Raw genomic sequence first — 72,089 nt, 5'->3', positions numbered from 1 at the left:
TATCCTGGAGAATGTTCTATAAGCACTTTAGAAAAATGTGTATTCTGTTGTTTTTGGATGGAATGTCCTATAAATATCAATTAAGTCCATCTTGTTTAATGTGTCATTTAAAGCTTGTGTGTCCTTATTTATTTTCATTTTGGATGACCTGTCCATTGGTGAAAGTGGGGTGTTAAAGTACCCTACTATGATTGTGTTACTGTCAATTTCCCCATTTATGGCTGTTACTATTTGCCTTATGTATTGAGGTGCTTCTATATTGGGTGCATAAGTATTTACAATTGTTATATCTTCTTCTTGGATCAATCCCTTCATCATTACATAGTGTCCTTCTTTGTCTCTTGGAATAGTCTTTATTTTAAAGTCTGTTTTGTCTGATATGAGAATTGCTACTCCAACTTTCTTCTGACTTCCATTTGCATGGAATATCTTTTTCCATCCCCTCACTTTCAGTGTGTAGGTGTCCCTAGGTCTGACGTGGGTCTCCTGTAGACAGCATATATACGGGTCATGTTTTGTATCCATTCAACCAGTCTGTGTCTTTTGGTGGGACCATTTAGTCCATTTACATTTAAGGTAATTATTGATATGTATGTTCCTATTCCCATTTTCCTAATTGTTTTAGGTTTGTTATTGTAGATCTTTTCCTTCTCTTGTGTTTCTTGCCTAGAGAAGTTCCTTTAGCATTTGTTGTAAAGCTGGTTTGGTGGTGCTGAACTCTCTCAGCTTTTGCTTGTCTGAAAAGGTTTTAATTTCTCCGTTAAATCTGAATGAGATCCTCGCTGGGTGGAGTAATGTTGGTTGTAGATTTTTCTCCTTCATCACTTTAAATATGTCCTGCCAGTCCCTTCTGGCTTGCAGAGTTTCTGCTGAAAGATCAGCTGTTAACCTTATGGGGATTCCCTTGTGTGTTATTTGTTGTTTTTCCCTTGCTGCTTTTAATATGTTTTCTTTGTATTTAATTTTCTGTAGTTTGATTAATATGTGTCTTGGCGTGTTTCTCCTTGGATTCATCCTGTATGGGACTCTCTGCTTCTTGAACTTGATTAACTATTTCCTTTCCCATATTAGGGAAGTTTTCAACTATAATCTCTTCAAATATTTTCTCAGTCCCTTTCTTTTTCTCTTCTTCTTCTGGGACCCCTATAATTCGAATGTTGGTGCATTTAATGTTGTCCCAGAGGTCTCTGAGACTGTCCTCGGTTCTTTTCATTCTTTTTTCTTTATTCTGCTCTGCAGTAGTTATTTCCACTATTTTATCTTCCAGGTCACTTATCCGTTCTTCTGCCTCAGTTATTCTGCTATTGATCCATTCTAGAGTATTTTTGATTTCATTTACTGTGTTGTTCATCATTGCTTGTTTCCTCATTAGTTCTTCTAGGGCCTTGTTAAATGTTTCTTGCATTTTCTCTATTCTATTTCCAAGATTTTAGATCATCCTTACTATCATTATTCTGAATTCTTTTTCAGGTAGACTGCTTATTTCCTCTTCATTTGTTAGGTCTGGTGGGTTTTTACATTGCTCCTTCATCTGCTGTGTGTTTTTCTGTCTTTTCATTTTGCTTATCTTACTGTGTTTGAGGTCTCCTTCTCACAGGCTGCAGGTTCGTTGTTCCCGTTAATTTTGGTGTCTGTCCCCAGTGGATAAGGTTGGTTCAGTGGGTTGTGTATGTTTCCTGCTGGAGGGGACTAATGCCTGTGTTCTGGTGGATGAGGCTGGGTCTTGTCTTTCTGGTGGGCAGGCACGTCTGCTGGTGTGTTTTGGGGTGTCTCTGGCCTTATTATGATTTTAGGCAGCCACTTTGTTAATGGGTGGGTTTGTGTTCCAGTCTTGCTAGTTGTTTGGCATAGGGTTTGCAGCACTGTAGCTTGCTGGTTGTTGAGTGAAGCTGGGTCTTTGTGTTGAGATAGAGATATCTGGGAGATTTTCGCCATTTCATATTACGTGGACCTGGGAGGTCTCCTGTGGACCAGTGTCCTGAAGTTGGCTCTCCCACCTCAGTGGCACTGCCCTGACACCTGGCTGGAGCACCACAAGCCTGTCCTCCACACGGCTCAGAATAAAAAGGAGAAAAAATAGAAGGAAAGAAAGAAAGAGGATCAAATAAAATAAAGATAAAATAAAGTTATTAAAATAAAAAATTATTATTAGGTAAATTTTTTTAAAAGTAAAAAAAAAAAAAAACCAGATGGTCAGGACAAATGGTTAAAGCAAAGCTATACAGACAAAATCTCACACCGAAGCATACACATACACACTCACAAAAAGAGGAAAAGGGGAAAAAACAATATATCTTGCTCCCAAAGTCCACCTCCTTAATTTGGGATGATTCGTTGTCTATTCAGGTATTCCACAGATGCAGGGTACATCAAGTTGATTGTGGAGATTTAATCCGCTGCTCCTGAGGCTGCTGGGAGAAATTTTCCTTTCTCTTCTTTGTTCTCACAGCTCCCGGGGTTCAGCTTTGGATTTGGACCTGCCTCTGAGTGTAGTTCGCCTGAGGGTGTCTGTTCTTCGCTCATCCAGAACAGGTTTAAAGGAGCAGCTGATTCGGGAGATCTGGCTCACTCAGGCCGTGGAGAGGGAGGGTATGGAGTTCGGGGCGAGCCTTCGGTGGCAGAGGACAGCGTGACGTTGCACCAGCCTGAAGTGCACCGTGCGTTCTCCCGGGGAAATTGTCCCTGGATCACGGGATCCTGTCAGTGGCAGGCTGCCCAGGCTCCCGGGAGGGGAGGTGTGGATAGTGACCTGTGCTCGCACACAGGCTTCTTGGTGCTGGTAGCAGCAGCCTTGGCATCTCATTCCCGTCTTTGGGGTCCGCGCTTTTAGCCGCAGCTCGCGCCCATCTCTGGAGCTCCATTAAGCAGCGCTCTTAATCCCTTCTCCTCGCACACTAGGAAACAAAGAGGCAAGAAAAAGTCTCTTGCTTCTTCGGCAGGCCCACACTTTTCCCCGGACTCCCTCCCGGCTAGCCGTGGTGCAGTAGCCCCCTTCAGGCTGTGTTCACACCGCCAACCCCAGTCCTCTCCCTGCACTCCAACCGAAGCCCAAGCCTCAGCTCCCAGCCCCACCTGCCCTGGCGGGGGAGCAGACAAGCCTCTCTGGCTGGTGAGTGCTGGTTGGTACTGATCCTCTGTGTGGGAATCTCTCCGCTTTGCCCTCCACACCCCTGTTGCTGCGCTGTCCTCCATGGCTCCGAAGCTTCCCCCCTCCGCCACCCACAGTCTCCGCCCGCGAAGGGGCTTCCTAGTGTGTGGAAACCTTTCCTCCTTCACAGCTCCCTCCCACTGGTCCAGGTCCCTTCCCTATCCTTTTGTCTCTGTTTATTCTTTTAACTTTTGCCCTACCCAGGTACACGGGGAGTTTTCTTGCCTTTTGGGAGGTCCAAGGTCTCCTGCCAGCGATCAGTGGGTGTTCTATAGGAGCAGTTCCACGTGTAGATGTATTTCTGATGTATCTGTGGGGAGGAAGGTGATTTGCACGTCTTACTCTTCCGCCGTCTTCTCCTGTGTCCTCTCATTTGGTTTTAATTTGTGTTTCCTTGATGAGTAATGATGTTGAGCTTTATTCCATGCCCTTGTTGGCTTTTATGAAGCTAGTTTTATGAAATGCCTATTCAAATCCTTTGTCCATTTTGGATAGAGATTAGTTGTCTTTTAATTAATGACTAGTAAGCCTCTTTGTATATTCTGGATTCATGTCTTTGCTGGATGTATGTATTATGAATATCTTCTCCCCATGTATGGCTTCCCTTTTCACTCTTTCAGTGGTGTATTTCAAAAAACAGAAGTTCTTAAGTTTAATGAAGTTCAATTTCCCAGTCTTTTATTTTATAGTTAGTGCTTTTCTTGTATCCTGTTTAAGAAAACTGCATGCCCCAACATAATGAGGAGATTCTCCTGCTTTCTTCTAGAAGCTTTGTTATTTTGCCATGTATATTTAGAGCTTTGATCCACCCTGAACAGAATTTTTTGTTAGGGGTCAAAGTTTATTTTTTCCCTAGAGATATCTAATTATTCCACCATCATTTATTGAAAAGACCATCCTCTTCCCCCTGAAATGCAGTGGAACCCTTGTAGTAAACCAGGTGATCGTATAGGGGTAGAATTTTTCTTCATTCTGTAGTTTTTAACTTTCTATCCTTGGAGAAATACCACACCCTTAGTTACTGTGGCTTTTTAGTGCCTTGATATCTAGTAGTGTGTAAGTTCTTAAACTTTGTTTTATTTCTTAAAAATTGCCTTGACTAGCTGGGGGACCATTGACATTTTTTTAAATTGAAGTATAGTTGACTTACAATATTATATTACTTTGAACTGTACAACAAAGTGATTCAATGTTTTTATAGATTATACTCCATATAACGTTATTATAAAACAGTGGCTAAATTTCCCTGTGCTGTACAATATATCCTTGTTGCTTATTTCTTTATACATAGTAGCTGGTATCCCATAATCTCATACACCTATCTTACCCCTCCCAACTTCCCTCTCCCCATGGATAACCACTAGTTTGTTCACTATATCTGTGAGTCTGTTGCTGTTTGTTACATACATTTGTTTCTTTTATTTTTTAAGTTACATGTATAAGTGATAAAATAGAGTGTTTGTCTTTCTCTGTCTGACTTATTTCACCAAGCATAATACTCTCTGGGTCCCTCCAACTTGTGCAAATGTCAGAATTTCATTTAATGTTTATGGCTGAGTAATATTCCATTTTCTCTGTGTGTGTGTGTGTGTGTGTATATATATATATATATAATCTCACATCTTCTTTATCCATTCGTCTTTTGATGGACACTTAGGTTTCTTCTGTATCTTCTGATAAATAATATCACAATGAAGATTGGGGTGCATGTATCTTTTGTAATTAGAGTTTTCATTTTCATCAGTGCCCAGGAGTGGCATTGCTAGATTATATGGTAGTTCTGTTGATATTTTTAGTTTTTTGAGGAACCTCCATACTGTTTTCCATAGTGGCTGCACTAATCTACATTTGCACCAGTGGTGTACAAGGGTTCCTTCTTCTCCACATCCTGGGCAACATTTGTTATCTGTAGAATTTTATAATAGCCATTCTGACAGATGTGAGGTGGTATCTCATTGTGGTTTTGATTTGCATTTCTCTAATGATGTTGGGCATCTTTTCATTTGCCTGTTAGCCATCTGTATATCTTCTTTGGAAAATTTGCTATTCAGGTCTTCCACCCAATTTTTAATCAGGTTGTTTCTTTTCTTTGATAATGAATTGTATGAGTTATTTATATATTTTGGATATTAACCCTTTATCATCCATATCATTTGAAGATATTTTCTCCCATTCAGTAGGTTGTCTTTTTGCTTTATTGATTGTTTCAGTTGTGAAAAACCTTTTAAGTTTAATTAGGTCCCATTTCTTTATTTTTGCTTTTATTTATTTCTTTTACCTTGGAAGACAGATCAAAAAATATATATCTTGTTATGATGTATGTCAAAGAGTCTTCTGCCTATATTTTCTTATCAGAGTTTTATGGTTTCAATTCTTAAATTTAGCTCTTTAATCTATTCTAAATTTATTTTTGCATATGATGTGAGGAAATGTTCTAATCTCATTGTTTTACAGTTTAATAGATCCATACAAATTTTAGGATTATTTGTTCTAAAAAATAATGTCGTGGGTATTTTCACTGGGATTGGATTAAATCTGCAGATTGCTTTCAGTAGTATGGACATTTTAACAATATTAATTCTTCCAGTCCAAGAAAATGAAACATCTTTCCATTTCTTTGTATCATTGTCAAGTTCCATCATCATTGTTTTATAGTTTTTATAGGATCTGTCTTTCACCTCCTTAGTTAAGTTTATTCCTAGGTATTTTACTATTTTTGAAACAATTTTAAGCAGCACTGTTTTCTTGCTTTCTCTTACCAATAGTTCATTATTAGTGTATACAAAAGCAACATATTTCTGTATAATAACCTTTTATCCTGCAACTTTGCTGAGGTCATTTGTTCTAATAGTTTTTTGATGGAGACTTCTCAGTTTTCTACGTATAGTATCATGTGATCTTCAAATAGTGACAATTTTACTTCTCTCCTTCCAATTTGGATGATTTTTATGTCTTTTTCTAGTCTGATTGCTAAGGCTAGGACTTCTAACACTATGTTAAATGGAAGTGGGGAGAATGGGCATCCTTGTCTTATTCCTGATGTTAGAGGAAAATCTTTCAGTTTTTCACCATTGAGCATCATGATAGCTGTGTTTGTTATAAAATGCCTTTATTATGTTGAGATATGCTCCCTCTGTACCCACTTTGCTGAGAGGTTTTTGGGACTGGATGTTGAATTTTGTTAATTGCTTTTTCGGCATTTATTGAGATGATCATGTGATTTTTATCCTTCCTTTTTTTAATGTGGTGTATCACATTGATTGATTTGTGAATGTTGAACCATCCTTGCATCCCTGGAATAAATCACACTTGATCATGGTGTATGGTCCTTTTTATATATTGTTGAATTTGGTTTGGCAATATTTTTTGAGGATTTTTGCATCTATATTCATCATTGACCTGTAATATTCATTTTTTCAAATTTTAACATCTTTACTGGAGTATAATTGCTTTACAATGGTGTTGTAATATTCATTTTTTGTACTTTCTTTGTCTGGTTCAGGTATCAGGGTAATAGGGGCCTTGAAGAATAAATTTGGGGGTTTCCAATCCTCTTAAACTTTCTGGAATAGTTTGAGGATAAGTATTAACTCTTTTTTATATATTTGGTAGAATTCCCCTGTGAAATTGACCAGTCCTGGACTTTTGTTTGCTGCGAGTTTTTTAATTACAAATTCAGTTTCACTACTAGTGATCAGTCTGTTAAGATTGCCTACTTCTTCCTCATTCAGTCTTGGAAGTTTGCATGTTTCTAGAAATTGGTCCATTTAATCCAGGTTTTCCAATTTTTTGCCATTTAACTGTTTGTAGTATTCTCTTCTGAGTTTTTGTATTTCTGTAATACTGGCTTCTATTTCTACTCTTTCTTTTATTTTGCTCATCTCTCTTTTCTTCTTGATTAATCTGGCTAAAGGTTTATTAATTTTATCTTTTCAAAAAACAGCCCTTGGTTTCATTGAACTTTTCTATTGGTTTTCTTTTTTCTTTTTTTTTTTTTGGCCTCTATTTTATTTATTTCCTCACTGATCTTTATTATTTCCTTCCTTCTCCTGGCTTTGAGCTTTGTTTGTTCTTCTTTTTCTAATTCCTATAGTGGGTAGGTTAGGTTGTTTATATGAGATAGCCCTTGTTTCTTTAGGTTGGCCTATATTGCTATAAACTTCCCTCTTAGAATTGGTTTTGCTGCATTCCATAGATTTTGGAAAGTTGTGTTTCCATTTTCATTTGCCTCGAGGTATTTTCTGATTTCTTCTTTGATTTCATTGTTTAGTTATTGAGATTTTTAGGAGTATGTTGTTTAGTCTCCACGTGTTTGCACTTTTCCCATTTTTCTTTAATTAATTTCTAGTTTCATACCATTGTGTTTGGAAAAAAATAATTGATATAATTTCTGTCCTCTTAAAGTTTTCAAGACTTGTTTTGTGGCCTAGAATGTGATCTATCCCAGAGTTCCATGCTTGCTTGAAAAGAATGTCTATTTTGCTGTTTGTGGGTGGAGTGTCCTGTAGATGCCTTTTAAGTCCAACGGGCCTATTATGTCATTTAAGACCACTGTTTTCTTGTTGATTTTCTGTCTGGATGATCTGTCCATTGATGGAAGTTGGGTGTTAAAATCCCTTACTCTTATTGTATTATTATCAATTCTCTCTTTATTTCTGTTAATATTTGATTTATGTATTTAGGTGCTCCTGTATTGAGTTCATATATGTTAATAAGTATAATATCTTCTTCTGGTATTTATCCCTTTATCATTATATAATGTCCTTCTTTGTCTTTTGTTAGTGATTTATCTTAAAGTCTATTTTGTTTCATATCGGTATTGCTACTCTTGCTTTCTTGTTGTTTCTGTTTGCATGAAATGTCTTTTTCAATCCCCTCACTTTCAGTCAGTATGTGTCTTAGCTCTGAAAAAAAATCAGCTGATAGCCTTATGGGGGTTTCCTTGTAACTGGCTCTGTTTTTCTTTTGCTGCTTTTAGAATCCTCTCCTTATGTTTAACTTTAGCCCTTTTAATTATATGTCTTTGTGTGGGTCTGTTTGTGTTCATCTTGTTTGAGACCCTTAGTGCTTCCTGTACCTGGGTTTCTGTGTCCTTCTTCAGCTTTGGGAAGTTTTCAGCCATAATTTCATCAAGTAGATTTTTCAACCCTTTCTCTCTCTTCTCTTTCTGGGACAGCTATAATGTAAATGTTAGTATGTTTAATGTTTTCCCACAGATCTCTTAAACTGTTCTCATTTTTTTTTAATTTGTTTTCTTCTGTGGTTCTGATTGGGTGATTTTCTTTATTCTGTCTTCCAGATCACTTATGCATTCTGTTGTATCACCTAGTCTGCTGTTAATTCTTTCTAGTGTGTTTTTCATTTCAGTTATTGTATTCTTCAGTTCTGGAATAGACTATTTCTTTTTTTATATTTTCTAGTCTTGTTAAAATTCTCACTGTGTTCATTTATTCTTTTCCCTAATTCAGTTAGCATTTTTATTACTAATTCTTTACCTGGTAAATTGTTTCTGTTTCATTGGTTGTTTTTTCATGGGTTTTCTCTTGTCTTTCAATTGAGACCAATTCCTTCATCTTCTCATTTTGCTTAACTATCTCTGTCTCTATAAAATTAGGTGAAATAATGATTTATTGCAGTCTTGAAGTAGTCTCCTTATGTGGGAGCATCCCTATACAGTTTGCATGTGCCCACTGGCTTTAGTGGGAGAGCTTAATTTGACATGAACAAAAGTCACATCTTACCTCAGTGTGTGCTGGCAGCTATCACCTTGGTAAGAAGCGGGGATGAAGAAGGAGGAGCTACGGCAGTAGCCAGATGTGAGGCAGGGCTTCCCCTCTGCTCAGTGGCAGTCACCACCATATGGGGATGGGTGTAGGTCTCAAGTAGCTAGAGCAGAAGCCCTGAGGGTCAGAACTATGCTGTCTTTTTTTGCTTTAAGTGTGAGCTCTCTCCATCCAAGCACCAGCACCCTTGCCCCAGAGGGGAGCATTGCTGGAGTAAAAGGCGCCTGTATGGGCTCTTGGCATGTGATGGGATGCAGGCTACAGCAGTTTGGCTAGAGACAGACTTTGGGATGTTTTCTGATTCACTGCCTGTGCAAGTGCTGGTAATGGTTGCCCCCACCCTGCTCAGATGCCTCAGTGTCTCAGAGCTGAGATCTTTCCTCAGTCATGGCAGCCCTTGCTCCATTGTGGAGCTGCAATGTGAAGAAAAAGGGGCTGGAGTGTTCACTTGGCTCGGGCTGAGACACACACCAGGGCACTTGTGGAAAACCAGTCAACCACCTTCAGAGTTTAATTACACCCTCTCCATCCTGCCTCAGGAGCAAGCAAGGGCACACGCACTCCTCCTGAATGGAGCCCAGTCTTCCAACAGCCCCTCTGTTAGTCTTAATAGCCTTCCAGCCAGCCAAGGGGGCTCATGTTTCCTATATTGGACCCCAGGATTGGGGTGCCCAATATGTCTCTCGAACTGCTCACTCCCCAGCAGAGATCTCTGCCCATGTAATCTCCCTTTATCTCTGAGTTCTATCCCTGAGGCACAGGTCCCAACCTAATCAATTCTCTTCACTTCCTACCCAATTCCATGTGGATCTTTCTTACAACCTTGGTTGTACAGGAATCGTTCTGCCAGTCTCCAGTTTTCAGTGAGAATTGTTCCACATGTAGATATATTATTGACATGTTTGTGGGGATAAGTGAGTTCTGCATCCTCCACCTCTGCCATCTTGATCTCCTCCAACAATTGACATTAAAGACATAAGCCTTCCATTCCATGAAAATGCTATATTATTCCAGTTATTTAGATCGTCCTTAATTTCTTTAAAAATATTTTTTTAATTTCCAATGTAGAACTCTTGTACATATTTCACAATGCTAACTTATTCCTAAAAATTTGTATGATTTTTGATACTAAATGTTTATTATTTAGTTCTAGAATATATAAGAAATAAAAATATGTTTATATTTATTTTATAATAAATAATTTTATATTGTATCCAAAGACCTTTCTAAATTCAAATATTAAATATGATAGTTTGTATTTGCAAATGAAGGAAATGACAAAGGATTAATCTCCAAAATTTACAAGCAGCACATGCAGCTCAGTATCAAAAAAACAAACAACCCAATCCCAAAATGGGCAGAAGACCTAAATAGACATTTCTCCAAAGAAGATATACAGATCGCCAACAAACATATGAAAAGATGCTCAACATCACTAATCATTAGAGAAATTCAAATCAAAACTACAATGAGGTATCACCTCACACCAGTCAGAATGGCCATCATCAAAAACTCTACAAACAATAAATGTTGGAGCGGGTGTGGAGAAAAGGGAACGCTCTTGCACTGTTGGTGGGAATGTAAATTGATAAAGCCACTATGGAGAACAGTATGGAGGTTCCTTAAAAAACTAAAAATAGAACTACCATACAACCCAGCAATCCCACTACTGGGCATATACCCTGAGAAATCCATAATTCAAAAAGAGTCATGTACCACAATGTTCATTGCAGCTCTATTTACAATAGCCAGGACATGGAAGCAACCCAAGTGTCCATTGACAGATGAATAGATAAAGATGTGGCACATATATACAATGGAATATTACTCAGCCATAAAAACAAACGAAACTGAGTTATTTGTAGTGAGGTGGATGGACCTAGAGTCTGTCATACAGAGTGAAGTAAGTCAGAAAGAGAAAAACAAATACCATATGCTAACACATAAGTATGGAATCCATGTAAAGGAATAACGATGCAGATGTAGAGAATGGGCTTGAGGACATGGGGAGGGGGGAAGTGTAAGTTGGGACGAAGTGAGAGAGTGGCATGGACATATATACACTACCAAATGTAAAATTGATAGCTAGTGGGAAGCAGCTGCATAGCACAGGGAGATCAGCTCGGTGCTTTGTGACCACCTAGAAGGGTGGGATAGGGAGGATGGGAGGGAGACGCAAGAGGGAGGAGATATAGTGATATATGTATAGCTGATTCACTTTGTTATAAAGCAGAAAATAATACACCATTGTAAAGCAATTATACTCCAATAAACATGTTAAATAAATAAGCCAATTTGTAGATTCTTTTGGATTTTCTACATATATATTCATGTCATCTTTAAAAAAAAACATTTTTACTTCTTTTTTTCTAGTATTTGCACTTCAATTTCTTTCTCTTGCTCTTTTGTCTTGGATATGATCTCCAGAATATTGTTGAGTAGAAATGGTGATAGTAGAAATCCTTTCTTCTTCCCAAACTCAAGAAGTGGGGGAAACATTCAATATTTAATACTAATTATGGGCTTAGCTGTACATTTTTTATATATGCTCTTTATCAGGTCAAGGATGCTCCTTTGTACTCTCAGTTTCCTGTGAGTACAGTTTCCTGTGAGTTCTTCTTATGAATACGGATTGAATTTTATCAAATGCTTTTCCTATGTATTGAGATGACATTTTTTTCCTCATTCTGTTAATGTTATAAATTAAATTAATTTTTTTATTGTTTGATTTTTTAATGTTCAACTGACCTTGCATTCCTTGGATAAACCTTACTCAGTCATTATTTATTATCCTTTTCACATTTACTGGATTCAGTTTGCTAATCTTATGTTTAAGAATTCACATCCATTTTCATATGAGATATAAGCCTCTAATTTTACCTCCTTTTAACGTTATTTTCAGGTTTTGGTGTTGGGATTATGTTGGTCTCTTAAAACAAGAAGTATATTCTTTCTGGAGTCTCTGAAAAAGTTTGTTAGGTTGATATTTTTTTTCCTTTAAGTGTTTGGGAGAATTTGCCAGTGAGGACATCTCTTCCTGGAGTTTTCTTTGTGGGAAGGATTCAATTTCTTTTAACAGATAAAAAACTTTGATATGGTTCAATTACTTATGTCAGTTTTGATGAATTACGTTTTTCAAGAAATTTTTCTCTTTCAAGTTTTAAACTTAGTGTTATGCAAAATAAGCGTTATTATATTCTTAATTTAATTTCGTATATCATAAATATGTGATGACAAAAATTTTATTTTTAGTAATAATTGTTTTATTTCTCTTTTATTTCTTGATCAATCTTTCTAGGTGTTAGTAAAACTTTACTGAAATATTCAAATATGCAACTTGTCTTCACCAGGGCTCTCCATAAATGCAGAACCCATAAGGGATGTAAATAAAGAGATTTATTATAAGGAATTGGCTTACAGGATTACAGAGGCTGAGGCATCCCAAGAAGAACCACTCCTGGTACCAAAATCTAGTCAGGGTTCTCCAGAGAAACAGAACCAATAGGAAATGGCTCACATGATTATGGAAGCAGATAAGTCCCAATATCTGCAGTCAGCAATCTGGAGACCAAGGAGAAATGATGATCTCTTTCCAGTCTGAGTCCAAAAGACTGAGAAGCAGGAGAACTGATGATATTAGTTCCAGTCTGAGTCCAAGTGTGAAGGCAGGATGTCCCAGCTTGAAGACTGTCAGAGAGAGAAGGAATACTGTATTATTCAGCCTTTGTGTTCTATTAAGGCCTTTACAAAATTAAAGGCTCACCCACTTCGGGAAGACAGTCTGCTTTATTTAGTCTCTTGATTCAAATGTTAATCTCATCCAAAAACATCCCTCACAGACACACTCAGAATAGTATTGACTCAAATATCTGTGCACCCTGTGGTCCAGTCCAGTTGATACATTAATCATCATACAACTTTCGGCTTTGTCGATATTCTTGACTGTACCTTTGCTTTCCACGTCATTTCTTTTTCTTTTTCTATTCACATATGCTTCTTCTCACTTCCTTTGTGTTTAATTTGCAGTTCTTTTTCTAGCCCCTTGAAATAAAAGCTTTGATCATAGATTGTCACCCTTTCTTCTTCTAGTATATACATTTAAAGCTAAAGTTTTCCCTTTAAATACTGCTTTATCTGTACTGTATATGTTTCAATATGTTATATTTTCATTATTATTCAGTTCAAAATATTTTATCATTTCAACTGTGTTTTCCCATTTGGCTCAATGAGTTATATTGAAATGTACTGCTTTGAAATTTGAAATTTCCAATTTTGGGAGATTATCTATATTTCTTCTATTGATTTATACCTTACTTCCAATATGACAAGAGAACATACTCTGTTTATGTTTTCAATCCTTTGATATTTCTTAAGAATTTTTTTATAGCTCAGCATACACTATCTTTTGTTCAATGTTCCATGACCACTTGAAAAGTTCGTGTATTCTTTCTTATGTCAGTTATGTCAAGTTGGTTATGTCAGGTTGATTATGACAGGTTGGTTGTTCAAATTTTATATATCTTTATTAATTTTTTCTGCTTGTCTTATCTTAAACTCTGTGAATTTGTTTCTTCTTCCATTTCCTGCCAATTTTTGATTAATACAACTTAAAATGATGTTACTATCTGCACACAATTTTATAATTATATTTTCTTTCTTATTATGAAAGATGCTTTTTGCCTTAAAGTCTAAATTTTCTGATATGGATATAGTCACCCTAGGTTCTGTGAGTTAGTATGTCATGTTATATATTTCTCTATTCTTTCAACTTCTGCCTACCTATGTTCTTATATTTTAAGTTTGTCTCTTGTAAATAGGATACAGTTGAGTCTTGTTTTCTTAAATACAGTCTAATAATCTTTGTCTTCTCATTGGAGTTTTTTGACCATTTACATTTCATGTAATTTTTCTTATTGTTAATTTAAGTCTGTTATTTTCCTATTTGTTTTTATTTATTCTATTTATCCCAGCTGTTTTTCTTTCCTTTATTTCTCTTTTCCTGCCTTGTTTTGTATTAATCAAGTACTTAAGAAATTCTATCTTTATCTACTTTACCTAACTTCAGTATTGTAGTTACAACATTTTATATTTTTTTCTTTTAATGGTTACCCTACAGTTAAAATATAGATGCTTAACTTATTATAGTCTTACTTAAATTGATACTTTTAGCATTTCCCAAATTGTACAAGAACACTGAAGAAATGTAACAACATTTAACCCTCCCATCTTTTGTGCTATTATTGTGATATTTCTAGATGAGCTACTAACACCACAAAACATTATTACTTTGGTCTTAAACAGTTAATATTCTTTTATATTCATCAACACATTTACCTTTCTAGTGCCCTTCATCTATCTTTCAGTTCTTTGCTGCCATCTGGGATTACCTTAAGATGTATTCTGTTTTCTTCTATGAGATTGCTTTTACTCAACTTAAATGACTTCATTTACTATTTTTTAATGTATACCAGCAACAAATTTCCTCAGCATTTTTTGTCTGAGAACATTTTAATTTTACTTCTTTTTTTAAAATTGAGGTATAAGTGACATATATATTATATTAGTTACAGGTGTCCAACGTAATTATTCAATATTTGTATATATTGCAAAATAATTACTATAGTAAGTCTAGTTACCACCCATAATCACCCATACTTGTGAGTTTTTCTTGTGATGACAACATTTAAAATTTACTCTCTTAGCAACTTTCATACATACAAAATGGGATTTTTAACTCTAGTTTTCATGCTGTACATTAAGTCACCATAACTTATTTTGTACCTGAAAGTTTGTACCTTTTAACCACCTTAACCCATTTTGACCACACTCATTTTGAGCCACCAATCTGTCCTTTGTATCTATGAGTTTGGTTTGTTTGTCTGTTTGTTTTTAGATTCCACATATAAGTGAGATCATACAGTATTTGTCCTTCTCTGTCTGACTTTCTGACTTATTTCTCTTAGCATAATGCCCTCAAGGTCCATTTCTGTCATCACAAATGACAAGATTTCCTTCTTTTTATGGCTGAATAATATTCCAGTGTAATATAAATACCACAACTTCTTTATTCATTCATCTATCAATAGATACTTAGTTTGCTTCTATGTCTTGGCTATTATATAATAATGCTGTAATGGGGGTGAAGATATCTTTTTGATTTAGCATTTTTGTTTCTTTTGGATATATTCCCAGAAGTGGAATTTCTGGATCATATGATAGTTCTATTTTTAATTTTGTGAGGCACCTCCATACTGTCCTCCACAGTGGCTATATCAATTTACATTCCCACCAACAATGTACAAGTGTTCCCTTTTCTCCACACCCTCTCCAACACGTGTTATTTCTTCTCTTTTTAAAAATATTCATTCTAACAGGTGTGAGATGGAATCTCATTCTGGTTTTGATTTGCATTCCCCTGATGGTTAGTGATATTGAGCACACTTTCATGTACCTGTTGGCCTCTGTATGTCTCCTTTAGAAAGATGTCTATTTATATCCTCTGCCCATTTTTAAATTTAATTGTTTGGTTTTTTGCTATTAAATTGTTTGAGTTCTTTATATACTTTGGATATACTTTATCAGATATATGATTTGTAAACATTTTCTCCCATTCCATAGGTTGCCTTTTCATATTGTTGATGGTTTCCTTTGCTGTGCCCAGGCTTTTTAGTTTGATATAGTCCCACTTGTTTGTTTTTACTTTTGATGCCTTTGCCTTTGTTTTCAAGTCCAAAAAAATCACCACTAAGATAAAAATCAAGAAGCTTCCATTCTATGTTTTCTTCTAGTTGTATTGTTTCAGGTCTTAAGCTCAAGTCTTTAATACATTTTGAGCAAATTTTTGTTTATAGTGTAGGATAATATTCCAGTTTTATTCCTTTGCATATGGCTGTCCAGTTTACCCAGCACAATTTATTGAAGACACTGTCCTTTCCTCACTGTACAGTAATTCCTCCCTTATCTGCAGGGAATAGAGTTGAAGATCCCCAGTGGATACTGAAACCATGGATAGTACCAAACCCTGTACCAGCATACTTCAGAGATATTACAGGTTCATTTCCACACCACTACAATAAAGTTAACATCACAATAAAGAGAGTCATACATGTTTTTTCTTTCCCCAGTGCATACAGAAGTTATGTTTACACTATACTGTAGTCTCTTAGGTATGCAATAGTATTAAGTCTAAAAAAGCACTATATATTTACCTTAATTTAAAAATACTTTATTACTAAAAAATGCTAACCATCATCTGACTACACAGGGTTGCCATAAACCTTCAATTTGTAAAAAGCACAGTATCCACAAAGCACAATAAAATGAGGTATGTCTGTATACACCATGTTTTTTCCTATATATGCATATTTATAATAAAGTTTAATTTATAAATTAGGCACAGTAAGAGAATATTCAAATTGCAAGCATCACTACTCTTGCACTTTGGGGTTACTATTAAGTAAAATAAGGACTACTTGAGCACAAGCACTGCATTACCACCACAGTAGATCTTACAAACAATACAGCTCACATCCTAGGCAGGATGGTGCAAGATTTCATTATGCTACTCAGAACGACATGCAATTTAAAACTTATGAATTTTTGGTTTCTGGAATTTTCTGTTTAATATTTTCACCCCATGGTTGATGGTGGATAACTGAAACCTGAGAAAGCAAAACTGCAAATAAGGGGTGGCTGTGGTGTATTCTTGGCTCTTTTGTTGTAAATTAATTGACCATATATGTGTGAGTCTATTTCTGGACTCTATTCTGTTCCACTGATCTATGTCTGCTTTTATGCCAATATCATTCTGTTTTGATTACTATAGCTTTGTAATATAGTTTGCCTCCAGCTTTCTCCTTTCTCAAGATTGCTTTGGCTATTCCTGGTCTTTTGTGGTTCCATATGAATTTTAGGATTGTTTGTTCTATTTCTGTGAGAGATGCCATTGGAATTTTGATAAGGATTGCATTGAATCTAGATTGGGTAATATGGACGTTTTAACAATGTTAACTTCTGTTTGTTATTAGTATATAGAATAGATTTAGATTTATAGATTTTTATATTGATTTTTATCCTGAAATTTTGCTGAATTTATTTATTGGTTCTAACAGGTCTTTCGTGGAGTCTTTAGAATTTTCTATACATCATATGTCATCAACAAATAGTGACAGTTTTGCTTCTTCCTTTCTGGTTTGGATGAATTTTCTTTCTTTTCTTGCTAAATTTCTCTGGCTAGGATTTTCAATACTATGTTGAATAAAGGTGATGAGAGGGGGCATCCTTGTCTTGTTGCTGATCTTAGAGGAAAAGCTGAAAGCTTTTCACCACTGACGATGTACTTCATATTTGAAGGGTGTTTTAACAGAATATGGAATTCCCAATGGGCAATTTTTTCTTTTAGCACTTAAAAAAATGTCATTTTATTGTTTTGTGATTTCTATAATACTGTTGAAAACTCGGCCTTCAGTTCTGTTTTTCCTCTTTTAAAAGCAATTTATACCTGCCCAGCTGACTTTATGATTGTTTTCCCATTCCTTTTGTTTATTCAGTGGTTTGAATATGTTGTTCCTAGTTGTGACTTTCTTTGTATTTATTCTGCTTAGGCTTCACTAAGCTCCTTTAACCTGTACGTTGGTGTCTTTCATCAATTTTTTTAAAAATTATTCACCATTAGCTGTCAAATATTGCTCTGTCCAATGCTCTTCCCTCTTTCCCTCTGAGACTATAATTACATGAATACTAGGTCATTTGAATGGATTCCGCATGTCTGTTACACTCTAGTCTCTTTCCATGTTATTTTCCCATAATTCTTTTGGCCTATCTCTTGAGTTTAACTGTGTCCAGCCTATGACTAATCCAATCCAAAGAGTTCTTAATTTCAAGTATTGTATTTCTTAGTTCTAGAATGTCCACTTAATTCTTTTTGTAATCTTTAATTCTCTGTTAAAATTTCTACCTTTTTATCTTTTCTCTATATTTTGTAACATACTCAAAACAGTTTTAAGTCCTTATTTGCTAACTCCAGCATCTGAATCATCTGTAGGTTGGCCTCTATTTACTGTTTCCTCTCTTAATTATGTCTCATTTTCCTGCCCCTTTTCATGTCTAGATTTTTTTAGGGTAGCTATTATTTTATTGGTTACTTTTTAACCTTTAATTCATTTGAGATATAATTATGTATAAGTTGACAAGAAAGATCCAATTCACTTTCCCCCGACTATAGCCATTGTCCTTCATTAAATAATCCATTTATTTCTCATCAATGTAAGCTATCACTTTTGTTATATAATAAATCTTCATATATAATATAACATATCTGGATTCTATTTTCAGATCTATATGTCTATGCATATACCAGCACAATATTGCTTTGATTACACTGTCTTTATAGTATGTTTTTGTGTCTGATAAGGAAAATCCACTATCACTATTTTTCTTATTTGTATTTTTGTTGACAAATCCTAGATATTTATTTTTCTAGAAATATTTTAAGATCTTCTTATCTAATTCCCAATCATTATTAATCACCTGTTTTATAGTGTATTTATTGAAAATATATAATAAATAAAACTTGTATCTAGGTATAATACTGTTACACATTTCATTCATTTTACTATTTATTTTACACTGTTCTTTATTATTTTTTGTATTTATCTACTACTTGTTCTTTCCATTTTCCCCCTTGTTAACTTCAAACTTCTGCCAGATTATTCTATCATATTAATGATGAATTTTCCCTGTGTTCATTATCAGATCTATATTTCTCTAATATTATTCAAAAATAAGATAACCACCATTTCTTTTCAAATTTAATTTCCCCTGTACTTCTTCTCCACATTGTTAAGCTGAGATTCTTTTTTTAACTTCCAGTTTTGCTGAGATAATTGAGTATTTTTAGTTCTAGATTATTACTTAGATTTACTTTGCAGAATTCCAGCTAGTGGATCTACTTAGATATCCATAACGTATACATAACAGTGTTTTATGCTCACCACTGTTTAATTTCCTCATCATCTTCCCCTACTTCAATGTTCCTCTTCAATTTTTTACTTTTTTTCAGAATCCTTACATGTGATGTATATGTGTAAAGTTTTATGGTTTACTGGACATCTTCAAAGTTTTTCTTCCTCCCTAGCCATGAATGATATTTGGGTTGGACAAAGCACTCTTGAGTTACAACTCTTTCCTTACTTCAGTCTATGGATATTAACATTTTCTGCCTTCTGGTGTTGCAGATAGATGATTAATGATACTCTAATTCATTTTCATTTATAAAAAAATTTTTCTTTCATTTGAAAATCTGTAACATATTGTCTTAATGCTTAGGTTTCAATAATTTTATAAAGATTTGCCTATATGTGTGTCTTTTTTCCTCAATATGGCATTCAAATCTTCAACTTAGGGGAAAAAAAAATTTTTTTTTGGCCATGCTTCACAGCTTATGGGATCTTAGTTCCCTGAGCAGGGATTGAACCCAGGCCCTCAGCAGAAAGCACAGAGTCCTAACCACTGGACTACCAAGGAATTCCAAAAATTCTTGTATTATTTGTTCAATTATTGCTTCTATCTGTTGCATATCCTTCTAAAATGCCTATTTTTTTAAAAAAAATTTTATCAGCATATAGTTGATTTACAATGTTACTTTCATGTGTACAGCAAAGTGAATCAGTTATACATATAACCACACTTTTTTTTTTTTAGATTCTTTTCCCATATAGGCCATTACAGAGTATTGAGTAGAGTTCCTGTGCTATACAGCAGGTCTTATTAGTTATTTATATATAGTATTATGTATATGTCAATCCCAATCTCCCAAATTATCCCTTCTCCTCCCCTTATCCCATGATAACCATAAGTTTGTTTTCTACATCTATAACTCTACTCTGTTTTGTTAATAAGTTCATTTGCACCTTTTCTTTTAGATTGCACATATAAGCGATATCATATGATATTTGTCTTTCTGTGTCTGACTTACTTCACTCAGTATGACAATCTCTAGGTCCATCTGTGTTGCTATAAATGGCATTATTTTGTTCTTTTTTATGGATGAGTAATATTGCATTGTATATGTGTACCACATCTTCTTTATTCATTCCTCTGTTGATGGACATTTAGGTTGCTTCCATGTCCTGGCTGTTGTAAATAGTGCTGCAGTGAACATTGGGGTGCATGTATCTTTTCGAATTATGGTTTTCTCTGAATATATGCCCAGGAATGGGATTGCTGGGTCATATGATAGTTCTATTTTTAGTTTTTTAAGGAACCTCCATACTTTTCTCCATAGTGGTTGTACCATTTACATTCCCACCAACAGTGTAGGAGGGTTGCCTTTTCTCTGCTTTTTATGATAGGTGTTCTGAATCCATTATACAAGACTTCTTTCCTTTTCCTTTTGATTTCCAACTCTTTATATTTTCACTGTATGTTTTGAAATATTCCTTCCAACGGGCCTTCAAAGCCATTAATTTGCATCTGAACAGTGACCATCCTCTCCTTCATATTATCTACTCATTTGTAGATGCCCTTTATCTGAGTGAGGAAATTACATACTATTTGTTGAGAGAGTTATCATGAATGAAGATTAAACTTTGCCAACTTTTTTCCTCTATTAATATAATCATGTGGCTTATTGTGTTTAGTATATTAATATCGGAAAATATAGTTGTTGATTTTTAAATATTAAAGCAACTTTGCATTCCTGGGAATAAATGTATTTGATAATGATATATTATCCTTTTTCTATATTTTTTGAGTTATTTGCTAATGTATTTTTAAGGATTTTTATACTTAGGTTCATGAGAGATATTGGTCTGTAGCTTTTTTTTTCCTTGTAATGTCTCATCAACTCTTGGTATCGTAATAATGCTGGACTCATAAAACAAGTTGGGAAGTGCTCCTGCCTCTCTATTTTCTGAAAGAGTTTGTATAGCATTGGTATTATTTCTTCTTTAAGGATTTGATCAAGTTAAGCAGTGAAACCACCTATACCTGGATTTTGGAGAGTACAAGGAGTGGGCATAATTCAATTAGAGTGACTTCAATTTCTTTAATAAGTATAGGGAATTCAGGTTATCTATTTTGCTTAGACTAAAGTTCATAATCATAATCTCTTATTACCCTTTTAATGTTTGTAGAGTTTGCAGTAATTTCCTCTCTTTCATTCCAGATGTTGGTAATTTGTGTTTTGTCTCTTTTTTACTTGATTCATCTGGTTAGAGTTTATCAATTTTGCTGATCTTCTCTAAGACCTAGCTGTTAGCTTTACTTTTTTTATTTGTTTGTTCATTTTATATTTCACTAATTTCTGCTTTGTTCATTTTTAAATCTCTTTTCTCTTTCTGCTCTAGCTTGAATTGTTTCTATCACATATATTTTCTTCTACAGAATTTACACGGCTATTAATCCCAAGCAATAAATTTTCCATTTCAGATATTGTATTTTCCACTTTTAGAAGTACCATTTGTCATTTTTATATCTTCTATTTCTCTTCTCATTATATTCATGCTTTCCTTTAAATTCTACAGCTGTTTTAAAGTTTGTGTCTTATAGTTCCACCATCACTGTCATTTTCAAAGCTTTTTCCTCTGTGTTTTTGCCTCATCACATCTAGCAATTTTGTTGGATACTGAATGTTGTGAAATTTACATTATTGAATACTGGATTATGTTTTCTTCCTTTAAAGAGTGCTAGACTTCATTCTGGATTTGCAGTTAAATTACTAATTTATTGGCATACTTAGTCCTCCAAAAGATTATTTTTAAACATTCTTAGGATGGATCTAGAGTAGCTTTTATGATGAAGATACATTTGTTCTAATACTAAGGCATGACTCTTCTAGGATTTCACTGAATGCCTTGAGAATTCAACAGGACACTCCAGTCTGGCTAGTCAGAACTCACATGTCTTCCAAATCTGTGTGAGTTCTCAACAGAGTCAAGGGGACTCTTATGCAAATTTCTGGAGCTCTTCTCTGCATGGTTCTCTCTTCTCTGGTACTCAGCCCCAAAATTTTTGCTGCCTTGACCTCTTCAAATTCTGATCTCTGTCTCCTCAATTCAGTGAAATTACTGTGTTCTTCTTTGAAGGACTTGCTTGTATGGTGATCTGAAAAATGCCTGCAGGCAGCAAATCAATGTGATTGTAGGGCTCACCAATTTTGTTTGCTTTCTCCCTGGAATCACTATTTACCATAGCCTGTTGCCCACAATCAGAAAACTTTGTTCATCTATTTTATTCTGTTTTCTGATTGTTTACTATGAGAGGGTAATATATATATATATTTATTTATTCATTTATTTTATTCATTTTATTTTTGGCTGCATTGGGTCTTCGTTGCAGTGCACAGGCTTCTCATCACAGTGGCTTCTCTTGTTGTGGAGCATGGGCTTTAGGCACACAGTAGTTGTGGCACGCGGGCTCAGTAGTTGTGGTGCATGGACTTAGTTGCTCCATGGCATGTGGGATCTTCCCAGACCAGGGCTCAAACTCATGTCCACTGCATTGGCAGGCAGATTCTTAACAACTGAGCCACCAGGGAAGCCCCTATGAGAGGGTAAATTAATCCTAGTTACTATATTATCACTGCAACAGATATCCTATCTGCTGATTTGCTTAGTTTGAAATTTATATTTTTGGTTTATGTACTGCATTGAGATCTCTTTTTGTACAAATATACAATTAAAGTTCAACTTTAATTTCTTCAAGAATTTTTATTATTTTTTTGTTTACATTGTCATCTGCCTATTTCATTTGTTCTACCTGGTTATGTGGAGATCTTTCTTGAAAGTTTGATCATCTGCCAGCGTTCAGTAGGTATTCTGTGAGAGTTGTTCCACATATAGATGTATTTTCTATGTTTTTGTGGGAGGAGGTGAGCTCCACATCCTTCTATTCTGCCATCTTGATGGGAGCACCCATCTGCTTGTTTCAGGAGGTCTAATTCACTGGGGGCATGATCTGTTTTTCACGTATCTCTTCTTAGGTTTTTGGATCCACTAAAATATTATTATTGTTATTATTTTGCATATTTGGGTTCTTGCTGTTGACTGCACACTGGGGCTCATGGTTGTTGGATTACTCTAAGAGACAACATGTCCCCCAAAGAGTTGAGAGTACAAGTGTCCCTTATCATGAGCTATAGACCCCTACTAGGAAACCAGTGGGAGCCTCCCTTTCTCTCACTCCCACAAGTTCAGGGCTGGGGACTCAGCCAATTCTCCAATGGAGGCCAGGGAAACCATTCACATTCATGAAATATAGCCAAGATTACCTTCCTCCTAACCTTGATCCACAATGCTTATCAATCCAGCAATATCCCAGTGTCTCTCATGTTACAATCCTTATTCCATTGCCCCCATGTAGATCTCCAAGGGCTCACTGAGCTCACTGGGAAAGAAGCCCCTCACGAGTGTTCTCTGCTAATGTTCCCACAAGACCAAAGGCTTCATTAAACCCAGTAGAGGTTTAACTGAAAAGACAGAGCTGAATCAAAATTGGACAAGGAGGAAAAGGTGACAATGCGCCTATTTCCATTTCCTTGAATCCCCTCTCAATAGTGTTTTTCACTTTTAAGACATTGTTTTTGTCCTTCCCACAGCTCCTCCCTTAGTAGTCTTGTCAAAGAGAAAAGCTAAGGTGATAAAATAATCCATGTTGCTGGTTAGTTTATTCCTCCAATGAAAGATATTTGCCTTTCAACCATGAGCTTTCATAAACAGTAACTTAATCTGAAGGCAAGTACCTGTTTGCAGGACTTTTGAATATCATGACAAGCTAGGGAGGAAGACGTTTTCTGTGTGGTTCCAATTATAATCATCCTGGAAATGAAACTGCTGCATTGTAGGATATGAACACATTCAGCTTCACTAAATACTTTACCCCTTGCTGTATAAACTGTTACTACCCTACACTCTTTCCAATTCTTGAGATATTTAGTTGTGGAAGTCTGATGGTACAAAATAGTAATTCATTACGGCTTTAATTTTCATTGTAATTTGCCGTGTGGATTACCTCTTCTATGAATTTATTATTGATATTATTTATATCACTAGATCTTTTTTTTACCTATTGACAGATGACCTTGGAATATTCTGGATATAATCTTGTGCTAAAATATTGTAAATATCTTCTCCAAATTTGTGGGTTGTCTTTTGGATTAGAGTTTTTAATGTTAAGTTGTCATATTTATCAATATTTCCATTAGAGTTAGTACCTTTTGTTTTTGTTTTATTGTGTTCTTATTTAAGAAGTCTTTTCCTACCCTGAGATCATGAAGTTATTGTTTGGTTTTCTTGTTTTTGGCTTGCTCTTCATACTTAAGATATCTCTATCTGGAATTTGTTTTTGTATGGTGTGAGATAGGGATATAATACAGGTATATAATTATTTTCTCCTTAAGCGGAACCAATGTTTACAGCTCCATTTATTAACTCCTTTCCTCACTGATTGCCTACTGATTTATACCAAATTCCCCAACATGTATCTATTTCTGTGCTCTTGTCTGTTTGTCCATCCTTGAGTTGACCTCAGAGATGAATGTTTTGTAGTTAAGGGAACACTGGAATTTTTGAGAAGCTTGGTGGTAACTGTTCTGTACCATAGCACTGAGCTCCAGAATGGCAGAAGCCTGTAGGAAACTCTTAACCATCAGAGTCAAGGTATATGGAATTAACATCATGGCATCAAGACCAAAGAGATATTTAGTGTGTTGAGTACACAGAGATCTCTGGTGATGGTGATGTCTGCAGAGCGGAGATATAAGAACAGCTGACTAAGGTTTTGTTTGGTTTGTGTATATACAGAAATTGAAATCTGGTGAGCAGAAGGCTGATGTCAGTACTATAGTGGAAAATCACCACCTTCCACCTAGTTTCCCACTTTACATCTATAATATTGTTTGAAGGAGATGTTAGATCCCTTTGAAGAATGACTCACCAATGCCACTCAGGTATATATAGTAAATATTCCTTCTTTCTTGCTCCAAAGAAACCTGAAGTCATTTCCCAGGATGAAGACCACTGGGGAATAAATAATACCCAGACTTTCCCAGAAGAATCAGAATAGCATTTCACTCCTCCAATTTGAATGAGAGCTTATGGAAGCCAGGTAATCAATGCAGTTATAGGCCAGGATCATCTGATAGTGGGTCCAATAGGTCCTTGAGCCTACCCTTTGGTAATTTCCACAGGTTCTAAATATATAATGCATACATAGCTGCTCACATTGGTGGAGTGAGAGATATTATGTCGGCAGTCCCTGAAATTTGCATCCCCCAGCTAATGTAAATAAACAGAAATAATCAAAGTCAGTAAATCAGACAAAAGGCAACCTCTTATGAAGAATTTCAGAGATATCCATCACCATCAAAGAACCGAAGGATACATTGGCAGTGCGTCATCTCTCTATCACCTCATCTAGACCCTCGCAAACACCAGATGGATCCTGGCAGATGAGGGTGAACCACTGCAACCTTAACAAGATGGTAGCCCCAATCTCAGTTTCTTTACTGACGCAGATCATCATAGCTTCTGGAATTTAGTAAGGCGATTTTTAACAAGATTTCCCTAAGTATGGAGGATCAGAAGCTGTTTACCTTTCCTTTGCAAGGACGGCAGTTTATCTTCACAGTCCTGCCTTAGAGCTAGTTAACTCCCCTGCTATTTGGATTAGATGATAGAAACATTTATGCATGTGTTTATTTCTATGTATATGGTTTTTTCTTCAAAATTACTGACCATAAAGTATATTTGATTACAATGATTTCCCATTTCATTTCCTAAGTTTCCATATTTCTATACATGGGTAGATTAATCATATCTAGAGCTTTGTAATAAATTGGTCAGGACTTCCTTTTTTTCCTCCTTCTGCAGATGTTAAACACATGGATTTCAGATGTGAGTTTTCCTTTGACATACAATAATCTGCAGACATTATGATTGGAACAAAAACTTCTCTGTGTTTCCATTTCGTAGAGTGAGGGCATTCTAAAACTCTCCAGCCATCTGAAGCTCTTCTGCACAATGAAATAAGTGAAGTGCTGTGGATTTAGAGATTGCTAGTTGATTTCAACATACATTTGATGCTATCATGACTACTTTATTCAGATTCTGTTATTTCTGCTACTACATTTTATATTATTTATAAATCTCAGTGCAAAAAGATAATGAAAACCTTTTAGGAAAGCATTCTTAAACTTCTGTGTGTGTAATGTCATAATAATAACCTGTTTGTATGAACTCAGAACTCAAACTTCCTTTACATCCCCTGATGTACCATTTTTATTTCCTGTACCTATGTTGTTAACCTATCAGGAGTTATGAAACAGATAACATAGAAGAGTTGAGCATTAATAATCTATTTTCACAGACGTGCTTCTCTCTGCTTCACTAACAGACTTGATCCCATACCACTTTCTATAGATTGGCCTGAAAACCTCACCTCAATGAATTTGACACCATATTAACTCTGTCTTAGAAAGAAAAGTGCATATGTTCTGTAAGATACTTATCGAGTAATTTCCCATTTTCACATTCACAAGTATTAATTTATCTGACTAGGCGACATTTTTGGATCTGAGAAAATCAGAGTGGTAGAAAAGGGAAAAAAGAATCTTCAAAGACACTGGGTGAAGAAGGCATATGAGCCAGCCTTGTAAAACAGTTGTTTAAGATGATGACTCAGGAGATACCAAGAGCCGATTTCACGTAATTCACAATTTTTCTTAGACCAGTCACAGTCATTAATAACTATTAGCATAGCAACAAGTCCCTCAGAGAAGATGGAAATATTATGCCCAGGAAATCAGTGATGGGATGAAAGGAGCACAAACTTTTTGGTTAGCCCTGACTTCAGACTTCAGTCTATTGCTTCTTAGTTGTGTGACCTAGGACAAGTTACTGAGCCTCAGTTTCACCATCTATAAACTGTGAAGAATAACACCCACCTCAGAGAATTGTGAAACCTAAGCAATGAAGCATACCTAGCGTAATATCCAACACATCAGCATTCACTGAATGTTAGCATTTTTTAAAAAATCATTTTAATAGGAAAAAATTCCCCAAATTAGAGGTTAGACAAGATGATTTCTTATATTCCCTCCTTTTCTGTTTCTGATTATATGATTCCAAACAAAGGCAGAAAAATCAGGGAAACGATTCATGCTTGTCTCTCATGTAGATGTTCAGATGTCACCAACATCCCACGTACCACCTGGTACTCTCACATGCTGTTGGTTTCAGCTTTTACAAAGCAATTTGACCATGCAGTGTATTCACCTGACCACTGGGACAAGAACAAGTATTCTAGTTAAGCAGACAGACTTTTCCTGGATTGGAATTACAGTCCCTAAATTCAAACTTAACTCCCAAGATATATCCCTTTCCAATACTCCTGAGAATACAGACTAATCAAATCTATGTATCTCCTACCTTAAGGAAGACTCGGCTAAAAACTTTGTAAATACTGCTTTTTACAAATCTTTAACAATAAAATTAAATGCATCCTCATGGGAGATGCTGCTGGGAAAAATGATAATGAGATTGCCTCTGAGCCACCTCCTGATGGAAAGTTTTTAGAGATTCTATTTGGATTTACAATTGTTTTGTTAAAGCCCACTCTGTTTTTCTTATATTGTTCCTGCAGGTTTTGTTTTTTGGGGGATTTTTGGTTTGTTTTTTTTGAAGATAGAAGATGAGAAAAATAAAGGCAGTATAGCAATTATGTAGTACTTGAGACTATTTGATGTTTCATCGGATGCTGTCTTAGTGATACTAGGATGTATATTTAAAAGAGCATTGCTTTTGGGCTTCCCTGGTGGCGCAGTGGTTGAGAGTCCGCCTGCCAATGCAGGAGACACGGGTTCGTGCCCCGATCTGAGAAAATCCCACATGCCGCGGAGCAGCTGGGCCCATGAGCCACGGCCGCTGAGCCTGTGCGTCCGGAGCCTGTGCTCCGCAACGGGAGAGGCCACAGCAGTGAGGGGCCCGCGTACCGCAAAAAAAAAGAGCATTGCTTTTTAGTGCCTTATTAAACTGGTTTGAGTTCTAATCCCACCACTGCTAGTTATGTGACCTTCCATAAATGCTTAACTCTTCTCTGACCCTCAGTGCCTGCCCTTATTTGCATAAAGATGGAATTAATTCAGAAAGAATGAAATTGTACTATTATAGTAGGCAGCAAAATATTAGTTCTTGCTTCCCATTGATACATTTCCTCTGAGTTATCACCATGAGAATCCAACAGTGTTTAATAAAGAATATTCTCTCATCCCCCTTCATTTACATCTTTCACAATTTTCTCCTGTTTACTTCCTTACCCTGATACCACCAAAAACGCAGCATTGATGAAAGGCGAATGAAGACTCAGGAACTCTTACAGATTAAAGGACACTAAAGAGATATGACAGCTAAGTGCAACATGTTATTCTAGATTGCATCCTGAAATATAATGGACATTAGTGAAATAATTGGTGAAATATAAATAAAATTTGTAGCTGCAGTAGCAATACTTTATCAAGGTTAATTTCTTGGTTACGATCACTGTAATGTGGTTGTATAAGATAACGTCCTTGTTTTTAGTAAATACACACTAAAATATCTAGGACTAAAGGAGTATCGTATGTGCAACTTCCAAACAGTTCAGAAATATGTGTGTGTGTGTGCATGTATCTCTACATACGTCCATATATACATACATATAGTTGATCCTCATTATTCATGGACTTCATACTTGCAAATTTTTTACTCATTAAAATTATCTGTAACCACAAAATCAATACTTGTCATGCTTTTGCAGTCATTCACAGACGTGCAGAGCGGTGAAAAATTTGCTTTACCCAACACACACTTCCCAGGGGAGAGTGACCAAGTGATACTTTGCCTTCTTGTTTCAGCTCTCAGGCTGCAAATAAGTGTCCTTTTCACAGTCAATTTAGTGCCACAGTGTTTGCATTTTTGTTCATTTTGTTGGTGATTTTGCTGCTTAAAAGGCCCCCATGATAGAGCTGAAGTGCTGTTTGTTGTTCCTAAGTGTAAGACAGCTGTGATATACTTTATGGAGAAAAGCCGTATGTTAGATAAGCTCCATTCAGGCATGGGTTACAGTGCTATTGGCTGTGAATTCAATGTTAATGAATCAATGATATATGTTTTTAAAAGTATCCTTAGATAGACACGTACATTAAACAAGGTTTGGTATTGATCAGTTGACAGAATGTTGTGAGCAGAGGCTCAGGGAAGACTGTTTTTCCACTGGGAAGTCAGTACTTGCTAATTCAGTGTTTGTGCTGACTTTATAGAACAGCCTACCACAAATAATGAGAATACAGAAAGAGAGAATGAAAAAGCAAATGTGGTCAAATGTTAAATGGGGAATCTGGAAGAAGAAAATACAGGAATTCTTGCTACTATTTTGGTAGCTTTTCTGCAAGTCTGAATTTTAAAATGGAGTTTTAAAAAAAAAAATCTATACCCTCAGTCCAGAACCCTTTTTCAGGACCAAGAACAATCTAGAGGCACTGGAAAAATGGTGAGAGAGGCTACACCAAGATGCAGATGCTGAGAGTCAGGCATCTCTTTAATCAGGGGACCATGGGCATCATGATTAGGAGGGTATAATTTGGGTCAAAAAAAAAGTAAGAGGTACAAGAAGAGTGTAAAGCCCTGACTGTGAGAAGAACCACGGGGCCAGAAGCACTAGGATTTGCAGGAAATTGGGGAGCACAGTGAGTTGGATTTAGAGTAAGCACTTCAGGTTTAAAACCTTAAACTGTGCGAGGTCATTGGATATTCTGCTCTTGGAGATGCTGCTGCCATGGCATTGGGGCAGCTGGATAGCTTTAAATGAAGCAGGCAGGACCAGACACTTCCTTCCTCTGCATTAAGATTCATCTTTTCTCAACATTGTAATTCTACCAGAGCCATTAGTCAAAACTCCTTTTGATTAAAACTGCTGTAAAAAAAATAATGGATGAACAACAACAAAAACCGTCTGTTCCATCTGAAGAAAAATGTTTATTTGTGTACTAAAATAGACATATGTGTTTGGTTGTGTGCATTTGCGAGTGGCTTTTTGCTTGTTTGTTCAGGAAATAAAGTACCGTTAACAATATATCTTGGACACATCCTTAAGTGTATTTGTTACTAGAGTGTAGCATACATACAAAAGGTTGCATAAATCATAAATGTACAACTTAATAACTTTTTCACAAAAGGATCAACTGAGAATGTCATCATTTCTGCAGTGATCCTCATATTCCCCCTCAGTTGCTATGTCCCCAAGGGCACCACTATCCCAGCTTCCATAAATGAGTTTTGCCCATTTTTTAACTTTATATAAATGACATTATATAGTATATACTTTTTCTTCTCTGGTTTCTTTTATTTAATATTGTCTTTATGAAACTCATCTATCTTTTCCCATGTAACAGTGGTTTGTTCTTTCTCATTGCTATATAGTACTCCATTGATTGAAGATACCAGAATTTATTTATGCAATCTACAACTGAAGAGTTTCTGGGCTGTTTCCAGTTTGGGGCTAGTATAAACAGTACTACTATGTACACTCTTGTGTTTTGGTATACATCTGTACACAGGGCCTCTACTTAGCTGTGAAATTTCTGGGTATGCATATATTCAATGTTCAGCTTTAATTTGTCAAACAGTTTTCAAAATTGATACACCACCTTATACCTTCACCAGCAGTATATGAAAACTCTCCTGGACAACTTTTTATTGTTGCTTTCTATCTTTATTTGATCATATTCAAAGAACATGCTCTGAAAAACCTGTACTTTTTGAAAAGTAAATTTTTTTGTGTGACCAAGCTCATAAAAACTATTTTAAAAATTCCGTAGACATCAACAAAAGACTGTAAAATCTATGTCTGTTTATATATATTAAACAATCACAAAATTAAGACCTGAATAACTTTGGAAGAATAGCTATCTTTCCATAGACATCAGCAAAAGACTGTAAAATCTATGTCTGTTTATATATATTAAACAATCACAAAATTAAGACCTGAATAACTTTGGAAGAATAGCTATCTTTGATACAAAGATAATTTCAAACGTCAGTGTTCCCGAAATTAATATATATATATATGTAATGCATTTCCTATTAAATTACAATAAAGGATTTTTAGTAAAGTAAAAATTATATTTTCTGTTTCATTCACAAAGGCAATTATGAGAAATTGACAATAATATTAAATTGAAAATTAAACTTAAGGGATGCTTGTCCTACTAGATAAAATGTATTACTATTGGGCTTCCCTGGTGGCACAGTGGTTGAGAATCTGCCTGCTAATGCAGGGGACACAGGCTCGAGCCCTGGTCTGCGAGGATCCCACATGCCGCGGAGCAACTAGGCCCGTGAGCCACAACTACTGAGCCTGCATGTCTGGAGCCTGTGCTCCGCAACAAGAGAGGCCGTGACAGTGAGAGACCCGCACAACGCGATGAAGAGTGGCCCCCGCTTGCCACACTAGAAAGCCCTCCCACAGAAACGAAGACCCAACACAGCAAAATAAATAAAATAAATTAATAAACTCCTACCCCCAACATCTTCTTTAAAAAAAAAAAGTATTACTATCAAGTTACTATAATCTTAATAGAATATGTTGGCACAGGAATAGACAAATAAGAGAATACTGAATCTAGAAACTTATGCAAGTATATATGAATTTTAAATATAATAAATATGATTTTACAATATATTGGATATGATTTTACAATATATTGGATAAGGTGTACTTTATTCAATTACTACCCATCCAGAAAAATAAAAGTATACCATATTTGTTACCACACAAAAATATAAATCATACAATTTTAAAACTGTGTCAAAAAAATAAGCATTGTAGTAGAATATTTAAGAGATATTTGTGTAATTTTGAGAATATCAGATAATTTAAGACAATTGTGAAGCCCAGAAACCATAAAAGAATTATCAACAGATTTGAGTACATAAAAATTAAAACTTTTTGTCAACATTAAAAAATAGGGAGATGATATTTTCAATATATATGACAGAGCTTATTATAAAAGAAAATTGCTGAATAAATTGGATTTTAAAATTTAACATTATTCAGCTTATAAAAAGGATGTACTAGCTCTATATTCATTGACCTGGAAAATAGCCATTATTTTTTTTTTTTTTACATCTTTATTGGAATATAATTGCTTTACGATGGTGTATTAGTTTCTGCTTTATAACAAAGTGAATCAGTTATACATATACTTATGTTCCCAAATCTCTTCCCTCTTGCATCTCCCTCCCTCCCACCCTCCCTATCCCACCCTCTAGGTGGTCACAAAGCACTTAGCTGATCTCCCTGTGCTATGCGGCTGCTTCCCACTAGCTATCTATTTTACGTTTGGTAGTGTATATATGTCCATGCCACTCTCTCACTTTGTCACAGCTTACGCTTCCCCCTCCCCATATCTTCAAGTCCATTCTCTAGTAGGTCTGTGTCTTTATTCCTGTCTTACTCCTAGGTTCTTCATGACATTTTTTTCCCTTAAATTCCATGTATGTGTGTTAGCATACGGTATTTGTCTTTCTATTTCTGACTTACTTCACTCTGTATGACAGACTCTAGGTCCATCCACCTCATTACAAATAGCTAAATATCATTTCTTTTTATGGCTGAGTAATATTCCATTGTATATATGTGCCACATTATCTTTATACATTCATCCAATTATGGACACTTAGGTTGTTTCCTTCTCCTGGTTATTGTAAATAGAGCTGCAATGAACATTTTGTTACATGACTCTTCTTGAATTATGGTTTTCTCAGGGTATATGTCCAGTAGTGGGATTGCTGGGTCATATGGTAGTTCTATTTGTAGTTTTTTAAGGAACTCCAAACTGTTCTCCATAGTGGCTGTACCAATTCACATTCCCACCAGCAGTGCAAAAGTGTCCCCTTTTCTGCACACCCTCTCAGCATTTATTGTTTCTAGATTTTTCGATGATGGACATTCTGACTGGCATGAGATGATATCTCATTGTAGTTTTGATTTGCATTTCTCTACTGATTAATGATGTTGAGCATTCTTTCATGTGTTTGTTGGCAGTCTGTATATCTTCTTTGGAGAAATGTCTATTTAGGTCTTCTGCCCATTTTTGGATGGGGTTGTTTGTTTTTTGTTATTGAGCAGCATGAGCTGCTTTTAAATTTTGGAGATTAATCCTTTGTCAGTTGCTTCATTTGCAAATATTTTCTCCCATTCTGAGGGTTGTCTTTTGGTCTTATTTATGGTTTCCTTTGCTGTGCAAAAGCTTTGAAGTTTCATTAGGTCCCATTTGTTTCTTTATTTCCATTTCTCTAGGAAGTAGGTCAAAAAGTATCTTGCTGTGATTTATGTCACAGAGTGTTCTGCCTATGTTTTCTTCTAAGAGTTTGATAGTTTCTGGCCTTACATTTAGGTCTTTAATCCATTTTGAGCTTATTTTTGTGTATGTTGTTAGGGATTGATGTAATCTCATATTTTACATGTACCTGTCCAGTTTTCCCAGCACCACTTATTGAAGAGGCTATCCTTTCTCCACTGTACATTCCTGCCTCTTTTATCAAAGATAAGGTGACCATATGTGTGTGGGTTTATCTCTGGGCTTTCTATCCTGTTCCATTGATCTTTATTTTTGTTTATGTGTCTACCATACTGTTTTGATTACTGTAGCTTTGTAGTATAGTCTGTTTTTTTTTTGTTTTTTTTTTTTTTTGTGATATGCGGGCCTCTCACTGTTGTGACCTCTCCCATTGCGGAGTACAGGCTCTGGACGCACAGGCTCAGCAGCCGTGGCTCACGGGCCCAGCTGCTCCGCGGCATGTGGGATCTTCCCGGATCGGGACACGAACCCATGTCCCCTGCATCATCAAGCAAAGTCTCAACCACTGCACCACCAGGGAAGACCTGTAGTATAGTCTGAAGTCCGGGAGTCTGATTCCTCCAGCTCCGTTTTTCATTCTCAAGATTGCTTTGGCTATTCGGGGTCTTTAGTGTTTCCATGCAAATTGTGAAATTTTTTATTCTAGTTCTCTGAAAATGCCAGTGGTAGTTTGATAGGGATTGCATTGAATCTGTAGATTGCTTTGGGTAGTAGAGTCATTTTCACAATGTTGATTCTTCCAATCCAAAAACACGGTATATCTCTCCATTTATTTGTATCATCTTTAATTTCTTTCATCAGTGTCTTATAATTTTCTGCATACAGGTCTTCTGTCTCCTTAGGTAGGTTTATTCCTAGATATTTTTTCTTTATGTTGCAATGGTAAATGGGAGTGTTTTCTTGATTTCACTTTCAGATTTTTCATCATTAGTGTATAAGAATGCCAGAGATTTCTGTGCATTAATTTTGTATCCTGCTACTTTACCAAATTCATTAATTAGCTCTAGTAGTTTTCTGGTAACATCCTTAGGATTTCCTATGTATAGTATCATGTCATCTGCAAACAGTGACAGCTTTACTTCTTGTTTTCTGATTTGGATTCTTTTATTTCCCTTTCTTCTCTGATTGCTGTGGCCAAAACTTCCAAAACTATGTTGAATAAGAGTGGTGAGAGTGGACAACCTTGTCTTGTTCCTGATCTTAGTGGAAATGCTTTCAGTTTTTCACCATTGAGGACGAAGTTGGCTGTGGGTTTGTCATATATGGTCTTTATTATGTTGAGGAAAGTTCCCTCTATGCCTACTTTCTGCAGGGTTTTTATCATAAATGGGTGTTGAATTTTGTCTAAAGCTTTTTCTGCATCTATTGAGATGACCATATGGTTTTTCTCCTTCAATTTGTTAATATGGTGTATCACATTGATTGCTTTGCATATATGGAAGAATCCTTGCATTCCTGGAATAAACCTCACTTGATCATGGTGTATGATCCTTTTAATGTGCTGTTGGATTCTGTTTGCTAGTATTTTGTTGAGGATCTTTGTATTTATGTTCATCAGTGATGTTGGCCTGTAGTTTTCTTTCTTTGTGACATCCTTGTCTGGTTTTGGTATCAGGGTGATGGTGGCCTCATAGAATGAGTTTGGGAGTGTTCCTCCCTCTGCTATATTTTGGAAGATTTTGAGAAGGATAGGTGTTAGCTCTTCTCTAAATGATTGATAGAATTCGCCTGTGAAGCCATCTGGTCCTGGGCTTTTGTTTGTTGGAAGATTTTTAATCACAGTTTCAATTTCAGTGCTTGTGATTGGTCTTTTCATATTTTCTATTTCTTCCTGATTCAGTCTCGGCATGTTTTGCATTTCTAAGAATTTGTCCATTTCTTCCAGGTTGTCCATTTTATTGGCATAGAGTTGATTGTAGTAATCTCTCATGATCTTTTTATTTCTGCAGTGTCAGTTGTTACTTCTCCTTTTTCATTTCTAATTCTACTGATTTGAGTCTTTTCCCTTTTTTTCTTGATGAGTCTGGCTAATCGTTTATTAATTTTGTTTATCTTCTCAAAGAACCACATTTTAGTTTTATTGATCTTTGCTATTGTTTCCTTCATTTCTTTTTCATTTCTTTTGATCTGATTTTTATGATTTCTTTCCTTCTGCTAACATTGGGTTTTTTTGTTCTTCTTTCCTAATTGCTTTAGGTGCATGGTTAGGTTGTTTTTTGAGAGGTTTCCTCTTTCTTCAGGTAGGAATGTATTGCTATAAACTTCCCTCTTAGAACTGCTTTGGCTGTATCACATAGGTTTTAGGTCGTCATGTCTCCATTGTCATTTGTTTCTAGGAATTTTTAAATTTCCTCTTTGATTTCTTCAGTGATCACTTTGTTATTAAGTAATGTATCGTTCAGCCTCCATGTGTTTGTGTTTTTTACAGATCTTTTCCTGTAATTGATATCTAGTCTCATAGTGTTGTAGTCGGAAAAGATACTTGATACAATTTCAATTTTCTTAAATTTACCAAGGCTTGATTTGTGACCCAGGATACTATCTATCCTAGAGAATGTTCCATGAGCACTTGAGAAAAATGTGCATTCTGTTGTTTTTGGATGGAGTGTCCTATAAATATCAATTAATTCCATCTTGTTTAATGTATCATTTAAAGCTTGTGTTTCCTTATTTATTTTCATTTTGGATGCTTTTTCCATTGGTGAAAGTGTGGTGTTAAAGTCCCCTACTATGAATGTGTTACTGTCGATTTCCCCTTTTATGCCTGTTAGTATTTGCCTTATGTATTGAGGTGCTCCTATGTTGGGTGCATAAATATTTACAATTGTTATATCTTTTTCTTGGATCAATCCCTTGATCATTATGTAGTGTCCTTCTTTGTCTCTTCTAATACTCTTTATTTTAAAGTCCATTTTGTCTGATATGAGAATTGCTACTCCACCTTTCTTTTGGTTTCCATTTGCATGGAGTACATTTTTCCATTTCACTTTCAGTCTGTATGTGTCTCTAGGTCTGAAGTGGTCTCTTGTAGACAGCATATATATGGGTCTTGTTTTTTTTATCCATTCAGCCAGTCTGTGTCTTTTGGTGGGAGCATTTAAGCCATTTACATTTTAGATAATTATCAATATGTATGTTCCTATTCCCATTTTCTTAATTGTTTTGGGTTTGTTATTGTAGGTCTTTCCCTTCTCTTGTGTTTCTTGCCTAGAGAAGATCCTTTAGCATTTGTTGTAAAGTGGTTTGGTGGTGTTGAACTCTCTCAGCTTTTGCCTGTCTTTAAAGGTTTTAATTTCTTCATCAAATCTGAATGAGATCCTTGCTGGGTAGAGTAATGTTGGTTGTAGGTTTTTCTCCTTCATCACTTTAAATATGTACTGCCAGTCCCTTCTGGCTTGCAGAGTTTCTGCTGAAAGATCAACTGTTAACCTTATGGGGATTCCCTTGTATGGTATTTGTTGTTTTTCCCTTGCTGCTTTTAATATGTTTTCTTTGTATTTAATTTTTGACAGTTTGATTAATATGTATCTTGGTGTGTTTCTCCTTGGATTTATCCTGTATGGGACTCTCTGTGCTTCCTGGACTTGATTAACTATTTCCTTTCCCATATTAGGGAAGTTTTCAACTATAATCTCTTCAAATATTTTCTCAGTCCCTTTCTTTTTCTCCTCTTCTTCTCAAACCCTATAATTCGAATTTTGGTGCATTTAATGTTGTCCCAGAGGTCTCTGAGACTGTCCTCAGTTCTTTTCATTCTTTTTTCTTTATTCTGCTCTGCAGTAGTTATTTCCACTATTTTATCTTCCAGGTCACTCATTCGTTTTTCTGCCTCAGTTATTCTGCTATTGATCCATTCTAGAGTATTTTTAATTTCATTTATTGTGTTGTTCAACGTTGCTTGTTTCATCTTTAGTTCTTCTAAGTCCTTGTTAAATGTTTCTTACATTTTCCCTATTCTATTTCCAAGGTATTGGGTCATCTTTACTATCATTATTCTGAATTCTTTTTCACGTAGACTGCCTATTTCCTCTTCATTTCTTAGGTCTGGTGGGTTTTTATCTTGCTCCTTCATCTGCTGTGTGTCTTTCTGTCTTCTCATTTTGCTTATCTTACTGTGTTTGGGGTCTCCTTTTTGCAGGCTGCAGGTTCGTAGTTCCCGTTGTTTTTGGTGTCTGTCTCCAGTGGCTAAAGTTGGTTCAGTGGGTTGTGTAGGCTTCCTGGTGGAGGGGACTAGTTCCTGTGTTTTGGTGGATGAGGCTGGATCTTGTCTTTCTGGTGGGCAAGTCCACGTCTGGTGGTGTGTTTTGGGGTGTCTGTGGACTTATTGATTTTAGGCATCCTCTCTGCTAATGGGTGGGGCTGTGTTCCTGTCTTGCTAGTTGTTTGTCATAGGATGTCCAGCACTTTAGCTTGCTGGTCGTTGAGTGAAGCTGGGTGTTGGTGTTGAGATGGAGGTCTCTGGGAGATATTCGCCATTTGATATTACATGGAGCTGGGAGGTCTCTTGTGGACCAATGTCCTGAAGTTGGCTCTGCCACCTCATAGGCACAGCACTGACTCCTGGCTGCAGCACCAGGAGCCTTTCATCCACACGGCTCAGAACAAAAGGGAGAAAAAGTAGAAAGAAAGAAAGAAAGAAAGAAAGAAAGAAAGAAAGAAAGAAAGAAAGAAAGAAAAGAAGGAAGGAAGGAAGGGGATAAAAGAAAATAAAATAAAGTAAGGTAAAATAAAATAAAGTTATTAAAATAAATAAATATTAAGGAAAAAATGTTTTTAAGTAAAAAGAGAAAAAAAAGGACAGATTGAACCCTAGGACAAATGGTGAAAGCAAAGCTATACAGACAAAATTTCACACAGAAGTATACACAAACACACACACAAAAAGAGGAAAAGGGGAAAAAATAATAAATCTTCCTCTCAAAGTCCACCTCCTCAATTTGGGATTGTTCGTTGTCTTTTCAGGTATTCCACAGATGCAGGGTACATCAGATTGATTGTGGAAATTTAATCCGCTGCTCCTGATGCTGCTGGGAGAGATTTCCCTTTCTCTTCTTTGTTCGCATGACTCCCAGGGTTCAGCTTTGGATTTGTCCCCACCTCTGTGTGTAGGTCGCTGGAGAGCGTCTGTTCTTCGCTCGGACAGGAAGGGGTTAAAGGAGCCACTGATTCAGGGGCTTTGGCTCACTCAGGCCAGGGGGAGGGAGGGGTACGGATGCGGGGAGAGCCTGCGACGGCAGAGGCCGGTGTGTCGTTGCACCAGCCTGAGGTGTGCCGTGCGCTCTCCTGGGGAAGTTGTCCCTGGATCCTGGGACCCTGGCAGTGGCGGGCTGCACAGACTTCCCAGAATGGAGGTGTGGAGTGTGACCTGTGCTCACACCCAGGCTGCTTGGTGGCGGCAGCAGCAGCCTTAGCATCTCATGGCCATCTCTGGGGTCCGCACTGTTAGCTGCAGCTCGCGCCCGTCTCTTGAGCTCCTTTAAGCAGCACTCTTAATCCCCTCTCCTCATGCACCAGGTAACAAGGAGGGAAGAGAAAGTCTCTTGCCTCTTCGGCAGGTCCAGACTTTTTCCCGGACTCCCTCCCGACTAGCCATGGTGCACTAACCCCTTCAGGCTGTGTTCACACCGCCAACCCCAGTCCTCTCCCTGCGCTCCAACCGAAGCCCTAGCCTCAGCTCCCAGCCCCGCCCGCCCCGGCAGGTGAGCAGACAAGCCTCTGCCTCTCGGGCTGGTGAGTGCTGGTTGGCACCGATCCTCTGTGCGGAAATCTCTCCACTTTGCCCTCTGCACCCTTGTTGCTGTGCTCCCCTCTGTGGCTCCGAAGCTTCCCCCCTTCCGCCACCAGCAGTCTTTGCCCATGAAGGGGCTTCTAGTGTGTGGAAACCTTTCCTGCTTCACGGCTCCCTCCCAGTGGTGCAGGTCCCGTCCCTATTCTTCTGTCTCTGTTTATTCTTTTTTCTTTTGCCCTACCCAGGTACGTGGGGAGTGTCTTGCCTTTTGAGATGTCTGAGGTCTTCTGCCAGCGTTCAGTAGGTGTTCTGTAGGAGTTGTTCCACGTGTAGATGTATTTCTGATTTATGTTTGGGGAGTAAGGTGATCTCCGCGTCCTACTCTTCTGCCATCTTCCCCTCCCCCTCGCCATTGTCTACTAAGAAGGAAAAAATGTGAATTTTGGCAAGTTGATGGCCAAGGTACAGCTTTTAGATCATTCTAAATTCTCACATAAAAACAGTCAGAGTAAATAGAGAACCAAAACACAATATTTACAATAAAAATTGGTAACAAGGTAAAACCATGTACCCCCAAATACAAACAGAGACAAACCACCAATAGCCACAAGATCAAAATGTTATTGACATTGCTATGAGAGAAAGCAGAGGGAATCAAGAGTACACCTGATTCACCTAAGAATAAGATAATACAAAATAGTCACCTTGAACAACAGCTACTTCTCAGAAGCATTTTGCACCCTATACTAGTGTATAGGTGCAAAGAGCCACAGTAAGGCCTAAAGAGTTTGTAGCAGTCTAGTCCCTATGAACCCTTGAAACTGAATTAGCAGGATTCCTTTGTAGGACATGGCCATGCAAGGAGGAAAAACTTATGGAAGCAAAATGAAAAATGAGCAGGACTGGGATAGAATGACAAAGGAAAGAAAAGAGTCAAATAAAATTGGGCAAAGTGAATAAAGCCTGGAAATCTAGAAAGCAGTATACTATATTTTTACACCACACATAAGCAAACAGAAAAAGACATTTTGTAAAGGCTAAGAACTATATGAATCAAGCTCCTACTAAAAATTCAGAGGAACTAATATCATATTAAAGTGATCAACATAAAAGTATTGAAATCAACTCCCCACAAAATTACTACAGAAAAAATGAATAAGAACCAGAATGACATGTCTACAGACAATAAAAACATACCAGAAAGATGTATTCAAAAGACAGAAGAAAATTATAAATTATTATTTCAAAACAAGCTAAAAGACAGTAGGAAAAAATATAAAATATGACAAAGAGTGTAACTCAAAATTATAAAAATCCATAACTGTGATGACAGAATTCAAGAATTAGAAGAAAGAGATAAAATCATTTTAGAAATCAAGACTCTCTAGAAGAAAACCAGAGTAAATAAACACAACAAATATTGTCTTTAAAAATAATTAAAGGAAAAAGAATTTTTTTAATCTAAAGGAAACAAGAAAAGAAATTCAGATAGTGACATAATTAAAGATAGGCAAAAGAAGAAAAAAGATCTAATGTATTAAGCATCCTAACAGAGGAAATCAACATAACAAAACTAAAAGTTTATGAAACTTTCCTAAAATAATACTAAAAGCTGTTTTTGAAAGTATATATTGGAAGAACATAATGTGTACTTGAGTATATAGACTCAGAACAAAAAACACAAAGGCATGCTAGTGAAATTATTAGAATGTAAAGGGAAATAAAAAGGCTTTGATGTTCAGGAGAAGAAAACACATGACTTTTAAGAGGTATAGAAGTATGTTGTCATCAGACTTTTTGACATCATATCTTTATGCAGGAAGAAAATAAAGTAATATATTTAATGTATTAAGGAAAGAAAATGTGAACAAAGTATTTTCTGTCCAGTGAAACCGATCTTTAATAATAGAACGTAGTTGTTATCAATAAGCAAGAATTCAGGGAATACTGTTCCCGTAAGTCCTTCTTAAGTAATCTACTAGAAAAGTAGCTTAAAGCAACCAAAATGAACAGAGATATTTACATAAAGATTGGTGGCATGAAGTAAATATATAAATATGTACAGAACTAATTCTAAATAAAGATTGAAACAGACATGATGGAATCTTGCATGTAGATGTATTGTAACTAGAAAGAGAGAGAATGGGATAACATTTAAAAAAATTTTTTAGAATTATTTTTAACTATTTTCAGTAATCATAATTAGTGCTAGTAGTAGCAGTATTGTTATAAAACTCATATATGTATAGTAAAACAAATGAGTAATTATGGGATATTTTACTTGTAATATTTCTTATGACTTTGCAGTTTTCTCAGAATGTAAGAAAGGACATAGCAGTGTAATACCAAGCAGGTTAAATAAAAATCCTGTCATTCTGAATTTCAATTGGAAATATCATTAAGAACACATGAGGCATTTTTAAAGAGAGAGAGAGTGAGAGTGTGCATGTGTGCCCTAGGTGTCCAATGTGTGTGTGTACCCTAGGTATCCATTGAAAAGGTCTAGAAACAATGATCAATCCAGTAGCAGTGAGCATCATTACAGCCCAGATTGTGATCTTGAAATACTATTTCTCAATAAAAACAGAGAGGAGAAGTATTTCCTGGAGACATAACTGATTCTGGTCTGGGAAAGGAAATGAACAAAATAGGCATGTAATACCTCAACGTAGTAGATGGCATAGAACTATTAAAAACAGTTAGGGTCATATCAGAAAATTCAGGAGCCAACTCAAAGAGGAGTCCACTATCCAAACATAGAAATTTTGAAATTTAATAACAATGAGAATTGCAATGAATTAAACCTCAACAAATATGTTTAAATACATAATTTCATAATGACTTTTTTTTTCTTTTCTTATTGCATTAGCTAGTAGTCACAGTACAGTGTTGAAAAGGGGTAGTAAGAGAGGACATCCTTGCCTTGTTCCTGATCTTAGAAAGCTTCAAGTTTCTCACCATTGACTGTAGGGTTTTTGTAGATATTCTTTATCAATTTAGGGAAATTCTCCTCTATTCCTAGTTTGCTGAGTTTTTATCATGAATAAGTGTTGGATTTTGTCAAATGCATTTTCTGTATATGTTGTTATAATCAAGTGAGTTTTTTTCTTCTTTACCCTGTTGATGTGATGGATTACACAAATTGATTTTCAAATTTTGAACCAGCCTTGGAACTCGGAGATAAATCTCACTTGGTTGTGGTATATAATTCTCTTTATATATTGTTTGATTTTATTTGCTAATATTTTGTTGATTTGTGTGTGTGTGTTCATGAGAGACTTTTGTCTGTAGTTTTTTTGTAATGTCTTTGCCTGGTTTGGGTATTAGGGTAATGCTGTCTTCATACAATGTTAGGAAGAATATTCTCTGCTTCAATCATCCAAAAGAGATTTTAGAGAACTGGTAAGGTTTTTTTCTTAAATATTTGGTAGAATTCACCAGGCTTGTGCTTTCTGTTTTGCAAGATTATTAGTTATTGATCATAATTATATATTTTTAAAAACTTATTAGTCATCTTCTGAGGATGACTGGAAGCTACTTCATTATCTTGAAAACTGGATAAATAAAAGGAGAGAATTAAGCATTTATCCTGCTTTTCCAATATAAACTATACCCATGGGTAATTAAATAGTAAATGTGGGAGTTGTCTTTTTATGAAATAATATATAGTTAAACAAGTACAATTATAAATGAAAATTAAATAATAAAATAAGAATATCACCATTATGAGAACAAATACTTTAGGAAATAGCAAACTAGATTCATAACAGACCAGAAAACAAACACAAACTCTGGATATAATACAAAGAGCAGCTTCTTGAAAGCACTGCTAAGTGAATCAAAACTGGCAGATTCAGGTTGGGACTGCATGCTTAGAGGAGAGGAGTTGGGTTGCTGTTTGCATGAACTTATTTGAGGGCCAGATATATTCAGCACAGTTTCATTCATAATAGCCCCAAACTGGAAATAACTCAAATATCCATCAACTGGTAAATGGATTAACAAATTGTGATAAACCCATACAATGGAAAACTGCTTTGTAATAATAAAAGATTAAATTGCTGATCCACACAGAAGCAGAGATGAATCTCAAAGCTTCATGTAATGTGAAAGGATACAGACACAAAAGACTACATAGTGTGTGAGTCTATTTATTGAAAGTATAGACAAGGTAAAACTATAGTGATGGAAAGATGACTGGTTTTCAGGAGATAGTGGATGGGCAGAGGAGTTTGACTACAAAGAGGTAGAAGGAAATTTTGGAGTGATGGAAATGTTCAATACCAGTATTGTGACAGTTTCTTGACTGTATATATTTATCAAAACCCATCAAATATTACATTTTAAATGTAATTCACCAATTTTATTGTATATAAATTATACCACAATAAAACTGATTTAAAACAAAAGCCAGACTTTATGTGCCTCCTGCTGAAGAAACTCAAAACCACTAATATTCTTGCCAAAGTTATCGGATATGGGTCTAATCAAGCCTCTGGAGCCAGCTGCCAGTTTGAAGGAAAATGACTGTGCTCTTTTTCAACTAGATGGCAAATGACTGTGTTGAACTGTACCAGCATTATGAAATCAACAAGATCCAGATTATGAAAACTCTGCAGGTGAAATGACCAGAGTTCTTCAACAAGACACATTCTACAGATTTAAAAGACAAATCGTATTGGCAAAAAAAAAAAGCAAGCTTGGTCAATTAGTGTCTATGGATTCATACTTGGGTGATTAAAAACACAAAGCAGAATCCCAGTTTCCAGTTCAGCACATAAGGAGCTTAGAAGTAACCACTCCATCCTAAAAACAAGTAAAAAGCTGAGCAAACTGAAAAATCAACAACTCTTCTCAGATCCACTGGATAAGTGAGGTCACAGGGCAAACTGCTGTCCCCAAAACTGAATAGACAGATGGGCAGATACAGAGAATCACAACTTACTGGAGCAGAAACCCATGAGCAGAAAAGTCCAGAGAAACCAGTGCTGGGGTAGGAAAACCTGAAGTGTAAATGACATATTGCTGGAGACTCAGTGTGGACAACTCTGAGAGTTAAAAACTGCAGGAGAACCCAGTCATGGATGTCTTCCACACTTTCATGAATGTCATTTTCAGGAGCTCTACAAGATCCTCAGTAAATATCAGAGAAAAATCCTCCCTGTGCTTCCAGCATGAGGAGGGTAAAAGTAACAATCTCAAAATATACCAGAGCATTCTTTTCTTCTTAACAAGGCCTGCCCTCAGGAGAAACTATTTTACCCAAGCATAACCTGCTGGAATTTTATCAGAACCTAAATACCTAACTGCAGCCCCATCTAGCCATCCTGTCCCACCTAAAGGAGGAAAAACAACTGAGAAGCCCCAGTGAAATTTACATTCCAAGGGCATAGACTCACCAAAAGATTGAGACCTAATCATAAGACTACAGAAGATTTCTCCCCCATACACCTTAGAACTACAGTAGTAAAGGCTATTTATCATAGTTCTTTTTACTCTGTACATCCTGACCAAATTTCAAGAAAAAATTACAAAGCATAGTGAAAAGCACAGTTTATGAGATTGAACAAGCTCCAGAGCCAGAGTCAGATATGGCAGGAATGTTGGAATCTTCAGACCAGTAATTTTTTTTTAACTATGATGAATATGCTAAGGGTTTTAATTAGGAGAGTACACAACGTGCAATAACAAATAGATAATGTAAGCAGAGAAGTGAAAATCCTACAAAAGACTCCAAAAAGAAATGCTAGAATTTAAAAACCCAGTAACATAAATGGAGAATGTCTTTAATGAGCTCATTAGTAGTCTGAGCATGGCTAAGGAAAAAATCTCCAAGCTTGAGGATATGATAATATAAACTTTTAAAACTGAAAAGCAAAGAGAAAAAAGACTGAAAAACAAAAGAGAACAGGATATCCAAGAACTGTGGTACAGCTGCAACATGTGTAACACATGTATATTTGGACGACTAGAGAAGAAAGGTAGAAAGGAACAGAAGAAAAACTTGAAAAGATAATGACAGAGAATTTCCTCCAATTGGTGATGTCAGACACCAACCCACAGATTCAAGAAACTCAGAGAACAGGCAGGATAAATGCAAAGAAAACTTCATCTAGGCATATCATATTCAAGCTACAAAAAATCAATGATAAAGAAAAAATTTGAAAAAAGTCAGAAGAAAGGACAACTGACTTATAAAGGAGAAAAGATAAGAATTACATCTGACCCTCCTCAGAAACCATGCAAGCAAAATGAGAGTGAAATGAAATATTTAAAGTTTTGAGAGGAAAACACACCAGCCTAGAAATTTTCCTTCTGTGAAATGATATTTCCTGTGAAATTATTCTTTAAAGTGAAAGAGAAATAAAGACTTTCTCAAACAAGTATTTAGAAAACTTGTTGCCAGTAGATCTGCCTTGCAAAAAAAAAAAAAGTTAAAAGAAGCTCTTCAGAGAGAAGAAAAATGATATAATTCAGAGACTTGGATCTACATAAAGAAAGTAAAGGCATTGGAGAAGGAAGCAGTGAGGGTACCTTGGACTGAATTGTATCCCTGTAAAATTCATACGTTGCAGCTCTAATGTCCAACATGACTGTATTTGGAGACAGAGGTTTGAGGAGTTAATTAAGATTAAATGAGATCATAAATGTATGGGTCCTAATCTGATAGCATTAATGGCCTTAGAAGAGGAAGATAGCTACCTCTCTCCCTCTCTCTCTCTAAATCTGCATGCATGCACTGAGGAAAGACCATGTAAGCACACACTGAGAAGTTGGCCATTTACAAGTTAGGGAGAGAGCTCTCACCAGAAACTTAATTGGCTGATTGAAGCAGAGGGAATACTTCCTAACTCACTCTACAGGGCCGAAATTACCTTGATACCAAAACAGATAAAGACATTCCAAGAAGAGAAAACTCTCATGGGATATTTTTTTGTACATACACGCAAAAATCCTTAACAAAATATTAGCAAATCAAATCCAACAATGTATAAAAAGAATTATACACCATGACAAAGTGGAATAAAATTATACATATGGGATAAAGTGAGAGTTATCCCAGGGATGAAAGGCTGGTTCAACATTTGAAAAGAAATTAATTTAAATCACCACATCAACAGAGTAAAGAAGCAAAAATCACATGATCATATCAGTAGATGGAGGAAAAGCATTTGATTAAATCCAACACCCATTCATGGTAAAATTTCTCAGAAAACCAGGGATAGAGGAGAATTCCTCAACTTGATAAAGAATATCTATTAAAAAGAATTACAGCTAATGGTGAGAAACTTGAAGTTTTCTCACTAAGATTAGGAAAAAGGCAAGTTTTTCCCCTTTGGCTACTGCTTTTCAATATCACACTACAATTCCTGGCTTATGCAACAAGAAAAGAAAAAGAAATTATATATATAAAATATATTTACAGAAAACTCCTGGAACCAATCAGATGAGTATAGTAAGTTTGGAGGATACAAAGTTCATACACAACAGTCAATCACTTTTCTATATACCAGCAATGAACAAGTAGAATTTGGAATTAAAAACACAGTGCCACTTAAATTAGCATCCCACAAAATGAAGTACTTAGGTATAATTCCAAAAAAACATGTATCAGATCCATATGAGGAAAACTGCAAAATTCTGATGAAGATATTAAAGAGGAACTAAATAAATGAGGAGACATTCCATGTTCATGGATAGGAAGACAATATTTTTTGAGATATCAGTTATTCTCAATTTGACCTCTAGATTTAATGCAATTCCATTTAAAATCGCAGAAAGTTATTTAATGGATATCAACAAACTAATTCTAAAGTTTATATTCAGAGGAAAAATACCCATAATAGACAACTCATTATTGAAAGGGAAAAGCAAAGGCAGAAGACTGACACTACCTGACTTCAAGCTACAGTAATCAAGACAGTGTGGGGCTTCCCTGGTGGAGCAGTGGTTGAGAGTCCGCCTGCCGATGCAGGGGACACGGGTTCGTGCCCCAGTCCAGGAAGATCACACATGCCACAGAGTGGCTGGGCCCGTGAGCCATGGCCGCTGAGTCTGCGCGTCCGGAGTCTATGCTCCGTAACAAAAGACAGTGTGGTATTGGGAAAAGAACAGATCAACGAAACAGAATAGTGAGCCCAGAAATAGACCCACATATAGTCAACTGCTCTTTAACAAAGGAGCAAACAAAATAAAATGGAGCAAAGATAATGTCTTTTCAACAAATAATGCTGGACTATCTGGACATCCACATACAAAAAAAAAAAATCAATCTAAACACAGACCTTGCACCCCCCACAAAAATGAACTCAAAATAGATCATAAAAGGTAAAACTCCCAGAAAAAAACATAAGGAAAAAACCTAGATGACCTTGGGTAGGGCAATGCCTTTTTAGGTACAACACCAAAAGCATGATCTATGAAATAAATAATTGATAAGCTGGACTTCAGACAAACTAAAAAGCTTCTACTCAGTAGAAGACTGTCAAGAGAATGAAAAGGCAAGCCACAAACTGGAAAAAAATGTTTTCAAAAGACATATCTGATAAAGGACTCTTATCTAGAATAACAGTCTGAAGAGGCTACATACTGCATGATTCCAGCTATATGATATTCTGGAAAAGGCAAGCTATGGAGACAGTAAAAAGACTGGTCATTGCCAGGTGGTTAAGGGGGAAGGAGAGACTTTTAGGGCAGTGAAACTATTCTTTACGATACTATAATGGTGTGTACATGTCATTATATACTTGTCCAAACCCACAGAAGGTACAACACAAAGAGTGAACCCTAATATAAACTATGGACTTTGAGTGATAATGATGTGTCAGTGTAGGTTCATCCTTGGTAACAAACGTACCATTCTGGTGAAAAGTGTAGATTGTGACTGAGTTAGGGGCTTGGAGAGACAGGCAGGGGCAGGATTTATAAGGCAACTCTTGTACTTTCCACTCAATTTTGACGTGAAACTAAAACTCCTCTAAAAATAAAGTACACTAATATAAAAATAATATAGATTAGTATGTGACTGACATGGGAATACACCATGTTGTGGCATGTACAGTGTGTACAGGATGATCCCAATTTGTTCAATAAAATGTATTTCATAAGAAAAAAAAAAAAACACAGCACAACACAAGGAAGTGATTACCCTAAGAGTCAGAATAGGGCTTACCATGGAAGAGAGACAGGAACTCTTGTTAGAGTGGGCTATGGCAGCAAAGTTCTATTTTTCACCTGCATTGTGGTTATAAGGTGTTCATCCCATAAACAATTCACTAAGCTTAAGGTTCTCCAAATGTGATCCCAGATAGCATCAGCATAACCTGGGAACGTGTTAGAAATGCAAATTTTCCTCTGTCACACCAGTTTGAAATATGTTTCCAATAAACAGCATCCTTGCTGGCACATATGCATTCCTTTATCTTCTCTCAGCTACTTTTACACAGACTCCTCAGAGATTAAAATTGAAGACTGAATCAGAAACTCTCAAGATGGCACTGAGCAATCTGTGCTTTGGCAGTCCCTCCAGGTTTAAGGATGCATGTTAAAGCTTGAGAACCAATGTACTAAGACCCATACTTGTTCTGTGTGGTTTGCTAATTCTGTTTTGTTTACAATAAGAAGGTTAAAATATTTTTAAGTTGCAGAATAATGTGTTTTTTTGAAAAGATGATGCATATTTGAAAGTTGCTAAGAGAATAGATCTTAAAAGTTCTCATTACAAGAAAAAAAACTGTAACCATGTGTAGTGACGGATGTTAACTAGATTTATTGTGGTGATCGTTTTGCAATATATACAAATATGGAATTGTTACGTTGTACACATGAAACTAATATAATGTTATATATCAGTTATATTTCAAGTTAAACAAAGGTAATAGAGAACTTCTATTACATATGTAGATCTATTTTGTATATGTTTATATGTTAAAGGTATGCAATGACATACCTCAAGCCCTTACTGATTAATTCAGGGAAGTGGAATTAAAAGAGAGAATTTAACTTTATATTTCTGTTGGTGCTTTATTAATTTGAGTTGATATTCCTTTTGTAACTTACAAGAATTACAAAGTTTAAGAGATTGACAATACAAAAATTAAAGCTTTAATTTATACATTTTCTAAATTGTGTTTACTGGAGCACTAGTGTCCCACTAGATGTGAATAGGTGTCAAATAAATTATAAAGAATGTCTTAGAATTTCAAAATGCAAATTAATGTTTTAAATGTTGTAAAATTTCCCACATATGTTTAACTTCACTTAGCATTCCCAAATTTTTTTAAACTATGAATACTTTCTTCCTGAAATCCTATTAACATCTAGCAGCCATCGTGTGTTGAAGCCAGCTTGTACAGAGATACCGCTGTACGCATTTCTTCCCTGCTCTGTGTTCAGTGACAGTAAGGTGGTAACTTGAAATCAGCCATGGAGGGAGTATCTACACCATGGAAATCATCAAACACTACAAGACAACACTCCACCTACTCTATCCAAATTGGAAGGGAAGAGGTAAAATTGTCATTGTATGCAGATGACATGATACTCTATATAGAAAACCTGAAAGACTCCACACAAAAACTATTAGAACTAATAAATGAAATCAGCAAGGTAGCAGGATACAAGATCAATAAACAGAAATCTGTTACAGTTCTTTACACTAACAATGAAATATCAGAAAAAGTTAAAAAAAAAACCATTCAAAATTGCATCAAAAAAATAAAATATCCAGGAATAAACCTAACCTAGGAGGTGAAAGACCTATACGTTGGAAACTATAAAACACTGATAAAGGAAGTTGAAGATAATTCAAAGAAATGGAAAGATAGCCCATGCTTTTGGATTGGAAGAATTAATATTGTTAAAATAGTCATACTACCAAAGCAATCTACAGATTTAATGCAATCCCCATCAAATTACCTATGACATTTTTCACAGAACTAGATCAAATAATCCTAAAATTTATATGGAACCACAAAAGACCCAGAATTACCAAAGCAATCCTGAGGGAAAATAACAAAGTTGGAGGCATAACCCTCCCAGACTTCAGACAATACTACAAAACTATAGTAATCAAAACAGCATGGTATTGGCACAAAAACAGACATACAGATCAATGGAAAAGAATGCAGAGCTCAGAAATAAACCCACACACCTATGATCAATTAAACTTTGACAAAGGAGGAAAGACTATATAATGGAGAAAAGGCAGTAGTGTTGGGAAAGCTGGACAATCTCATGTAAATCGATGAAGTTAGAACACACCCTCACACCACACACAAAAATAAACTCAAAATGGCTTTAAAACTTAGATATAAGACATGACAACATAAAACTCCTAGAACACAACAAAGAAAAACATTCTCAGACATAAATTATAGTAATATTTTTTAGATCAGTCTCCCAAGGCAAAATAAATAAAAGCAAAAATAAATGGGACCTAATCAAACTCATAAGCCTTTGCACAGCAAAGGAAACCGCAAACAAAATGAAAAGACAACTTATAGACTGGGAGAAAATATTTGCAAATGATGCAGTGGACAAGGGCTTAATTTCCAAAATATACAAACAGCTCATACAACTCTATCAAACAAGTAACTCAATCAAAAAATGGGCAGAAGACATAAATAGACATTTCTCCAAAGAAGACATACAGATGGCCAAGAGGCACATGAAAAGATGCTAATTATTAGAGAAATGCAAATCAAAACTAAAATGAGGTATCACCTCATACCAGTCAGAATGGCCATCATCAAAAGTCTACAAATAATAAATGCTGGAGAAGGTGCAGAGAAAAGGGACCCCTCCTATACTATTGGTAGGAATGTAAAATGGTGCAGCCACTATGGAAAACAGTATGGCGGTTCCTCAAAAAACTAAAAATAGAGTTACCATATGATCAGCAATCCCACTCCTGGGCATATATCCAGAAAAGACGAAAACCCTAATTTAAAAAGATTCATGCACCCCAATGTTCATAGTGGTACTATTCACAATAACCAAGACATGGACACAACCTAAGTGTCCATCAACAGATGAATGGATAAAGAAGATGTGGAATATATATACAATGGAATACTACTCAGCCATAAAAAAGAATGAAATAATGCCACTTTCAGCAATGTGGATGGACTTAGAGATTATCATACTAAGTGAAGTCAGACAGAGAAATGTCAATTATATGATATTGCTTTTATGTGGAATCTAAAAAATAATACAATCAACTTATTTACAAAAGAGAAAAAGACTCACAGACATAGAAAACAAACTTATGGTTACCAAAGGAGCAAGGGAGGGAGGGATAAATTAGGAGTATGGGATTAACAGATACACACCACTATATATAAAATAGAAAAACAACAAGAATGTACTGTATAGCACAGAGAACTATATTCAATATCTTGTAATAACTACAATGGAAAAGAATCTGAAGCTGTACACCCAAAACTAACACAATATTATAAATCAACTGTAGTTCAATTTAAAAAAATTTTTTAAAGATTCCACCTACTCCCAAAGCCAGTTGTCAAATATTTTTCAGCACACCCATCTAGCAGCTTACATTTCATAAGACAGAGAAATTCTGCTTTACATTTCTCCCTTTACATTTCTCCCTTTAGTTGGAATCTGATTGTCCTTAACAATTTTAAATTTGTTATATTCTTCAGTTATAATCCATAAGCAAGTAAAAATTTCATTACTCCTGGCATACTAAAATTTATTAATAAAAAATAATTTAAAGCACTAAAAAGAAGGTTGGGAAAGTGTAGAAGGGAGTAAAGAAGTGGAAAGTCACCTCCTGCAGTGTTGCTATACAAGCATAGCAATCTGAGGGTAGAACAAAACACTTATAGTACTTTCAAAACAGCAGCAATTTAAAATTTTCTGTTTGTGATAGCACTTTTCTTAGGAAGAATAAGGTTCTAAGTATTTTTGCCTCCAACCACAGCCACTGATAATCTCATCATGTGGAAATAGCTTCAATTCCCCACAGGACAGGTCGTGAATGTAGGTCTAGATTTGTGTATTTGGGGCTGAGATGACCAGTGTCCTAAAGAAAGTTGTCCCATCCATGATGAATTAGTAATCAACTTCCTCTGTTAGACTAGTGTGAAATACGTTTCCAGTAAACCATCCTTGCTGACACATACGTCATTTCTTTATCCTCTCTCAGCTACTTTTACATGGACTCCTCAGAGATGAAAACTTAGGACACCCTAAGAAGCGTGGGACAGGGGCCACTGGTTGGAGATTTTTGAACAGCTGGCAGCAAGGAAGACTGTTACAATTGCATCTGTATAGCTCATCTTTATAGAGAACGATTTATATTATTCTTTAACCTTATAACAGAAGAGACAGATATTATATAACCAAAGTCCCCCTTGCATGCTTGCGTTGCTGGCAGCCGCCATCCTAAACAGAATTAGAACACACCACACAGATCAAGTATGTAACAAGCGTCTAGGGAAGCAGAAGTGGGAATCCCAGCAGCGGGAAAACAAACCCTGTTGCCCAGCAACGCTGTGGCCATGTGCCGTACAGTAACACTGAGCCCAACCCTTGAAACAAGACTCAAATTCCACATCCATGGAGTCATGCATTCCAGAATTACAGGCTTGCATGCCATAGGCTTCTGAGAGAAAGAGGAAACTCCGATTATGACTTGTACTGTGGGCTTTCCTCACACGCAGAGGTAGAAACAGACCATGAGCTCAACTAGAATTCACACGGCTACGTGACTGTTCCAGGAATGATGCAGGGCCATGAACTGACACATGGTAAATTACATTGCGAACAGATACAAAGCATGTTACAATGTGGACAATAGATTTCACGTCATCATTTTAATCTACAGGTAACTACATCAAGTTTACATGTACTTGTAGGGAAAATTAAGCAGTTGAGTTTATATAATTCATCCACCTCATAACATAGGCATTCGTGTGCACCCCACAGAAACTATGGAGATGAGTGAGCATTCCAAAAACTCAAGTCTGCTTCTAGTCATTTCCTCCGCTGTCAAAACATCTTGGACTTATAAAAGCTCCCTTTGTTTTCAGTAATTGTTCTGGATGTCTCCATGCTGACAGGTGAGCTTCAAACATCTTTTTAGGCTTATGTGAGAAGCATACATCACTCTTGTTTCCTAATGAGATCCACGGGAATTGAGGATTCTCTAAGGAGTTCCTCAGACTTATTTCAGTTCTTGATCGCTACCATTTGCTTTCAAAGTTTTAACTCTTTATCTGACTCTTAAAAACATAGCTAGCCACATCCAAATTTCAGATGAAAGAGAATATTCTAAACCTCAATGATCTTTTGCCCTTGTCATAATAGCTACCACTTACTGTGCACTTTTTTTCAGGTACTTTACATTTTTTGTTTATTTCTTGTAATAACCCTATGGAGTAGATAGCTTACAGATAAGTATACTTAAATTCAGAAAAAATAAAGAACTTGCCTAGTAATGCATAGTTAACACAAGGTAAAACTAAGATTTCAACTGTCTTCCTAAAAAGCTGTTGAGCATTCCCACTTCAATATTCTCTTTCAACGTGACTCCAGTATTCACGGCTCATCTTCATTCTTTTAGCTCGTTTTTTGTTGTTGTTGTTTTTTGGCCACGCCGCGTGGGATCTTAGTTCCCTGACCAGGGATCGGATCTGTGCCCCCTGCATTGGGAGCGCAGTCTTAACCACTGGACCGCCAGGGAAGTCCCTCATCTTCATTCTTGCTTGTTTGATTTCTTGAGTCAGCAATGCTCCGGCACTGTGTTCCAACCATTCTTGTGAAAATCAAGAACAAGAAAATAAGTATCCTGGTTTGTTTCTTATAGGATATTCCTGTTGGGAATGAACCCAATGAAAAAGGTCTGAATTGCCTCTCAGATTCCCTTCTGAGAGTGTAGTTCGGAGGAAGAAGGCCACTGCCACGTTGTAATTGAGAAGAGCTGAATTTTGTGCTGTCTCTTTCAGAGATCTGCCCTGGCGCTCACATTTCCTGGCCCTTAACTTGATGAATGTTGGCAGAGCACAGTGGCTATTGCTTGCAGGAGTCTTAATGAATGATTGCATTCTGATTGACTTCTAGCCCAGACAAAATGCTGAATATACTCACTTTCAATACCCAGTGGCTCTTCCATTAATGCCTGGCTGAGTTTTACAGGTAGCCCAAAGTCCCGAATAAAGTGAATGTTAAATTCTGTCACAAAAGGGCAAAACGTCCAGTGTGACTTGTGGCTTGTAGAGAGATATTAAGATAATAGGTGCTGTACCTACTTCTCTATTTTGCTGTGAATCTAAAACTATTGTAAAAAAAAAATTGTCTTAAAAAGAGTAAGATCACAGGTGTAAATTTACAGTCATAGGTTGGTTCCATGTGCCTCAAAACTAGTGGCCCAATGAAAAGTAAAACAAAATGCATATGAATTTTTCTTGGGAATCACAAGTTTGAGTCATTAATTTAGCTTTTTATAATCTGTAACTCCAGGGAGTAAAATGTTTCTCCCTCTTTCTTAGATATATCTACGCAATAGTAATAACATGTGATACCAGGATCCTCATAAAAACTCAAGAGGACTTGACATATCTGCATCAGCAGCGCAGATGGAGTGCGGGAAAGAGCTCAGGATTTTATCTGTTTCCATAGGTAAGTAACTTGCATCTTTCTGAGCCTCAGTCTTCTCACCTGTAGATTGGGCATCATAGTATCACCTTTTTCAGAGAAATGTTGTGAACGTTAAATAAGGTAATGATTGTGAAAATGTTTCCTGATATATAGAATTCTATATTAATACTAAAATTTATTAATATGCTAGAGAAACATGATTAATTGACTGCTATTCCTATTTTTCAGTCACACTCAGTGTTTTATAGTTCTTGGGGAAGGAAGACAATAGAGAAATGTATTTGTCTGGAGCTATTATATTCAATAACTAATATAATAAATAATATTTATTTAATATTAAAAAACAAGAGAATAATTCAGAAAAGGTATTTTCAAAGCATTCTATTCTACACATTTGTTTAGCAAGTCTCTCCTTGTTCTTTCTTATCTAAATTTTTTTTTGAAAATCCACAAAAAGGAACATGAAAAATTACCTGTCACACCACCCAGATATAACCACTGTTAGCATTTAGTCATTTATTTTTAGACATTGCTCTATACACTTCTATTTTTTAACCAAAAATAGAACTGTGCTGTTTATTGAAATTTTAAATAATTTTCCTTTTATAATAGTAATAAATATTATTGTTATTTTTCCTTTCCCTAATGTCAATCAATATTCTTCAAAAATATTATTACAGATATTTTCAAGTATAATATTATAATGTATGGCAAAAATAATTTATCTAACCATTCCTCTGCTAATAAATACTTTATTTACATTGTTTTTCTATTCAAAAAATTCCACATTTAATGTGCACAAATATAAATCTTTGTCCAATCTGTCTCCAAGCGTTGAAAATATTCTGACAAAGAATATGAGTTTTTCCAAGGCTCTAGAAGGATATGACCAAGTTGTTTTTCCTCATAAATTGTATCAAAATACGCATCCATCAACCACAAGAGGGTCTATCTCAACAAACACTGGTTAACATTGGCCATGGATATTTTCAAAACATATTCGATCACTTGATAGCTAGAAAAAGGTATCTTATTTTTATTTTATTTTATTTCTAATTATACTGAGATAAAGTACTTATGTTCTTAATAATTTATTTGTCTAATTGATCTATCATGGTAATTAAAATCTCTCACGATAACTAAATTTTGCTAAAACTACTTTGAATTTAAAAAGCTTTCACCTTCTCTGCTACTGATACAATATTATTCCAGGCATGAGGATTTTTGAATGTTTTATCGTTGTTACTAATTTTACTATCTTTTGGTTAAAATGACCCTCCATATAGCATTTAATAGTTTTGCCTTAAATTACTTTATGTCATATTAATATCACTTTCTTTTGGCTTGGATTTGCCTTGCATTTATTTGCCAATATTTCCATATATTTGTTTTGAGTGAGGAAATTATAAATAGCATACCAATGGATTTGCTCTTTCATTGAGATATTTAACTAATACACGTTTAGTAATATTACTAATTCTTGGTCATGTTTCTATCAATATATATTTTCTTTTTGTTCTTTTAAAATATTTGCTTGCTGATTTTCCCCTATTTACTTTTCCTGAATAGAAGTTTGGTTTTTTTGCTATTGTTTATAATCTTTAATTTGGAAAGAACAAAATCTATACTTATACTTATTCCTTAAGTAACTACCTTAAGGTTTCCAAAGACAGTCACAAAATTATATTAAAGTTACCATAAGAGTTAAGGGCAAAGTAATCATTTGTTAACTACCACTGATGAAAACTAAAATGCTTTGTGCCTTTGCTTTCAAATACTCTGCAATTTCTAGATTGTAATTTAATTTAAGATATGAATCCTGTATTTTTCCTTCTTTAATGTCTTATACAGCAGAAGCTGTGTATTTAAAAGGAAGCCAAATTTTGTAACTCATGTGGTACTTTAAAAATTATTAGCCTAATAACTTAATCTAGTAATTTTTACTAATAATTTGGACTAATGGCCCTTTGCAGCCACTATTTCCCATCTGATCTTTGACACAGTTTGTATTATTGTGACTCAGGTTTTCAAATTATTTTTTGATGTTGCCTGGATAGCATATTTTTAATCCATATGTATCAAAGAATGACTTTCTGTTGCCTTCACACATTGATAACTTGACTGGGTATAAAATTCTTTCAAAGCTGTGTAATAAAAACAGCAACCATGAGGAAAGAAGGGGGAGGGTAGAGAGAGGAGAAGGTGGGGGAGGGAAGTGGAAGAAAAAGAACATACATTTTACTTACTATGTCTCAGGTACTCTTCTAAATACTTTAATATACTAATTCACTTAATCCTAAAGATGACCATAAGAACGTATATTTCTTATCTTTTGTATTATTGATGAAAATGAAGCACAAAGAGGATGTTTGAGCTTTGACCAAGATTGAGCTTTGACCAAGATTGAGCTTTGACCAAGCTCAAATAACTAATATTCAGCAAAGCTAGGATTTGAAACCAGGCAGTCTGGCCCCAGCCTCTCCATAATCTTGACATTTAACCTCTCTATTCCTTTATATTCTAACATTTAATAGCAAAGGATTTAAGAGAATCAATGTCCTTTGTAGGGAACTTGGTGAAATTTATGTTAACATTTATTTTCTCTGTGTGTTTTTTCCTGATCTTTATGTGATCCTGGGTTTTTTAAGATTGCATCAGAATATGTCTAGGTGTGGTGTGTTTTCACAAAATTGACCTGTAATGTACTTCAAAACACATTCTAGCTTTTGAGGCTGAGATCATCCTTTTACCATAATGGAGTTTTCCTTTTTTCCTTTGACCATTGCTTTTGATCCATCCTTTCTAGTTTTCTATTTATAGAAATTCCATTTTATATAGGTTAATCTCTTGGTCATCTATGTCCCCCATAATTTCCTGGTCTTAATTTCTGAATTAAGGCTGAATATATTTATCTTTTACTACATCAGTTCCATTTTCATCATTTTGCTTCTGCTGATTCCATTTTATCTATTAATTAAATAGTTAAGTTTTCTGTATGCATGTGATACTTCCAGATCATACGTTGTTAGACTGTTTTCCTTTTCCATGATGATGCTCACATCCATATTGGTATTCTCTCTCTCTTTCCTCCTCTCTCCCCCTTCTCTCCCCTCCTTTGCCCTCTCTTTCCCTTCTTCTCTTTCTCATTTTCTCTCTGGACTTCAATGAGTTTTCATAAGTTTGGGTGGTTTTTCTGTTTACTCAGCCTGCAAGGAAGAATTTATTTATTTATTTATTTTTTATGTCTTTTTTGGGGAGAAATGTCCATTTGGTTCCTTTGCTTATTTTTTTTTCTTTCTTTTTTTTTTTTCATTTTAACATCTTTATTGGAGTATAATTGCTTTACAATGGTATGTTAGTTTCAGCTTCACAACAAAATGAATCAGTTATATATATACATATGTTCCCATATCTCTTCCCGCTTGTGTCTCCCTCCCTCCCACCCTCCCTATCGCACCCCTCCAGGCGGTCACAAAGCACCGAGCTGATCTCCCTGTGCTATGTGGCTGCTTCCCACTAGCTACCTACCTTACGTTTGGTAGTGTACATATGTCCATGCCTCTCTCTCGCTTTGTCACAGTTTACCCTTCCCCCTCCCCATATCCTCAAGTCCATTCTCTAGTAAGTCTCTGTCTTTGTTCCTGTTTCACCCCTAGGTTTTTCATGACATTTTTTTTCTTAAATTCCATATATATGTGTTAGCATACCGTATTTGTCTCTTTCTGACTTACTTCACTCTGTATGACAGACTCTAGGTCTATCCACCTAGTTACAAATAGCTCAATTTTGTTTCTTTTTATGGCTGAGTAATGTTCCATTGTATATATCTGCTACATCTTCTTTATCCATTCATCTGTTGATGGACATTTAGGTTGCTTCCATGTCCTGGCTATTGTAAATGGTGCTTCAATGAACATGACTCTTTATAAATTTTGGTTTTCTCAGGGTATATGCCCAGTAGTGGGATTGCTGGGTCATATGGTAGTTCTATTTGTAGTTTTTTAAGGAACCTCCATACTGTTCTCCACAGTGGCTGTATCAATTTATATTCCCACCAACAGTGTAAGAGGGTTCCCTTTTCTCCACACCCTCTCCAGCATTTATTGTTTCTAGATTTTTTTGATGATGGCCATTCTGACTGGTGTGAGATGATATCTCATTGTATGCAAGGAAGAATTTATACTCACTTAGTAGTGGCATATTATCAAATAGAAGACTGATAGGATTTATATGGGACCCCCCCCCTAAAATTTTCACATTTTTAAAGACAGAAGAAATAAATGAAAAATAAGGGAGATTTACATTCACAGTAAATTTGCATAATATGTTCAGAGATTCACAGGTCTAGAAGAATTGGGAATTAGAGCCATAGACAATTATAGCAAAGAACTTCATTTCCAGTATTTGTATGAAAGCCCTCCTGGAAGAGTAGCCATTGGCATTTCCCGGACCTCTAGAGGGTTGCGGCTTATGATAGAAACGTGTCCTTTCTCAGCCACTCCCCACAACCCTCTGATCATGCTACTTGCCACCTTGATCACCAGCCAGCCCGTCCTGCAAGGTCTTCCTGCAGGGCTCTGAGGACTGAGCTAATCAGCAGAAACACCAGAAGGAACATCCTGTTCTCAAGGGTTTGATGGGGGAAATAAGCATAAAAATGGTGTGTTTCAACATAATATGGTAAGGGATATGATATGTAAATATTGGATACTTCAGGAGTTTAGGGAATGGATACATATTATCATATATACCACATGTAAGTGAAACTTTCGGTAGAGCTACAAACTGAATTCACTTTGACTGAATTGATTTTTGAATGTGTTGAGACAGATTTATCTGTTAGTTTGGTTTAGTTTTATTTTTTAAAATCGTTAATCAACCATTGGGTTATTTTGTTCTTAATAGAATGTAGCTTCTTTTCTCCTAAGTCATCTTATGCCAAAATCAGAGTAACAAACTGTTCTTTTTTCCTCACATCTTTATATATCCATATATCTCAAAAGCTCACCCAGAAAGTTGCTTCCAGTGAAGTCAGAAGGCCAGAGGCAAAACAATCAACTTGTCTACTCATGTGCTTGTCAAGCAACTGACACGCTGAAACAACCACGATCACCAAACTGTATCTTAAGCCTATACATCATCTCCTCACAGTTTACACACTATTATAATTCACCTTGAGCAAAGAATTTAATAAGTTAAAAATGAATTTAAGGGCTTCCCTGGTGGCACAGTGGTTGAGAGTCCGCCTACTGATGTAGGGGACACGGGTTCGTGCCTCGGTCCGGGAAGATCCCACATGCCGCGGAGCGGCTGGGCCCGTGAGCCCTGGCCGCTGAGCCTGTGCGTCCAGAGCCTGTGCTCCGCGACGGGAGAGGCCACAACAGTGAGAGGCCCTCGTACCGCAAAAAGAAAAAAAGAATTTAAAAAGGAAAAAGTTTGCCTGATATATATATGTATATATAGTAAACCCAAATGAACTTTTGGCCAACCAAATATATATATATAATATATATATATAATATATATATTAAATATGTAATACATAGAAATATACATATATTTTTTTGGGGGGGGGGGTTCGCGGGCCTCTCACTGTTGTGGCCTCTGCAGTTGTGGAGCACACGCTCCGGACGCGCAGGCTCAGCGGCCATGGCTCACGGGCCCAGCCGTTCCGTGGCATGTGGGATCTTCCCGGATCTGGGCACGAACCCGTGTCCCCTGCATCGGCAGGCGGACTCTCAACCACTGCGCCACCAGGGAAGCCCCATATATTTTTATATATTTAATATTATAGATATATAGCTATAACTGTAGCTACAGCTATAGAGAAATACACATATATGTCAGTGTCAGTTTGAAATTTGACAGGTTATTGGTGGGAACATGTGTATAAGCATTTGCATGGGGAATCCATTCATTATGAAAACGATTTATCCCTACATGACAATAAGGCAAGCACAAGAAGACAAATCAGAAAGGAAGAGTGAGGATGAAAACTCAAAGCCTTGACGAATCACTGCATTAAGAGATTCTTTTCTCAATTTGCTGATGGCCTGTTTCTCCAGATTGATGGTAACCCAACACCATATGTGTAGTTCAACCCCTACGGCTTTTAGTGCATGCCTCTTCCAGATTCAGGCTGCTAGGTCAGCAGTTTCAGCTGCTTTTGGCAGTGTTTTGATTTTTCACAAGAATTGTTACAGTAAATGCAAATCTGAGTTTCTTAGATAAACTTTTAAGCTAAATACTTTTATCTCTTCCCTAGGGTATCAGATTACAAAGAAGCCAACAGTGTTCATGCATATTTATAGTTATTTGGATACATGATTAGGATTTATAAGTACTTTCTGACAGTTTATAGAGAAGTTCGAGAAACTGTCAATCTACTATGATATTTATATTTACATGTCCAAGTTAAATTTCTTAGCATTTTTTTATTGATAATTTTATTTGGATGTTTAGACAGTATTTCAACAAAAGTGGGATCCCGAGTGCTTAGGAGAATACTTATTCTCTGTACATTCCATCATAAATTAAAGCTTTTTCATAGAAACAGTATTGTTTGCTTTGGGGGAAGATTCAAATGTCACATATAAGTAAGCAAAAGACAAAATAAGTGAAAAAAAACAAAGGCCCTAATTTACAAAAAATGTACCCAATTAATTTTTAATAAGCAAAAGAGTCAATAAAGCAGACAAGCAAGTGAACATCTAGAGAGGACATTGTTTTGTGCTCTCTGGAAGATATCAGATATTCTCAATTTATACGGAAAAATTATTTTCCTTATGGTTCCAAACTGTTTAGATTTTTCTAATCATTGTTTTTTTCCAGGTGAGGAAATATCACTGCATAGCATTCCCTGAAAAGCTTTGAACTTTGTCATTTGAACTAAGTCATTTGAATCTTAGGGAAAGGGGAAAAAGAAACAGGTACAGACCATGACTTCAGGGAAGTCTAATTCAAACTTACGAGAGTGGACTGCCTTGGAAAGACAGATATTCTCTGGGACAGTTTTTGCCAACTCCTGGGGTTTAAAAATACTGCTTGGGGAAGTTGACTTCTTCTATTATCTCTAATAATTCATTTAGGGAAAATGACCTTGTTATGCAACTCTGTTTGGAACTGTTAATTAAAATTAACGAGGATCTTGCTGTTTTGCACTGGCTTGTTTCTTCAGTCAAGCTAGTTTAATCTGGACTGGTCTGACGTCCTGCCTGGACAGGTTTGACATTCTGCCAAGAAGCCAGCAATAGGCTGGGGAAGGTTAAAACACTGAGCTGGCAAGTAGCAGAGGTTTGAAAGTTGAATTTTGGGCATGAATAACAGGAAGGAGCCTGATGGCCAGAGGTAAAGGTGACAAAATTCTAAGTTACCAAAGTGGAAGAAATCCACTCCTTCTGTGTCTGAAAGATTTATGCTTTTTGCAATTATCAGTTAAAAACTATGCATAGACCTTCAGAAAATTCCAGCAGTTAGATAGAATTGCCACTGAAAAACATACATACTCAAGAAATACTGAAATAGTCAATGCCAGAGACCTGCATTAAAGATCATCTCTCTATTTACCTATTTTGCATTAAAAAAATAATAACTAGATTTACTTCCTATAAGAGCCCCAATTGGTTTTACAAGTAGGAAGTATTTCACTTTTAAAATATATTTTAAGAAGTAATGATTTTTTAAACAACTTACTGGATTCCCTAAATATGTATGATATATAATTTATACTTGGCAGATGCAGATATTTCGGTCAGCAAGGAGGGGATACTAAGGAAATTAGAGGGGCTATAGCAAGATGCAAATATCGCTGTTCTCTCCCAATCGACACACACCATTTCCTTCTCCTAGCCAACAATACAGGGTTGTATTACATTGTTGATATTTATATCATACGTCAACTTGGGAAACAGAAGTGTTCACAATTTCCTAACTATTTATCAGTCACACTTTAATAAACGTGTCTTCCTTTCAATATACTGCTTACATTCAGTCCCTCTATGTGCTGACTAATTAGTACTAAAATAAGGGGAGTATTGTTAAGATGTCAGTTTTCCCTCACAATGATCTATAGATTCAGCAGAATTCCAGTCAAAATCCAGCAGAATTGTTTTTAGGAAATCATCAAGCTGATTCTAATTTTTGTTTGAAAAGGCAAAATAAAATAGCAATAAAATAGCAAAGATAAATCTTAAAAAAGAAGAAGAAAGATGAATAACACTAACTTATTTCCAGACTTTCTATAAAGCTACAGTAATCAAGACTCTGTGGAATTGGAGAAACAAAGAAACATAGATCAATGGAACACAATAGAAAGTCCTGAAACAGACCCACATATATATGGTCAATTGATTTTTGATAAAGGGGTAAAGGACATTCAATGGTGTAAGAATCATCTTTTCAACAAGTGGGCTGGAGCAATTAGTTAGCTATTCATTTTTTAAGTACCTTGATCTATACCTTGTACCCTATAGAAAAATTAACTCAAAATTACTCATGTGCCTACATGTAGAACCTAAAATCATAAAAGTTTTAGAAGAAAACAGGAGAAAATCTTTGTGACCTGGAGTTAGCCAAAGATTTCTTAGGCATGACACCAAAAGCACAAACCATGAAAGAAGAAAAGAAAAAAAAATTGGATTCCATAAAAATTAAGAACTGCTCTTCAAAAGGCATTATTAAGAGAATGAAAAGGCTAGCCATATATTAGGAGAAATATTTGCAGGACACACATCTGATTTTAAAAACCTGTGTATACATAATATTAAAACATCTCTAAAAATTCAATAGTAAGAAAGTAAACAACTCAATGAAAATAAATGAGCAAAAGACTTGAACAGATACTTCACTGAAGAAGATATACAGATTGCAAGTAAACACATGAAAAGATGTTTAACATCCTATGTCACCAGGGAAATGCATTAAAGCCACAAGATACTCAACTAAATTACCTATTAGGACGGCTAAAAAAATTTTTTTTAATAAGCTCCGGTGAGAATGTGGAGCAATTAATGGTGAGAATGTAAATTGTAAAGTCAGTTTCTCAAACAGTTTGGCAATTTTTTAAAAAGTTGAACAGGCACTTAACAATAAGATTCAGTAATCTGACTCCTAGGTTTTTACCTAAGTGAAATAAAGAACTTTGTTTACACAAATACCTCTATGCAAATGCTTATAGCAGCTTTCTTTGTAATCAACAAAAACTGGAAACAATCCGAATGTCCCCCGACTAGGGAATGGATAAACAAACTAGGGTCCAGCCACACGATGGAATACTACTCAGTAACTGAAAGGAGTAAACTATTGATACTCACAACTTGGGAGATTCTCAGATAGATGCCTTATTTTAAGCAAAAGAATCCAGACTCAAAAGGATATAAATGAGATGATTCCATTTATATAACATTCTTGCCAAGGCAACAGTATAGGGAAACAAAATAAATCAGTGGTTACAAGAAGCAGGAAAGGGGAGAGGACCTTACTACAAAGGGTCATGGGGGGATTTTGAAGGTGATAGAATTGTTCTGTATATTGATTATGATGGTGATGATGGTTACAGGTACATGTTTGCCAAAACTTGAAGAATGCTGCACTACAAAGAGCAAATGAGGGGAGGAGTTGCGGGGGGTGGGGGGTAGTAATTACAAAAAAAAATAGTAAGAAGACAGAGAAGGCAAAATTTAGAGCCATCAAGGAAGGGTGAAATATAGTGGAGCTAGGGATTAGGGCAATGAGGCCAGGGGAAGAATTCTTTGTGAGCTGTTGATCTTAGGCATGTGATATATTTGATTTCTTGAGCAAGTTACTTAACCTCTCTTCTTCGATAAAATGTACACACATAACACCCACTTCACGGGGGGCTGTGTTGCTAAATGAGAAAATGTAAATGCTTTGTCTTAGCACAAGGTTTGACAGGTAACGGTTATTCCAAGTAAAGGGCAGCTGTATCCGATGCCTTTGTGCCCTGTGTCCCGTGCTCTGGGCCCCCCTCTGATTTCAGCCACAGGTGGGGTGTGTCTCAGACTCACAATATCTCCAGTGTAGCTCTGATCTTTCTGCACTCTGTCCCAGGTTCTGAGAACACTGCTGGGCCAGCTGAAAGTGCAACCCAGGAATGTCAGGGAGTAAGTACCCCTGAAACAACCCTCAAGCAGTGGTGCACAGCAAACAGCGTCTTGTCCTCCAGAAGGAGAATTGGGGAGGTTGCCCTGAACAGAGTCCCCTTGATCACAGCAGTGACCGTAATCATGTCCCCTCATGTCTTCCTCTTCCCCATATGATACTCTTAACTTCCTCTCTCCAGCTTGCTGTGATCACCTCTCAAATAAACTGCCTAGGCCCAATGTCCCATTTCAGTCTCAGCTTTCAAGAGAGCTGTTGCCAGAAAGCTGCATTTTTAAATCTGATGTGATGACTTAATGTAACATCCATGCCTCGTGTCCCAAACCATATAGCCTCCTCTTCAGTAAAGTCTATTTATGTTGTGATTTTGTATCTCGCTAAGTGCCTGTGTCTCTATGATCACCCTCTGTGGTCTTATGCTGCCATGGAGTGCAGAATTTACCTGCTGCCTGGGGCTTTGTGTCACAATCTCCTTCCACTCTGGGCTCCTTCACCCTTTGCTACCCAACAGTAGCTTTCTGTGCTTGGAAATGGGTGGTATCCCTCTTCTTCTATCTCCAATCCCCACTTCTTCCTGTCCCATGCCTAGCCCCTTCCTACCCCCAGGACCACTACACACCGCTGAGCTACTCTGTAAAATGGGCTAGGGGCTCCTACAGACACAGATTCAGTTTCAGTCCATTTTACAGAGTAGCTCAGCGGTGTGATGGTATTAGAAATGGAGAGGAACTATTGATAGGTATGGGACAGACAGAAGTCTGCTGGAGGAACAAACACAGACATGGCAATACCCTGCCCCATCCCAAGAAATTCATGCTCTAAGCTTCTGCTAACATCTCCTTTCATTGTTTCTTCCACCCCTCACTCCTATTCACAGTTATTTGGAAAACAGCTTGTAGCTATTCGCAAAACCTACTTATACTACAGAAGAAAATTTAACCCAAGACCGTGAAGCAAATAAGTCCCATTGTAACCAGATTCAACAAACACAAAAGTAGTCTTGAAGTATTGTTGTATTCTTTGTATCCTTTAAAATGAAATTATTGTCTATATATCGCTCTGGTTATGATACCTGGTTATGATATGATATCTGGTTATGATACCAGGCTGTGCTTTAGATGGTTTTGTATCTTATACAAGTGTTGTCTAGTAGAACTTACTGTGGTGATGGAAATGCTCTTTATCTGCACTGGCCAGTAAATGCTTGAAATTTGGCTAGTGTGATTGAGGAACTGAACTTGTAACTGTAATTCGTTTTAATATAAATCAAATATTAATTTAAATGTAAATAACCACATTTGGCCACTCTCTAATACCATATTAGGCCTATAAGTTCATCACCAATATCTCAGAAATTAAACCTCTATCTCCTAAGGGCATTCTATTTTTGTTTTCTGGGCAATGCTGGTACTTTTAATTTTAATTAATTTTAATCCCTTTCAATATAATTATTAGTATATAGAAAAACCTTAATGTTTTTAAATCTGTCATCATCCTGAGTCATAAGCAAGCCATATTTCCTTTTTAAAAGTTTCAAGAACATAAACAAACAAAAGCTAAAAGCCTCTTGAACAGGAAGACTCTCCTCAAAAACTGAATATGTGGTTTGACACCAGACTCCATATACTCTCTGGCTCCCATAGGAAGCAGATTCAAGCAGATTATTAAATAATCTCAGCCTCTCACATTATTTTGTTTCTCTAATTTGATAACATAAAGAAACCGCAAGGGTGCCCTGTCCTGCTCCTTTATTTGTTGCCTATACTGTCGCTGTTGAAAGCCTGAAGACATACATGATGTTTTTTTCTAGGCAACCTAGCCTACTTAGAAGTTATCAGAATGCAGGTGACCAACAAAAAAAAGTAACTTGGTGTGATCAGTAAAAACAATTTGAAAAAGAATAGATACATGTGTATGTATAACTGAATCACTTTGCTGTACACCTGAAACTAACACAACATTGTTAATCAACTCTGCTCCAATATAAATAAAGATTAAATATATACATATATATAATTTATATACAGTCTAAAATAAGGTATTAATACCCCAGTTCACTAAAGTTGTATTCTCAGATGTCAAGGGACTTCATAATTATAATTCACTCATCTATACTCAGGCCCTTTTCTCTATGCATTGGAAGCAGCATCCGGTATTATCGAAGACGCCTTCCTTGTTGAGCTCCTCTCCTCCCTGCCTTCCCATAGCCTGTGCCGCCTTTGTTTCAATCCTGCCTCTCTGACCATTCCTTATTCTATTCTCTCTTTGGTTTTACTTCTGCCTGCACCGTTAGTCAGGTTTTCTCCTTGGCCTTCCACACTTCTCACTCTCTATCTCTTGAAAACAGAATTTGTCCATCTCTCCCATGTATCTCTCAGCCCTAGACCGATGACTCCTCAAACGGAGCTTCTCCCATAAGTTTCTGATCATGTTCTACGACACTCCATGCATAGACATCTCAATGCTGCCTCCGTTCTAACATCTGTAGAGCCTGGATCATCACCTGCCTCCATAACCTGGTCTTCATACTGACTGTCATCCAGACCATGAAGGTCAGAGTCATCATTCCCTCCTCTTTCCTCACCTCTGATAGCAAATGAAATTCCTTTCCTATCATCACTACTTTATGTCAGTTCCTAGACAAATGCCGTCTCCTCATTAGTCTCTATTTTTCCTCCATTCAACCCAACTTGCCCTCTTACCATATTAATCTTTTGAAATTGTTCCTTTCAAATCACTCCCCTTATCCGAAAATTTTAATGGATCTCCATGACTTACATAGCATCAAATCTAATGCTAAGAGTCTTACTCTTAACATTAACCCCACCTTCTCTACCATTACTTCCTTCCTAATGCGAATTTTGTTCCTGCATCCAGGCTGCAGTTTCCCACTTCTAAGATTTTGCTCACAGAGCTTCTTCCCAACATCCTGCCCCCAAATGCCTTCTTCTCCCCGTGCAGTCTATTCAACTCTGGCTCATTTCAGGTCCAAGCTCAGCCCCCTTCTTCATGTGACCCTTTTAGTGTTAAGCTTCTTCTGATCTGCAAAAACAAATATTGCCCACGTCACTCAGTTGTCATGTATTGTTACTTGACTGGGTGGTATGTGTATCTGTACGATTCCGTGTATATCTCTGTGTTTGCACGTGTATCTGTGTGTGAAAATTAGGATATATGTAAGGCACTTAGAAAGGTTCCTGGCACATAAGTGCTCAACAAGTATTAGCAATTATCAGCATGATTAATTTTTCGTATTACTACTGCTAATATTATTATCATGGAAATATTCTACCAATGTATTCTACAGAGCCCAGCGTAGTGTCTTGAAATTAGTATGTGCTTAGCAAACACAAATTCGATAAAGTAATTTTCATGCATGGATGCTTTGCAAAACAATTCATAGAAGCAGAGAAAGAAGCAAGTGCTGGAGGGGGCTTAACTAATTATTTTGAGTGTGGAAAGTAGATTTTGCCTAGAAAATTCTTTTCTGAAAAGCTTTATCCAGTTTGTATATACATCCAAATTATAATATATTTAGTCTCTTCTCAGGGATAACAGCACTCCTCCTACCCATCTGTCATGTCAGGTTGCACTGAGCAAATGCTAATTTACCTTTTTGATATACCATTTGACAATTTCTGGTTTCAGATATCACACGCAAGGTTGCACATCAGTGAATCAAATTTGAATCCATATTGTCAAGTTCATATTTAGAATAAAATTATGTTGCATCTCTCATATAAACTTAAAACTAAAGTTGTGTATCAAACGAGGTTGTGCATGTAACTTGAACGCAGAAGATAAAAGCAAGGCAAAGGAAGACATTATTACCTTATTGGTTGTGAACTTACTGAACCAACTCAGTTGATTTATGGAAGAAGGTTTAAGCAGCTTCAGTTGAACTTTTGCAGTGCAACTTCTGGATGCCCATTCCATTAATTCATTAAATAAAAAGAGCATTCTTTTCATTTTAATTATTTCAGCTACGCATGTTAAATAAGCTCAGAGCTAAACACAAGCAATAATATTCCTGTCATTTTCTTTCACCTGCCAAGTCGTCAGAAGTATAACCTATATTGAGAGAAGTAATTCTTCACTCAAAATGATTTTTCCCAATGCGAAGGAAGCAGCATGCAATAAAAATTCATATAACCCAGTCATTCGGTACAAAAATAGAACTGAAAAAGCATTAACAGCAATTTAGTTCAATACATAGGAGAAAATTGCCTGTGTTTATTTTAATTTCAATAGGATAAATATATATTTCAGATTTTCCATATTCTTAAGGTTTTTTTAATTTTAGAGACTAATTTTATTGTAAGCAGGTGTATTTGGAGATGTTTTAGTTTTTGAATCAAAAAATATCCATTTTGAATATATTAGAATCAAAATATATTTCTGATTTCTGACCTTCAAATTCAACAATAGTGGCAAAGAGTCACAGACATTAGGAACAGATTCAAGCAGTAAAATATCCAAATGGGAGTTTTCTAAGATGCAGTGGAGGTGTGGGGGAGGTCCCAGTTTTGTGGGCACTGAGAGAGAAATATTCATTCTAAGAGCATCTTCAATCCCTCATGCTAAGTAATAAGTAAGTAAGTAGGTAGGTAGATAGATGAATGGATGGATAGATGAATAGTTGGATAGATGGATAGCTGGATAGTTGGGTGTGTGGACTGGTGGATGGATGGATGATGATAGATGATAGATAGATAGGATAGATAGATTCGATAGATAGATAGATAATAGAAACTAAGTTACAAATAATAGATTCTCTACAATGTTGCAGCTTCTACACAAAAGTCACCTTGGCTTATATACAAATTTTCCCAGCCCCTTAATGTTTTGTGTCATCATGTAAAAGCAGCTGAACACAATACAGTAGCACAGCTCACTGTAGCAGAGTGCAAACAGAGCCAGTACTATACCCAATGAAACAAGCACTGTCTTGGAAGTGCTTGGTGGAAGATTTTCCTCCTTTCATGCATTTTATACCGAGTCTGAAACTATTCCTCTACTTGCAACATATCTCTCTTCCCTTATTTCCATAATTCAGATGCTTCAACACTCTCTTACTTTCACTTCTATCCAGCTACCTTTACCTTTTTCCCCCCAGAGGTAAAATCTAAAATTTACTGTAGTATTATTTTTAAAGACTGTTGCATGTCCTTTTAACTGAATTATTGTTAGTAGTTAGGACTGTTATTTTTTGTAACATACTACTTATAAAAGATGTACAGGTTTGGAATGACCTGCCCCAATTCTATCTTTCCATTAACCTTTGTTATTTTTTAGAGATGATTTTGCCAAACATGAGGTTTTTCAGAAAAGCATATATCATACTATAGCAAAAGAAATGTCTGTATTCTGTTCTAGAATTTCTCAATAAAAAATTTATCCTTATGTTAAAAACCATATTGCCTATGTCAATTTTAATTCATCATCCATATTTGTTTCTAAGATCCTCCAAAGGCATTTACAAATATCCCTTCCTTTTTCCCACTACCTGATCTAGCCCTGGAATACAGAAAAACCTTCAACATTTACAAGTTATTCATAAATCAACTTTGGTGCTGTAGAGTGTTCATCAAATGGGTGGTCATCAAAAATATATATTTTTCTCAAAAATATTATTGGATATTAATTGGTTAAGTCATTTAAATGTTTTACTCTACCAATAATCTGTGATTTACAACGTTCTACCTATCTAATTACAGCACTGTGAGTCATCTCTTCTATTTCATTGCACAAGACATCTTTTAAAAGATAAAAGGCTTTTGTTCACCTGTCATATTTCTATTCATTGTCTTCTCTTTTTTCCCCATGTTGGCCCCAGTCATGTGGACTTTTGGAGGCTAGTCACCAGCCCGCTATCTTTCTGACATATTTTTGCAAGTATTTTTGGCATATCAGTGTGCACCAAGCTTGTCCTTTCTCTCACACAGGCTACATACTTTAGCGCTTTCCCCCTCAGCTGAACTCTTCCATCTGTCTAATAAGCGATTAATTCCCTTGACAAAAAAAAAAAATAGACATCAGTGGTAGTTTTTTAATATATCAGTTTTTCATACATCAAGAGAATGGCTTGGTCCAATTCAAGTGGTACTCCTTTAGCTGTTTTATTCTTTTTATTTTGTTTTGGGTTTTTTTTCAGATCAATAGATTTTTTTCTTCAAATTGAAGGAGTCAAATGTAGAATGTGAACTCTAGAGCCAAGCTTTGGAGTTTACACCCCCTTCCACTATTTAGTCACTATGTAATCAAGTTATTTAACCTCTCTGGGCCTCAGTTTCCCCATAGGGATGTGGGTATATAAAATAAGTAAGTATGTATAAAGCTTATAACATTGTCTGGCACATAATAAGATTACATAAGTGTATGTTACTATCACCATGATTATTATCTTATTTTATGCCACGTTATTCCTTGATGCTGTTATACTATGTATTTACAGGTGTTGAGATACGAAATATACTTTGGAGTTTCACATAGGAATACATGGCAAATCAGAGTTAACATCTTCAAACATACACACGCACACACACACTGTGAGAACATTTTAAAATCTTATCAGTCATCCCACCACATCGAAACATTGACTAGGAACTCAAAGCATTCAACTCTTGGTAAACTGGGATCTCACATCATTGCTGGATTCTTCCACACCAACCATCTAATAATCTGAGGAAATATGATTTTGAATTTTATTCTGTAAATGGCTAATGTTCAAGAATGAGACATTTTATTAGACCGTTTATTCACTGAGAAAATAATAGTTCCCATTCTGTGCCAGGCATCGTGCAAGTTGCTGAGGGTGCAAAGATAAACAAAAAAGTTCATAGTTCTTATTGTCTCCGAGTTTATAATCTGGTGGAGAAAAAAACATACAAAGGAAACAATTTAGTTTAAGAGCTAAAAAAAAAAAAAAAGAAGAATGCAAGGTTCCATGAGAGTACATGGGAAGGGCAGGTATGTTGAACTTGGAGGGTCAGTGAAATCTTCCAGAGAAACGGCTGTCTAAATGGAGACATAAGGGGTAAGGGGGAGTTAGTAAAAGTCTGGGTGAGAAGCTTTCAGAGCAAAGGGAAGAGCATATGTGAAGACTACTGTATCTGTGATAGACCACAAGGACTTAATTGTTCTTACTACACTTGTCTGTTCTTCTACTAGAATAAAGACAGAAGACTTGTCTGGTTAGTACACTGCTATATATCCATATCCTTGAAAAGTGCATATACAGTGATATACAGTAGGATCTCTATAAATATTTGTGGAATGAATTAATGCATTTCA

The sequence above is a fragment of the Phocoena phocoena genome, chromosome 5 (assembly GCF_963924675.1).
Source record: "Phocoena phocoena chromosome 5, mPhoPho1.1, whole genome shotgun sequence".
In the NCBI taxonomy this organism is placed as follows: Eukaryota; Metazoa; Chordata; class Mammalia; order Artiodactyla; family Phocoenidae; genus Phocoena; species Phocoena phocoena.
Note: the sequence above shows the minus strand (reverse complement) of the source record.